Raw genomic sequence first — 72,089 nt, 5'->3', positions numbered from 1 at the left:
GCCCATGTTTGAGGTGTGCTAATATCGATTGGCAAATCTGTGAAGTTGTTTTGGAACATTTAGTTTGTATTAGATTTCTCTCAAAATATGTTAATTGATATTTTCATAGAAAGTCTATATTGTCAAGGTCATCAACTATAATTCTTTCAACTTCAAGGGCTTTTTAACAGCAATATGATCTTATTAGACAAGATGCCATGGAAGGCATATTGCGAGATGCTTTCAACATTCATAACCAACATTTCTATAATGTCTCCCAAAAATGATGGATTTAATGAGTCAAATGCTAAAATGAATGAATTTGGTGAATATAAAATAGGTGTAGGTGACTAGCAACCTAGTGGAGAAACATCAAAGTTTTACAGATTGCTTGAGGATATGAATGAAGAACTTTATGAGAAATTTAAGCATTAAGGTTGTCTTTCTGTGTGTATCTTTTTCACTTGAAATAGTTATGTGGATGGACAAGAAACTCTTTAACTTTATTATTGGAGTTTATGAAAGAAATGATTCCTTTTGCAAAAATTTTTGAATCTTGTAAAAATTCAAAGAAGATGATCAAATAGTTAAGTCTTGGATATGAAAAAATTCATAGTTGTCTTAATGATTACATATTGTATTAGAGGGATAGAAAAAATCAACAATTTTATCATGTGTGTGGTAATTCTCGTTGGGTGGACACAAATCTCAATAAAAGGTTAAATAAGGATGATGATGAAGTCCATATCAAATAAATGTTTATAAATGTTTTACAGTATCTTTCATTAATATTGAGACTTTAATTGCTTTTTATGTTTTTTAAAATTATGGATTCTATGAAGTGGTAGCATAATAAACAAACAGATGATGGATCATTGAGACATCTTGTTGATTTTTTAGCATGAAAATCATTTTACACTAGGTTTCCTAAGTTTGTTTCTGATCCTCAGAATGCTATGCTTGGACTAGCATCTGATAGATTCTACTTGTACAAAGTGATAAGCACTTTTTATAGTACATGACTAATTGTATTGGTTCCATACAATTTGTCACCAAGTATTGCCATGAAGTAATTGTCATTTATCTTGTCTATAATAATTCTTAGGGAGAAAGGTCTGGGTAATGATATAAATATCTACTTGCAATGTCTTATTGAAAAGTTAAAATAGTTATGAAAAGGAGTTGAGACCTATGATACATTAAAAAAAATTAATATGCGTTCTGTTTTATTATGGACCATCAACGATTTTTTACTTATACAAATTTATCTAGTTAAAGCACAAAAAGTCATTATACTTATTCATATTATGCTACGTAAACATGTTCGAAGTAGTTACATAATGGTAGAAAGTTCAGTTAGATGACACATTGTCGATAGTTAGATGGTAATCATTGATTTAGATTTTAAAAACATCTATTTGATGAAACTGAAGAGTTGGGCCAAGTGCCTTTACCAATTATTAGGTATGATATCTTGTTAAAATTAAAAGATATCAATTTCACTTATGAAAAAATGACTCAATCGAGGAAAAAAGTGAGGGAGATCTTTAAAGGTATCTCACCTCCTATTTCTCAAGTGGGTAATATTGATACTCAAGTGGGTGATGCTTGTGTTCAAAATGATAAGGAGAAAGATAAAGGAAATGATCCCAATGAGTTTGACTTGTGGAAAAAAAGAAATATTTTTTTGGTTGCCTTATTGAGAATATACTTTATTATGTCATAACCTTGATGTGATGCACATAGAAAAAAATGTTTGTAAAAATTTTATCGAGACAATTTCAATGTGAATAAAAGATCAAAGAATGACTTTATTATCAATTATTAGTAACTTTTTTATACTTAAAGTTTAGAAGGATTGATTACTAATAGAAGTAAAGTCAAAACTTTCATTTTAAGGGCTATGATAAACTTATAATAAACTTATTCAATAAAAAATTAGTGATTTTTTTTTAAATTTAAATAAAACAATAACGTTATCATATAAAAAGAAAATTATCTCATATATTATTAATGGACTTTTAAATTTCATGTTTTATAGTTGTTAATACAAAACAACTTATGCCAGGAGTTGATGTTTGAGATGTGAAGATTAACTACAAATAGAAAAACTCACAAAGAAGATAACTCACAAGAATTTGAATAATGATAGAATATGATTATTGGATTAAAAGAGATAAAAATTCACCACCAAGACTAGAAACTAAGGGATATAGAAACACCACCCTAAGAATTCTAATCAAGGATACATAACAATAAAAGTTCACCACTCTAGAAAATTCACCTAAAAGATATAGAACTTGAAGAATAATCTAAAAAATTGCTTAAGGATAAAGAAAACTCTATTCTACCTTCTACTAAAAAATAATAGAAAATATATAGGCTAGAAACATCCTTCCAAGTATATGAACCTTCAGATTGCATTGCTAGAATTATGCCTAAAATCAAGAGATTTACACATGAATTCATTTACTCTTGCAGATTATATAATAATGAATCTGACCATAATCTCATCCATATTCATGCTCTTTTTTTTCAATTAGTGTGAACACAATCTTTCTATTCCAACCCATCTTATTTTTGCATTTATTTATTAGATTTGGATTAAGGATAGACCCATTTTAGTTTTGGATAAGTCCTCTTTAGTCTCAGCCTAAGTTGTAAGATGTCTTGACACTCTGGTGTCAATCTTCTTTGGTTGGAAAAGACTTGTCCTTAAGTCTAAATTAGTCTTGTTGCCATGATAGGGTGACAAATCAACAACATTGAAAATGAAAGATACTTCATAAGTGTCAAGAATCTCTATCTTATAGGTATTTTTCCCAATATGTTGGAGAATTCTAAATAGACCATCTGTCTTAGGTTGTAATTTGTCAAATTTTCCTAAAGAAAATCTCTATTTTCGCAAGTTAATCTACACCAAATCATATTTTTTAAACTTCATATGTCTTCGATGCATGATTATTGCCCTTTTATATTTCTCATTTTTTTGTAAAATTTTATTCTAAATCTGTTCATGAAATATTTTGATACGTTGGCTCTTTCTTCCATCTCCATCAAAATGCTAATTAGTATAAAGTTGAATTAAAACCAAAGGATAGATTGTATTCTTACTAAGAACAATTTCAAAAGGGTTACAACTAGTGATTTAACTTAGTGAATGGTTATAGGCAAACTCCACTTGTAGTAAAACAAGTTCCCATTGTTTTAGTTTTTTTTTCGCATAACTCTTCAAAAAAAATTTTGCCTTGTTAGGTAGAACAACTCTTGGGATAAGGTCTATATAGTGTTGAATGTCCTTCATTGGTAGTAGACCAACTGATAACTTTTCTTGAATAACATCTTGAAATTCTGCCAATAATAATTATATCATTGTAGAGGGCTCCTCACTATCTTCATTCTCCTCAATCAGCATTAGTGTATACATAGTACCACCCATTTTAATCTCTTTTCTATAATTGACCTTGGTAAACAAGCTACTTCTTTCTCCTTTGGTTAGTTTTGACATTACTATGGCTTGGTAGGGCCTATGATGATTTTGCATCCATCCTTCACAAATGAGTAAGTGTTGCAATAACCATCATAAATAACCCTCCTATCATAATGTTAATGTCTTCTGAACAGTAAATGGCAAGCATCCATCAGAGCTACATCACACCATACTTAGTCTTTGTAAATTTTTCCTGTGGAAAAAGAAACCAAACACCTTTTGCCAACCTTGATTTCATTTTTTTTTTTTTTGCAACCAAGATAGTTTATATGGTTGAGGGTGATCCACTGCCTTGAGGCTTAATTTTTGTATCATAAAGGTAGAAAAAATGTTTTCAAAACTTTTACTATCAATTATAACATCACATACCTTCCTATAGGTAGTACACTAAATGTAGAATACATTTTTATGTAACCAATCTTTTTTTTTAGTAGGTTTGATACTCAAACTGCATTGTATGACTAAGGATGCTCCACAATCACCATAGGTTACCTCTTCCTCCTCTTTAAGGTTTTGATCCTTTTCAGCTAGCTCCACTTCATTTTTCTCTAAGTCTTTCTCTACTAGAGCCACAATCTTTCTATTTGGGCATTCTGAGGTAATATGTCCAAGCCCTTGATATTTAAAACACCTTTTGGTTTATGCACTAGATTGAGGCTTGCTTATTGAGGTTCGATCTTTCTTTTGGGGCTACTTTGGAGTGGCTTAAAAGTAACAACAATCTTAAATGAGCCACCTTTAGAGATATATTTTCTTATGACCCAAATCTCAAGTTGTTACCACTAACCTCCTTTTGTTGTCTCCCCACCTTAAGGGTAAGCTTGAATACATCATTGAAAGTCCAATAGGGCTGTAGCTGTACCACATTAGCTATCTCAATCTTTAATTCTTCAAGATACCAGGCAATAGTCTATTTCTCATGTTTTACCAATTTGTATTTTAACATGAGATGGTCAAACTCAACTGTATACTCATCTACTAAGAGATCTCTTTGCTTTAAGTTATGGAGCCTAAGGAAGACATCTTATCGAAAGTTGTCTAAGAGATACTTGCTCTTTAACTCTATTTTCATCTTCTCTCAAGTTGTAATTTTTCTCTTACCTTTTCTTTTCCTTCGCTTTTTCAGATTTTCTCACCAAACGAATGTATACTTTCTGAGTTTGATGGTCACTAGCTTCACCTTATAATATTCAGGGGCATCATGATATTCAAATATGCATTTCACTGTGTAACCAATCTACAAAATCTTCAAGTTGTATCTTTCTATCAAACTCAAGAATTTTTATCTTCGGATTGAATATGCTAGGTTGAAGTTAATTTCGACGTAGATAGTCTCTAACTTATCATGAATGAGATAGTGTGTTATCATCAGAATCATTATTGTTTTCATGGTATGGATTGATTTCTCTTTCATCTTTTTCATTGTCTCTTTATCTCTTCTCTCTTTTCTTGTATATACAATTGATGTTATAGTTGAAGGATCTGTTAGTGCATCTCCTCTATGAGGGCATTCCTAGGGTCAACATTAGTAGTTGCTGCAACGTCGGTGTTAACTTTAACCTCTTCTGCTAGTGCTTAACAATGATGACCTACCGTAGCTCTAATATCAATTTAATGCCAAGAATTGATGTTTAAGATGTGAAGATTAACTACAAACAGAAAAACTCAGAAAAAAGACAACTCACAAGAATTTAAATAATGACAGAATATGATTATTGGATTAAAAGGGATAAAAGTTCACCACCAAGACTAAAAACTAAGGGATATAAAAACACTACCCTAAGAATTCTAATCAATGATATAAAATAATAGAAGTTCACCACTCTAGAAAATCCACTTAAGAGATACAAAACTTAAAGAAAAATCTAAAAGATTGCTTATAGATAAAGAAAACTTTATTCTGCCTTATACTAAAGAATAATAGAAAATATATAAGCTAGGCACATCCTTCCAAGCATGGGAACCTTCAGATTACATTGCTAGAATCGTGCCTAAAATCAAGATATTTGTATGTGAACTCATTTACTCCTGCACATTACATAATAATGAATTTGACTATAATCTCATTCATATTTCTGCTCTTTTTTTCAACTAGTGTGAACACAATCTTTCTATTCCAGCCCACCTTATTTTTGTATCTATTTATTAGATTTGGACCAAGGATAAGCCCATCTTATTTTTGGATAAGTCCTTCTTAGTCCCAGCTCAAATTGTAAGATGTCTTGACACTCCAATCTTAACAAAATACTAGCAAATCAATGATAAGTGATAACTTAATAGTTAGTCATTGATAACTTAATAATAAATTAGTAATAACTTAATAGTAAATTAGTTTTAGTTTAAAAGTAATTAATTGATAAACTTAGTAGTAAATTATAAATAACTTAGTAGTAAATAAATGATAATTTAATAGTTAATCATTGGAAACTTAAAAGTAAATCAATATAACTTAGTAGTAATTAATTATCAATAACTTAATAGCTAAATAACTTAATAGTAAATTATGAATAATTTAATATAAATTAGTGATAACTTGATAATGAATCATGGTTAATTTAATAATAAATCTGTGATAATTTTGTAATAAATAATCAAAAATTAAGTAGTAAATCAATCATAACATAATAGTAAATGTATACTAACATAATAGTAAATCATTAATAATTTAATTGTAATTTTTTGATAGCTCAGCAGTAGTAAATCACTATAACTTTGTTGTAAATCAACGATAATTTAGTAGTAATTAATTAATCATTGATAATTTTATATTAAGTCATTGATACATTAACAATAAATCCATTTTAACTTTATAATAAATCATCAGTAACTTAGTAATAAACCATTAACAATTTAGTAGTAAATTATTCATAACTTAGTAGTAAATCATTCACAAATTAGTAGTAAAGTAATGTTAATTTAATAGTAAATCATTAATAATTTAGCAGTATATCATTTATAGCTTAGTAATAAATCATTGATAATACAATAGTAAATAAATGATAACTTAATTATCAATTATTGATAAATTTTTTTATACTTAAAATTATCAAAAATTGAACCTTAGTTACTGGTTACCAACAGAAATAAAGCTAGAAATTTCATTTTGAGAGACTAGGATAAACCTATCACAAATGTATTTGTCATAACGTATAGATTTGTGGACCTACCGCTAAACATGGATAAAAGGGAGTTGTCACCAATATTTTTTTGTTAGACATGATTGGCCACCTGATTGAATTTAATCTGCAAAATAAATGTTAGGTTCAGGAGTCGATTACGCATGGAGAAGGTTGTAGCACCCCTACAACATCCATCCAAATGATGGTACTAGTTTCATTTCACATTATCCAAACTTTGATCATTTTCATGATTTACCAAATAATTTAATATTGAAAATTAACCCTAAAATTGTCTTAATAGTTTGGTAGCAATTTAGGATAATTCTTTCACCTCAAGAATATTCACGGAGACTAGTGTCCCACTTTAAAGAGGCTCCGTCATCAGATTATTAATTTCATTCTAGAAAAATTAGTGAAGCCTTCTAATAGTTTGGTAGGGCTCACTTCAAAGCAATCCTCCAATAGTTTAGAGGATAAAAAAAAATTTTTTTGTAGAATTATTTTTCTTTTTTTATTTTATTTTTTTAACTTCATTTTTTTTTTACTTTTTTTTTTTGTAATAGAAGTGGCTGAAATAACTTTTTTTCTCGTTTTTTCATTTTTTTAAACCAAAAAATTAAAAAAAATAGATTAAAAATCAAATAAAATAAAATAAAAATCAAAAAATAAAAATAAAATAGAAAAAAAAAACCTACGATCGGGTCGGGTTGGAGCACAAGTCAACGCATGAGTCGTCAAGTTTACATGCAGATCCCGGATGGTTCAAAATGACATCGTGCTAGGCTAGTATATATGGCACCTCTCAACATTTTTTTCTCAGAAATCCCAAAGCCTCTCTCTCTCGCAAAAAAACTCATGCCTTCTCTCTAAAAAATTCGCTAGCAAATTCAACTGAAAACTGAGAATCTCACTGATTTCTAAGGATGTCACCAAAAAATTCAACAAAAAATTAAAAAACCGATCGATTTCTAAAAAACATGTTGGATTTAGGAACCTTGTCGGAATCTTGTGGATAACTTCAACCTTCGCCAAAAAATTTCGCTGAAAATTTCATGTTTTTCCAAAAAACCTAAAAAACCCAAAAAAATTTGAAAAAAAAATCCAAACAAATTCTCAGATAGCTTTAAACCTTTCCCGAACCTTCTGCAACCTTAAATTCACCTTCTGAAACTCAAAATCACCCCAGAACTATGAATTAAACCTTAAATCCCAACTTTCAAATCCTAGAATCCTTTACTACCAAAATTTCTCCAAACTTTTTTTTTTTTAAATTTATGTGTGTTTCTGTGCCAGAATCAATCCAATTTATAGGCAGTCTTAGGATCAACTTAAGGAAATGGACAAACTATAATCCTAGGCTTGAATCTTGGGATTGCATTCTGTTTAGACGAGATTTCAAATCTAAAATTTTAACAATCATTTCACTCTTTTGTGCACGTGTGGATTGAAATAGAAAAGGAAAGCAATAAAGGAAAATAGGAAAAGAGAAAAAGAGAACAAATAATAATAATAATAATAATAATATGATATAATATAATCAACTTTAAAAATCATCTAATTTGACCTGGGTAAGGATGGGCCTAATTTGTGCCTAGACTCCAATGGGCCTAATCGGGCTCAGGTGTCAATGGGCCTAATCGAGTTCGGATGTCAATGAACCTAATCGGGTCTGGAATCGGGCAGGGACATCGATTGGGCCTAATCGAGCCCAGACACAAATGGACCTAATTGGGTTCGAAATTGGATCTGGACATCGATCGGGCCTAATCAGGCCCGGACACAAATTAGTGTTTATAGCTGCCCCTCTTTGCACATCTTTGTCAAATAAATATGTTGCAAAGACCTAGACACCCACTCTGTTCGAGTCGAATCAAGAATGATCTGTAAATCTAAGAAATGACATAAATTGAATCAAGATCGAGTGATCAGGGCAAAATTATAAGTCAAAATAAAATGACCAAGATCGAGTCAAGGTCAAAAATAAATGATCAAGATAAAACCATCTATCATGTGATCGAGACAAAATCATGAGTCAAAGTAAAGCGACCAAGACCGAGTTAAGATTGAAAATAAGTGTTGAGATGAAACCATGAATCAAAATAAAGTGACCAGGATCAAGTCGAGGTCATAAATAAGTGATCAAGATGAAACCACGAATCATGTGACCAAGATAAAATTACAAGTCAAAATAAAACGATCAGGACTGAATCGAGGTCAAAAATAAATGATCAAGATAAAACCAAGAATCATGTGACCATGATGAAATCACGAGTCAAAATTAAGCAACCAAGACCAAATCGATGTTAAAAATAAGTGATCAGGATGAAACCATGAACCATGTGATCGGGACAAAACCATGAGTCAAAATAAAATGACTAGGACTGAGTCGAGGTTGAAAGTAGGTGATCAAGATGAAACTACGAATCATAAGAAATGATCTGAACTAAGCCAAGGCCAAGTGACTAAGATGATATCACAAGTCAAACTAAAGCGAATAAGATCGAGTCGAGGTTAAAAATAAATAATTGAGATAAAACCACGAATCATAAGAAATGATCAGGATTGAGCTAAGATCAAGTGAATAATGTAAGTGCATGTCCTACCTATAATGCAAATGAAACATCAATTATGGCACTAAGGCCTTCGCATTCTTAGTTCTACACCTCCTGAGTAAAGAAACCATCTTTTTTTACCTTGAATATTTATCTTAACTAAATTTTAGTGAAGAAGCTATCCTGAATGCACGTCTTTATCAAAGAAACCATTAATCTAAATGCACATTTTTGGCAAAAAAACTATCTTTCATCAGCCTGAATATTTGTCTTTATCCCCGAAAAGGCTATCGAAGCTATTTTGCTCTTATTTTGGAGGAGCTCATCTTTGGTCTTTGTAACTTTTAATCTTTCAAAATAATACACACTTCTTATGATTTTGTTCAATTATTAATCACTATCCCAATTTTTAAGTGTGAGATGCAAGTTATGCATTTATTTCATTTATGGCAAGGTATAAAGAGAAAGGGCAATGTATAAGATTAAGAGAATAATAAGATAACTTTCATTTATTTGGATAATCAATTACAAATAATGGTGTAGAGATAAAAAGAATGCACAGAAATGACTATTTGGGGTAGTAATGCCCCAAGATAAATGATTAGATAACTATGACAACAATTCTTGGATCTTTTTTAAAAACTCAATCAAGATATGATGCCCCCACACCTCAAAGTTCTTTGAAATTCACTATCCCTGGTATGCCTTCCAAGTGATACCATACTCTATTCAATTCAAACTACCTTTCAAAGTTTCAACCTGAACCTCTTCCCTTAGATCCAAGTTTCCTTTTTGGGGTTTTAACTTGAATCCCTTTTCTCTCTTTTTTTTATGTTAAGCAAAGTGTTTCTTTACTGCATCAAAATTAACAAGATCGAGAAATTCATCTCCATTTATTTCTGATAGGATCAAAGCTCCTCTTGAAAAAGCTCTTTTTACAACAAATGGCCCCTCCTAATTCAGGGTCCATTTTCTTCTATCATCATGCTGACTTGGAAGAATTCTTTTTAATATCAACTCTCTTTCTTAAAACTAACGAGGCCTAACCTTTTTTTTATCATGAGCTCTCATTATTCTTTTTTTGTACAATTGGCCATGACACAGTGCCATCAATATTTTTTTCTCAATCAAGTTCAATTGCTCATAATGCTCATGAATCCATTCAGCTTCTTCTAATCCCACTTCCCTTAAGACCCTTAGCGATGGGATTTTTATTTCTGCTGGTAGCACAGCTTCCACTCCATATACTAAGGAAAAAAAAGTTATGCCAGTAAAGGTACGTACAAAAGTTCAATACACATGTAGAGCAAAAAGTAATTTTTCACGCCAGTCCTTGTATATTTCAGTTATATTCTCTAAAATCTTTTTGATGTTCTTATTTGTTGCTTCCACTGCCTCATTCAGTTTTGGATGGTATTGAGCTAAATTTTGGTGTTTGATCTTGAACTGAACACATACTTCTTACATCATCTTGCTATGTACATTCTTGGCATTATTTAAAATGATTTTTTTGGGAGCTCATATCTACAGATTATCTCTTTTTTAATGAATTTGTAGACCATTGATCTTGTCACAATTATGAAAGAAATAGCTTCGACCCACTTAGTGAAGTAATCAATCATCACAAAAATGAATCTATTTTGGTGTGATAGGACTAATAACATCCATACCCCCATAGAAAATGGCCAAAGAGGTGCTATGACATGTAAAGCACTAGGTAGAGCATGAATCTTGTCAGCATAAATCTGGTATTTGTGACATTTTTTAGCATAATCAATTCAATCATTTTTCAATGTCAACCAGTAATATCTAACCTACATAACCTGTCTTGCCATCATGTGCCCATTTGTATGTGCTTCAAATGAGCCATTATGAACTTTTTCAATAATCTTTTTTACCTCAAAAGCATTTACACAGCGTAATAACACTTGATCTTTACCTCATTTGTATAGAATTTCCCCGTCTAAAAAGAATCGCATAGCCAACTTTCTCGAGATTCTCTTATCATTTTTTATTGCTTGATTTGCGTACTGTTGATTCTTTAAATATCACATAATATCATGGTACCATGGATAGCCATCATCTTCCCCTTCCAAGTTAGCACAATAGACTAGCATATCCTTGATATCTAATTTGATAGGCTAAATTTTTGTAGTACCACCAATTTGTACCATTGTAACCAAGGTAGCTAAGGCATCTGCAATCTAATTTTCTTTTCAAGGCAAGTGTTCAAATTGAATTACTTTAAATTGTTTGCATAGCTCTAAGATGTATTTATGATAAAGGATAAGTTTGGAATCCCTTGTTTCCCATTTACCTTTCCTATCCAAAGCAGCATGCAGCCCCATAACACAAGCCTCATATTTGGCTACATTATTGGTGCAATTGAAATTCAATCTTGCTATAACACGGTAGTAGTACTCCATTGAATATATTAAGACTACTCTAATCCCATGTCCCATGGCATTGATAACCCCATTGAAATACATTTTCCAGATCTCTTTCTCATCTTCATTTTCTTCTAACTCTGAAATGGCCATTAGTTCCTCATTTAGAAAATCAACCTTTATAGGCTCATAACCATCAACAACCCTATCTGCCAAGAATTTAGCAATGACATTTTCTTTGATTGCTTTTTGGCTCACATATATTATGTCATATTCAGAAAGCATCACCTATCATCTTGTAATTCTTCTTGATAATGATAATCTCTCAAAGATGTATTTGATGGGATCCAATTTAGCTATGAGCCAAGTTGTATGGTAGAGTATGTATTGCTTGAGTCTTTTAGGTATCCAAGCTAAAGCACAACACATTTTCTCTAGTAATGAATACTTGGACTCATACTCCATGAATTTCTTGTTCAAGTAATAAATAGCTCTCTTTTTCTTAAAGAATTCATCTTATTGGCCTAGCACATAGCTCATTGATCCTTTTTGTACCATTATATATAAAATCAATAGTTTTTCCATAACAGAGGATGCTAATATTGAAATATTTGATAAGTACTGCTTGATTTTATTGAAAGCTTCTTGACATTATTCATTCTATTCCCTAGGATTATTCTTTCGAAGGAGTTTAAAAATGGAGTTGCATTTAAGAGTGAATTGAAAATGAACCAAGAAATATAGTTCAATCTATCTAAGAATCCTCAAATCTCTTTTTGTGTGCTTGGAGGGGATAGATTCTGGATGGCCCGAATTTTGTCAAAGTCAACTTTTATTCCTCTTTCACTGACTATAAATCCTAACAACTTTCTTGACCTAACTTCAAATGTACATTTGGTTGAATTTAGTTTGAGTTGGAACTTTCTCAACCTTTCAAATAAATTTTTAAGATTGACTACATGATCCTTTCATTTTCAAGACTTGGTAATCATGTCATCCACATACACTTCAATCTCTTTATGCATTATATAATGGAAAAAGAGCACCATAGCTCTTTAATAAGTTGCCTAACATTTTTCAATCCAAAAGGCATAACTTTATAGCAAAAAGTTCCTCACACAGTGATAAATATGGTCTTCTCCATATCATCTTGAGCCATCTTTACCTAATTATAGCTGAAGAATCCATCCATAAAAGAAAACATTGAATGTCAGGCCATATTGTCTACCAGTGTATCTATATAAGGTAGAGGAAAGTTATCTTTTGGGTTAGCTTTATTCAAATCTCGATAATCTATACACATTTATACCTTTTCTATCCTTTTTGGGAATATGTACTATATTAGCTACCCATTCAGGATATTTGGCCACTTTCAGAAAACCTGCATCAAATTATTTTTTAACTTCTTCATTAATTTTTAGCAGCATCTCCAGTTTCATTCTTCTCAGCTTTTACTGCATCAGTTTGCATTCTGCTTCAATGTTAGCCTATGCTTCACTATTTCAATGCTAAGTCCAGGCAAATCTTGGTAAGACCAGGCAAATACATCCCTAAACTCTTGGAGTAAATTCTTTAACTGCTGTCGGTCAACTGCCAAGCGTAAGTGCCAATCTTGACTTCTTTCTTATTTTTGGTATCACTTAAATTGATCAATTCAACAGTTTTTTAATGAGGCTTAATGGATTTATTATCCTACTTAATTAGCTTCATTAAATCTGGAGACAAAATGTATTCTTTAGAATCTTCTTCAGTATCAAGTTTATCAATTTTAATTGAATTTTCAAAGTTAAACTCTAGATCATTGTCATGATTACCTTCACATTCATTTAGGGACCTAAAAATTAATAGCATAGGAAATATTGGCAACAAATTTTGATGGGGTGATAAATGGAATGGAAGAAATGCATAAAATGCATGCTCTTACTTTTATTAATATAATGAAAAATAAAAAGCCCAAACATAAGAGTTCATCCCAATACTTTTGGGCATAAGCACTTAAGAGACATGATTACATTGAAAAAAAAATAGAAACAATAGGCATTTAAATGACCTTCCAATTCTATAATTCATATCCCGATGGGCAAGGGTAAACCAAAGCTTTCTCATTTTGACTTTCATTATCCATCATGTGAATGGATAACTTGGCAAAAACTTCCTCCCACTCTAGTTCTTCTTTTATGTTCTCTTCAACTCTTTGATGTATGTATCCTCCATAAATGAAAGTTTCATCTAATCAAGGAAAGATCATTGACCCATTATATACCCTTTTATCATTGTTTTGTAATTTTTCTATCTCATAACCTAACCTCAACCTATAGTTGTGATCTTTTATCTTAGAAAGCTCCATTATCCTTTGAAAGCTTTTACCCAAACCAAACCCAATACTTCAGCCCTTATTAATCATCTTATTGATCACAATCCAACTAAGTTTAAGTTCTTCACCCATTGTATTAATAGGTTTAAATTATCTGTAACAACACTTTAATTATTCTTCTGTCGTTTCCACATATATGGCATTTATGAGTTGGGTCACCAATAGATCTTTTTTTCCAATCACAATCACCAGTTATCCTTCTATATTGAATTTGATCTTTGTAATGAGAAAAAGATAATGCCTGTCTTGTAGATCCATGGTCTTCCTAATAAGCAGCTATATGATGAAGAGATATTCATGACCTAAAATTTTATATTAAAGACACATAGCCTAATTTGTGTAGGTAACTTAACATCCCTCAAGGCTTTTTGTTTAATCTCATCAAATACTCAGACCACCATCTACTTGTTTTAAAAATATGACATATCAAAGGGCAGTTTGGCTAGAGTGGATACAAGTATGACATTAATAACTGATCTATTATCAATAGAGACCTTAGCTACTATGTGGCTTTTACGTTTGACAGTGATGTGCAACACCTCGGTGCTCCTTCTACCTTTAGGTAAAATATCATCATCATTGAAAGATATTTGATTTAGCACCATTAGATTCCCTATCAAATGATTCGCATACTCCACAGATACATTATAGACCATATAAGCCTTATTCAATACCTTCAACAAGGTATTACGATATGGTTTAGAGTTCACGAGAAGTGATAGTAGAGAAATCTTGGCTGGCATCTTATTTAGTTACTCCACCATAAAATATTTGCTGTGTTTGACTAGCTTTAAAAACTCGCAAGCATCTTTTTCATGCATAGACTTAGGGTATTATTCTCTGAGATCTCTGGTTCAGTTTGCTTTTCTTTTTTTTTTTTTTTTCCAAAGTCTTCAGAGTATAATATCTTTCACTTTTAGTTATGCCCTTTACTCCTGTTATATTAATAGTTTCAACTTTTAACCTTTGTTACCCCTTAGTCATCACCTCACACTCATATCTCTAAGGTACCATTTTGTTATCCTTATAAGAAAATGGGCGTGAAACTTTAATAGCTATTGGTTTGGGAACAAACTTATTCCTAGCTAATTGTGGCTTTTTCTTACAACTTATAGTGATAGGTTTTGGCACCTACCTATCTATCATAGCCATTCCAATATCTTTTGAAGCTCTTAACTCTTCATATAACTCTATTTGGTAAGATTCCATTAGCTTCTGAACTTCACTGTGGAATTATTTACAAACATAAATTAAATGTCTTTGTGCCCTACCATGATACTTACATCTTTGATTTGGGATGCATTTCCCTATATAAATACCTGGAACCACTAGTTATATGATCTCAGCTTTACATAAGGTTTCATATAACTGGTCAAATGGCATCTTAAGCTCTTCTACTCTCTTTTTCACATGTTTTGTATCTGCATCCAGAGTATTAACTATATGACTGGATAAAGGATTCCCATTGACATTGGGTGCCGAACCTTCACTAGTATCAAAGCTTATCAACCCTTCTTTGATCAAGCTTTGTACCTTATACTTGAAAGGTACGTAATTCTTAGTAGAATGTCTTATTACACCAAAATGGTCATCACAGTGAGCATTAGAATCATACCATTTAGGGTAGAGAGGTTCAAGCTGCTTAGCAAAAATATGGGCAATTAAATGGTTTTTATAAAGCTCTTGATATAGCTCTATATAGCTCATGGGGATAGGATCAAATGTGGGTCTTTCCCTTATCCATGGTTCTCTAGCATTACTGGTGATGCTGGCTGAATGTACAAGAGATCTTGGTGAAAATGGATAAGATGGTCGAGTGGCTGATTGGTAAAGAGATACAGAAGTAGTATTTATCGTATGATGGTATGTATGATAGGTAGATCGAGAGTAGTGTCTGAATTGTTACCCTTTAAAACTCACAACTTGAGTCTCACCCTTTTTTTTCTTAGGTTCTCTTTTGGAAGACTCACCTCTTTTAAGCTTATCATATTTTATTGCATTTTTAATTATCTCTCTCGAAATGACCATATCAGTAAAGTTCTTAGTCACATTTCCTATCATCTTCTTGTAATATGATAACTTTAGAGTGCTCACAAATAATACAATAGTTTTTTTTTATCAATAAAGGTTGTAATTGGGCAGTTACATCTCACCTCCTTTGAGCATATTGCTTAAAGGATTCAGATGCCTTTTTTTTCATTGCTTGCAAGAAAAAGTAGTCGAGAGCCATATCAATAATATGACAGTACTAATTAATAAAATATCTAGCCAGATCTTTTTATGTCTTTATGTGGGTCTCATCTAATTAGACATACCACTTTGCCCTGACCCAGTTAAGCTATCTTAAAATACATGCATGAGCAGCTTCTCATTATTAGCATGTGCCACCATTTTGTGATAGTATATGGTAATATGTGTGATAGATTACTTAGTACCATCATACTTATCAAACTTTAGTACTTTAAACTTTGGTGGCATCACCATATCTGGTACTACGTAAAGTCTCACTGCATCTATGGATCCATAGAAATCAATTCCTTTTACAGCTCTCAATCTTTCCTCAAGCCTGCTCATGGCCTAATCAATTTTAGAACTCTCTAAGAGCATAGATGTTTATGGCTTTTTTTTTTTCTTTTGCTTCATCTGTAGTAAGGAATTGAATGGGCTTAGCTACTTTTTCGACAAATATAAGATTATCATAACTTTAGACATTCTCATGACTTGGTGCATAGATCATTCCTAGGTAATTGTACTTTAGAAAAACTGCCTATTGAGATTGGAATATTGAAGTAGTGTGAGTTCATTGTGGACTAAAACCTGAAGGATATGTTGATTCAGTAGCTTCTGGTGAGGCATCTCCCTCTATTTCTTTTCCTCCGTTTGCTTTTTTCAGGGCTTCTAGAATCTTACTTAACTTTTCTTGAGCTTTTTCTATCCTTTCAAGGTGACTTGCATTGTCCTATTCTATCCTCTTGGTTCTAACCCAGGTATTGTATTGATATGTAGCTATTCTTGCACTTTAGTACCACAATTGAAGATTCAATGATGATGATATGATAATGAGTGAATGAATGTGATGTAAATACATGGAAAGAATAGAAAAAAAAAAAAAGAAAAGAAAATATTTGCCCCTTTAAATAAAAATTCAACAAAAGAAAACTTTCATTTATTCTGTAGAAGTCTGTTTTACATTGAATCTAGTACTGTCCCTTTATAGAAACACCTAACTTGCTCATATTGGTCCTTAGCCTTTTCAATGAAGTTCAACAGCCTCTATCCATACTCCCTTGCTAGTGTAACCAAAGCTCTCAGTGCCTCAGCCTTTTTTGTCATCCCTTTCACTTTGACTATGACCTTGCTTATCTAAGCTGTGTAAGGTGCTCTATGTCTCTTTGTCTTCCTAACTCTTCTCTTTTGTCACATCACACCTAATAAGATAACTCTCTATGCCTTTTCGTAAGGGTTCTAACATGATTTTTCTGTTCATTCAACTTTAATGTTAGAGTTAAAATGTAATCTGCAAGCGCTTGATTCTCCTGCTCAACCTCTATAAAGTTTTTTTCTATTTAGGTAGGCTCTTTCTTCACTTATTCATTCTCATGAGCTAGCTTTGTGTTATTTATTTCTTTGGCCTACACCTGTATACACAATCTCTTATGCTCTTATCGTAGTTCTTTCAGCTCCTTGAGGGTATCATCCCGTTCTTTAACAACTTTTTGGGCCTTACTGTATTCCTTGAAAATCTTATGGACTTGGATTTCTAATTTCTTTGCTTTATTTTGCCATTGGTCCTTTTCTTCCTACAGCTTCAAAATATCTTGTTTCAGTTTCTCCTTTTTCATTTCATGCTCTAACTCTGAAAGCTTTTTGTCTGACTTTTAACCCACTGGTAATTGAAAATCCTAAGGCATAAATGTAATTTTCTAACCACTCTTATTCCTCCAAATTAGATCTTTAAGTGACTCGATCAATGAATGGCCCTGGACTTACTCTTTTGGGCTTTCTTCAAGCCTTAATCATGCCATCAATCTTTTAGAAAGTTTCGAGCTCCCCATATGAGCAGTCAAACTGGCTGAGCTTGTAGGTCATAGGAGTAAACTATTCAGCTCCATGCTATCTCCTTACCATCAATGGTGCATAACTTGTTGACCTATATAGACCTAAAAGTGAAACCCCTATCTCATCTTCACATTGATACAATATAGGTTTCCCGTCCATCTACAAAGCTAACCATTTTACCTGACCAGCTGTGAGCCATTATAACAGACATTTCCACTCCTTTTGAGTCATTACTTTTGGCCAAGTGCTCTGGCAAAATTCCCTAATCGAACTCCAAATATAGAAATAAGATTTAGTAAAAGCATTTTTCTTGCATTCAAAATGGCTCTTAATCCATACAAATAATAAAGGTATGCAGCCTATGAAACGTGCTTTGTTCATCTGCCTATAAAAATTTAGATGTCTGATAGTTTCTACCAATTAGTTGATGAAGGATTACACCCCCTTTCAATCTACTCAAATAAATCCACCACTTCTATCTCAATGTATCCTAAGACCTTTGAGAAAATGACCAACCCATATATGGCTAGAGCAAATGCATTCATTCCTTAATCATTATTTGGATGCTTAATAATGAAATCCAAGAAAACCTCTCATGAAATACCCTTATGACCTCTTTTCTCTTGAATGTATGAATCTATGACCTCTTTTTCCATGCCTAGCATCTGACCTAGCTTCTTACGACTTTTTCATTTGTGTTTCTTTATGTATATTCTATTTGGATACAATAGATGTATACCCACTAGAGTTGAGTACTCTTTTATTGTTGGTACTAGATCAACCTCATTAAAGATGAAATATCGATAGAAAGGATCCTAAACTGTACCATCACCCTGATAAATGAGTAGTCAACCTCCACTAATATGAGATATGCAATGTGCCCAAACTTCTCACAAAAAGTCTCTTACCTTGAAAAGGTCATACTATTCCATATATCTTATAACTTTCAGATAATTATGTTTGAAGAATAGATGGACTTCTTCTGATAGTGTAGGGACATAACCTAATGGCAAACAATCTTTCTCTTCTAGCTACTTTATTTCTAATTCCATCCTCACATCTAGGGGAGAGTCACATTTGAAAGTTTAGTAAGGTACAAACCTGACATTTTATGGAATCCATAAGGGCTTTTGTTGAAATAGCTTTGGGGTAAGAATACTATGCAATTTGTAAATATTTTTATGAATATGCACAAAAAGAAAAGAAATAAAATAAGATAAAAAGATTATTCAGTCACTTCAATAAAACATAAAATAAACGTCATATAGCAAGTAAGATAATGACATGACCTTAAATTTTAGATTATCTACAAAGGGTGGGAAGACAATGCTCTATCTATGGTTGGGTTCTTAAAGTTGATTATATGTGATTTGGGTTAATTCTAAAAGGTTCCCAAATTGTTCTCTACATCATGATCCATTACAGACAAGTAAGGCACTCCAATCCTCACCTATCATAGGCTACAAGTGAAAAGGGTTCAATTTGAATGGGAGTGTTTCCCAAGCCCATGTAAAGACATGAAATCTCACAAGGGCATAGGTACTTCACTCCCTCCTAAAGGTAGAGCTCGAATGAAGGGCTTATATTATACACATACATATGAATAACAGATATATATACAATAAATAAAGAATCAAACACATAAGAATAAATAAATAAACAAGTATACATAAGGAAAATAAATAATAAAGCAAATATAACCGATGAAAGGGAATAATTCCAAATTTATTAAGTAAGGCTTGGATAATAAGAAATCATTTACTGGCTTGACTCTCTATATCCCCAGTAGAATCACCAAACTATCATAATGTATAGATATATAAACATACCATTAGACATGGATGAAAGGGAGTCGCCACTAATCTTTTTTTGTTAAGTGTGATTAGCTACCTGATTGAATCGAATCTACAAAATAGATGTTAGGTTCGAGAGTCGATTACGTATAAAGAAGGTTGTAGCACCTTCACAATATCCATCCAAATGATGGTACCAGTTTGGTTTCAAATTATCCAAGCCTTGATCATTTTTATGATTTACCAAATAATTTAATATTAAAAATTAACCCTAAAATTGTCCTAATAATTTGGTAGCAATTTAGGATAATTCTATCACCTCATGAGTATTCATAGAGACTAATGTCCCATTCTGAAGAGGCTCTATCGTCGGATTTATTAATTTCATTCCAAAAAAATTAGTGAAGCCTCCTAATAGTTTGGTAGGGCTCACTTCAAAGCAATCCTCTAATAGTTTAAAGGATAAAAATTATTTTTATTATTATTTTTACTAAAAGAATTTTTCATTTTTTTTGTAGAATTATTTTTTTCTCTTTTTATTTTTTTTTAAACTTCATTTTTTTACTTTTTTTTTTTGTAATAGAAGTAGTAGAAATAACTTTTTTTCTCATTTTTTCATTTTTTAACTAAAAAATTAAAAAATAGATTAAAAATAAAATAAAATAAAATAGAAATAAAAAAATAAAATAAAATGGAAAAAAAAAAGCCTACGATTGGGTCGGGTTGAAGCATGGGTCAACGCGCGAGTCGTTGGGTCTACGCACGAATCCTGGCTAGTTTAAAACGACATCATGCTGGGCTAGTATATATGGCACCTCTTAGCGTTTTTTTCTCAAAAATCCCCGAGCCTCTCTCTTTAGCCAAAAAACATTTGCCTTCTCTCTAAAAAAATATGTCAGCAAATTCAACCGAAAACTAAGAATCTCACCGATTTCTAGGGAAGTCATCGAAAAATTAAATTGAAAATTTAAAAACCCATCGATTTTTGAAAAATATGCCAGATTCTGAGAACCTTGTCGGAATCTCGCTGAAAACTTCAACCTTCGTTGAAAATTTCATATTCTTCCAAAAAAACCAAAAAAAACCTAGAAAATTTCCAAAAAAATTCCTAGATAGCTCTAAACCTTCCCCAAACCTTCTGCAACCTTAAATTCACCTTCTGAAACCTAGAATCACCCCAAAACTATGAATTAAACCCTAAATCCCAACTTTCAAATCCCAAAAGCCCTTATTGCCAAAATTTCTCCAAACTTTTTTTTTTAAAATTTTGTGTGTTTCTGTGTTAGAATCAATCTAATTTATAGGCAGTCCTAGGATCAACTTAAGAAAATAGACAAAATCAAGCTCAAGCTTGAATCCTAGGATTGCATTCTGTCTAGACAAGATTTCAGGTCCAAAATTTTAACAATCATTGATTGAATTTGACCAAGGGATTATGATCATGATTCACTTTTTTGTGCATGTGTTGATTGAAATAGAAAAAGAAAGCAGTAAAGGAAAAAAAGAAAACAAAAAAAGAGAACAAAAAATTAATAATAATTGAAATAATAATAATAATAATAATAATAATAATAATAATAATAATAATAATAATAATAATATAATCAACTTTAAAGATCATCTAATTAGACCTGGGCAAGAATGAGCCTAATTAGGCCTAGACGTCAATAGGCCTAATCGAGCTCGGATTTCAATGGACCTAATCGAGTCTAAAATCGAACTCGGACACCGATTGGGCCTAATCAGGCCCGAACAAAAATGGCTCTAATCGGGTTCAAAATAGGGCCCAAATATCGATTGGGCCTAATCGAGCCCAGACACAAATAGGTGTCTATAGTATTGAATAAAAAAATTTAGTGAAAAAAATTTTAAATTGAATGAAACAATAATGTTATATAAAAAGAAAATTATCTTCTATTAGAATTAAACTTGTGCTTTCCTATGCAAATCTATTATTTGATGACACAAATTTTATCAATAATTACTAAAAGTATATCATAAGTTACCATAAGTTAATTACTAAAATTGCATAAAGAAGTTACCAAAATTGTATCAATGGTTTCCAAAATTATATCATAAGTTACCAAACTAATATCGAAGGTTACCAAAATTGTATTGAATGTTATCAAAATTTAATCAAAAGTTATCAAAATCAAAATTATATTACAAATTATCAAATTTTACTTCTATTATAGCAAAATTGAAATTAAACTATTAGTATTTATCATTATTATTATAATATAAAAAATTTATTTATTAAAATAAATTTTTAAAAATAAAAATTACACGTGCATCACTGGTATACACAAAAGTGGGGGCTTCTTTGCTTTTTGACATGATCTTTCATAATCACCCTGTAAGCAACTAAACATCTCGTCAACAATCGATAAGAATATTCAAATTTACAATTAAGTTTCTTTACCATATCTTCGTTAGTAATATATATATATATATATATATATATATATTTTACTTATCCAAGTTTACATAAAGGAGCTTATTTTATTCTAGGACTAAAGTATAGAAGTTTCAACAAAAATATATATTGAACTTTATGGATTATCTATCAAGGACTGTTTACAATGAAAATCGAACATAAGATTTACAAAATGAAATATTTGATCATTATCAACCGAATTAATCTTCATTTGCGTTAATAAAATCCAAAAGGTTGCAAAATCAGCTAATTAGAAAATACAATGTGTTTTCTATCGCCTATATGTATTTATGATGAACCAATATATTGATTAATTATTTACTAGAGTTTGGCTATGATAGCTTAGGTCAGGTTTTGGTGATTGAGTTAGACCACTTTATAAAAGTCCAAATCCTGAAAGATGCTTCTGAACTTTTCTAAGCCACTTAAGGCTTGAGAACACATGTATGGAATCCTTGGCACTTGGTGAGCAGCATAGATCATAGTATTAAATGAAAGCTTCTGCCTAATAATTTGGTGAGCAGCAACCATATGTTCCTATAAAGGCCTTGAGAAGATTTATATCTTTTTAATTGCTACCCCTTTTCTTCAACAACTCAATTGTGACATCTTACACCTATAAATGTTATAAAGTTGATACTCTTGAGATCAATGTCTTTTCTCCTATTTGATGTGTCACTTGACTTGGGAAATTCTGCGAGGTAAAACAAAAAAAAAAAATTGAGAAAACAAAGTCTTCTCTTACAGTAGTTTTAGAAAACTCTTACAGTAGTTTTAGAAAAGTCATATGCTAAAACAACATGTAACATAGCAGTAAGAGAAATCAGATAATATCTCATTGTTTATGTTGTTGAATTTTTATAAAAGAGATTGTAATATGAGAATATGAAAAGAAGTTGTAAATATTAAATTTTGATTTTTAAATTTATATATTAAATGTCATCTCTTAATAATAGTTGCATGAATTAATTTAATTAAATTCTAAATTTGTTTATTGTTGGTTTTAACACATTAAAATATCATTTGAAAAAGAGTATAACCTCATAAAATAAAAAGCGTCAAATTTAAAGAAAGGAAAAAAAATCCTTTATTCAATTTGTACATCTTGCAAATTAATCCATGAACATATTCAATGAAATTATCAAAAAATATGATCTAAGCACGATGCATGCTACAATATAGTATATACTATATATTTTAGTATAAAAAAATGAAGAGCGAAAAAAGACTGTTGCTAAGATACGAAACTTAACTAGCAAAAAATTTTATGGAATTATAATGGCAAAAGGCTGAAGACCGAAAGTCTAAAGTGTGTATGATATAAATTAGATAATAGAATAGAAGAAGAATCTCCAATATAGAAGGAAGAGGAGAATAGGGTATCTTATTTTGTTGAGATTAAAAGGTCGATACTCTATATAGTAACATTATGTTTCTTAGTGCCTCTCGAATGGGAATGCATCTCATCTAATCTGCCCAAAGCTTCAGCCTATTGCGTTGGTGCCTTGTAGCCTAGCCAAGACAAACAATAGATGGAGCAATTAAGGATTTTAATAGGATAAATTATATAAAACTATATTGTGGTTTGAGGCGGACTGAAAGTGATTCTTGAGATTTAAAAGTTGATATTTAACTTACTTATGATTTATTTTATTATTCTTATGTCCAAAATTGTAATGTTTTCCCTTTTTTTTTCAAAATCTTTTCTAATTTCCATTTGCTCTCTCCAACATTCTCCACTCTTCTCTTTAACTTATTTCAACCCAGCTAACACCAAGAACAAAATCCAATTTCTGATAAAGCCCACTATAATCTCCACCAATTGTCGTCAATTTCATCGCTCGTCATTCATTGTGTTGCCATTTGATCTTCTTCCTCCTCTTTCTATCTCTTTTTTAAAAACTCAAAAATTCCTAATAAATTCAAATTGAAACTCATAAAAAAATCCCTTGCTGATGAGTTGTTATGGCTGTTATGTGGATTTGTGGTTGTTTTGTGAGTTTATTGGATGTGGGTAATTTAGGGTGAATTCGGGCTCTATGGGTTTTTCTGATGGCTACTGGGTTTGTTTTTTGGTTTTTTCAAGACTATTTGTTCTATTGATGGTTGATTTTAGAAATTGGTGTGGCTATCGAATGGAAATTGGTTGTTTATTTAATGCTTGATTGATTGCCCTTAATTGCTTTTGTGTTTTTTGATTGCTTCCTTATGAATCGCTTCTTGCTTGCCTATTGCTTTTGTCAATTGTGCTGAGATTACTTGTTCTGTTTATTACTGGATTGCTTTGTTTATTGCCGAAGTGCTTTCTTGTTGAACTACTGGTGATTTGTCGAAAAACTGCTTCGGTGCTAAATGACCCACATCCATAATACACAAAAAAGAGAAATTACTTTTACATCCATATCCAAAACTTTAACTAAAAAACTTATTATTCAATAAAGCTGTTAATATGTGTGTGTATATATATATATATATATATATGTGTATGTGTAATTTACCCATTTTAATATAATATACTGGCATGGGTGATAGGGCCACGTGAAAGATAGTTCCTAAAGGCCAAACTAGCCAATAATATAAGCTTTCTTGCAACAAGGGAATCTTATTTCCAATGTTATAACTCAAGTAATATAAAGAAAAATAGAAGAAAAAAACAAATTTTAAGCTATTTATGTTCATGCTTATAATGATTATTAGCCAAATTAAAAACATGCACAATGTTTGCATTCATACACAATGAGTTAATTAAATAATAATATTTCATTAATGAATGAAGATAAAATTTTAAAATTAAACATGATTTTTTTAAGCTAAATAATTAAAATATAAAAATATTTTTTATGGTTTCAAAATTTTAAATTTGTTTATTGACAAGGTGATGACATCTAAGTAATTGATAGTGTATAAAAAGTATGCATAATTGATACATCAAATATAAATTTATAATTAATTTATCTGAGTTTCATTTAAGGGAGCATTTGTCTTTTAATGTGAAAACACAATTTTAAAGGGAAAAGACAAAATGAGGTGTGAGAAAAATATAATATATTAAATTTAAGGTTTAGTTCAACTGATTTATTTAATCATTCTTAAAAGATCGTATCTAGTTTAGAATTCAAATTTTAATATCTGTAATCTTTACTTTTATCTTTATACTATAATTTTTTTTATAAAAAATATATAAATACTATAATTAGGATATGAGAGAATCCACCTCACCTAAGTTTACTTCTTATAAATTATTTATAAGAAAGACTTTCTTTCTCTCTCACCCACAAACACTCTTAAAGTCAACTTTATTTTATGGGTTAAATATAAAAACAACACCCAAGCTATACATTTTTTGTCAATTAAGTATTTAAAGAAATAAAATTATCAGTTTGCTATTTAAACTTTCATTCCACTATCACATTGGTATCTCGAACTAATACCGTTAGTCCCAAATGCTAACGTCATATGAACATCTAATAAGATTCTAACATGTGTCAAAAAAGTATAGTCAACATTAGATCATCAATTCCACGTTGGTATAAAAAGAAAACTAAAAAAATTTTAAAATTTTCTTTAAAATTAAAAAAATTCAAAAAAAGTTTTTAAAATTAAAAAGAAGAATTTTTAAAAATTAAAAATTTTTAAAAATATTTTTAAATATTTTAAAAATTAAAAAAATTTTAATAAATTAAAAAAATCTACAAAATTTTTAAATTTTGTTAAAATTTATAAAAAAAAATTAAATATGAAATATTTTAAAAATTATAAAAATTATGATAATTTTGGAAAATTAAATAATTTTTGAAAACTTGAAAAAATCTAAAAATTAATAAGTTGAAATTTCTAATAAAATTAAAATTTATTTAAATTCAAAAAATCACAAAAACTGAAAAAGCTGAAAATTAAAAAAAAATCTAATTTTTTAAAATTTAAAATATATAAAAATTATTGAAAAAAATTTTAAAATTTAAAAAAAATATTAAATTTTTTAAAAATTAAATAATTTCAAAATTCTAAAACATTCTAAAAAATTAAAAAATTCATAGCATAGAAAAAAAAACTTAAAATTTAATGAAGATCCAAAAAATTTTAAAAATTTTTTGAAAAATTCAAAAAAAAATTAAAATTTTAGGATAAAAAATGAATAACTTTTAGAATTTTTTTAAATTTTTTAAATTTTATATTTTTTGAAAAAAAATTTAGATTTTTTATTTTTAACATTTTTAAGTTTTTTTAAATTGTTTTTGAATTTTAAGAAATTTTTATTACAATCTTTGTTTGTTTTTGAATTTTTTGAAATTATTTTTAAATTTTTGGGTTTTTTTTTTAAATTTTGAGATTTTTTAAAATTTTTTAAGTTTCCTAAATTTTTTAGAATTTTTTCAATTTGTCTTTTAATGCTAACATAGTATTGATGATGCGGTGTTAACTAGACTTTTTTACACGTATCAGTATCTTATTGAATATTCATGTTACGTTAACAAGTTGCTATTGGCATTAGTGTCAGTTACCAAAGTGAATAATAGAATGAAAATTAGAATACTAAACTGACAACTTTATTTCTTTTGGTGCCAAAGTGATTGAAAGTGTATAATTCATGGACTACTTTTATATTTAATTTTTTTATTTAATTATTTATGATTCTTTTAGCTAAAGCCTACTTTTTTTTTATAACTTTATGGGAGATAAAGCATTAGAATTTGGAAGGCTAAAAATCACTAAAGGATGATTGGTTCACGAAATCTAACATTTTGAGAAAGAAAATGATTCTCTCCTAAATCACTTTATTTGGTAGACTCATATATTTGAGATCGCTATATTTGAATAGAAAAATATAAGATTAGTTAATAATATCTTTTATTATATTACCTTTAGTTATATTATTAGTTGATCTCATGTAAATAACACATTATAAACAATTATATTTAAATGATTATTTATTTATTTATTTATTTACTTATTTAACATGTTAATGATTTATTTAATATTCATAAAATTAATAAATAATTATAAATTACTAAAAATACTTTTATATATCAAATAATAATTTTTACCACAATATATCAAACAATGCTTCGTAAATAAATATTTTATATATCAAATATATATATATATATATATTTGATATCTTTGATACTTGCACTTTTAAATAATCTCTATCTTAGTGCACCTACAAGAAATTAGTTACTAGCCTACTCAACATTATTCTTTTTCTTATTTGTGGGTATGCAGGATTGATTACACCATCTACCTAAAGATAAAAGATTACATTTATTTGCAAAAAACATAGTTTACAGTCAATTGCGGCTAGGTCAACATTTATTTTTACTTTGTTGAGGTTTTTTTTTATGTAAAAGACTACATTTTTTAAGGAAAAAAAGTAGTATTTATGGTTTTATGGGTTTTTTTAATTTAATAAATAACAAAAATCACATTTACTTTGTAATTTTTGAATACTAGAAAGGATAACATAGTCCAAAAATGCAATTAATGAGAGCAAAATGGGAAAAAAATAACTTTTCTTTCTGAATCTAAAAAAAAAACCTCAAAAAAAAGAGAGTTTATAATTCTCTCTACTTTTGCCTTTCTTGTCACTCTTAAGATTGTAAGATTCCTAACATAAGAAAAAGTTTCACAAACAAACTAATAAATCAGATTACGTAAAGTAAAATTTCAAAAGCAAAAATTAGAATCCATGAACCAAATGCCCCTAAATGTTTACAAAAAAACCTATGCCTATCTTCTTTGAAGTTGGTCATCAAGTAATCTAATCATAACCATAAAACCCTAAATGCTCTAATTAGAAGCTTCAATATCTCCATCTTTATCACTATATCATGTGATTTTAACTAACAAAAATATAATGTTCCCAAACAAGCCCCAATTCACCATTGTCTAAAAATATTTTAGTCAACGAAAATTAATGATATAATATTAACTGGTAGGGCCATTAATTAAAATTGGATGCTTCCAACATGATTTTAAGGTAAAAAAATCTATAATTAAGTAAGATGTAGTAAACATAAATTGTTTAACCTAATAAAGCTTCATCAAAACAACAAAATGGAAAGATCGTAAGCAAGATTATGTTGAGCACAAACATCCTATTACTACAACTTTTTCTCTTGGCCAAATGGTGTTCCATTTTTAAACAAAAACTTTCATCTTCATTGTTCATATAAAAATAAGTTATTGGTGTGAATTCAAAATTTAATTCTTTTAGTTCATGCAGTCATCTTTAAAAATAGCATTTAATAGATTTAGGGTTCAAATTCAAATATCTATAATCACCTTTCCTATTTTCAAACTATGACCTAATTATCATGCATATTAACATATATCATTCAAAAGATATGGAGTTCAAAATCAAATATTTGTAATCACATTCCCTACTTCATATTGCAATCTAATTGTCATGCATGTTTCTATAAAGTCAATTTATTACAAAAAATTAGGAGAAAAAAAAATTTATCATTAGGTAACGAAAAAACAACAAGAATTAAGCTTGGTTAGAATAGTGTAACTATAAGACAACATGAATATTATAAAAATACAGGGGAAAAACTTAAATGAAGTTGTTTAAATGAAATTCGTAAAAGTTTTTACTAGAAACAAGTACATAAAAACTCAAATTGAAAATAAAATTCAATATATTAAAAGGTCTTCTCACATAGATGAAATGTATAAATTTTAAAAAAATTATCATAATGATTTTTGATATCACTAGATGAATTTTAAGTAATTAAATCAAAACTGAATGAGTCACCAACAATATTTTTGTTTGGTGTGATTGGCTACCTGAAAAAAAATATTTTCTTAATAAAATTTTAAAATTAATTAAAACTTTTTTAAAAGATGGATTTTCGTTTAATCTGCGAAAAAATTTAGGTTTGAAAGTTCGATTAAGTATAGAGAATTATTAGTACCCTACAGCGTCCATTTTAAAAATGATATCAAATGATCACTTGTTATCTTTTTATTTTAATAACAGTGATCTTAATTTTAATATTTAAAATAATTCTCTTAACTTTTTATTTTTTTAAAAATTCCTTTAAGACATTTTATTTTAAAATAAAATGAAAATATTTAGTTTCAAAACATTTTCAAAATTCTCCAATATATAAGTGAAATTTTGAAGAATATTTTTTCACTTGAGATTTTTATAATAATTCTTAAAATCCAGCATAATATTCTTTTATAAAAAATAATTATTGAAAAACCCTCCAACATCTAGGTAAAGTCCTAAGAATTATTTTTACTCAAGAATACTAATCTTTTTTTTCTAAAAATGAATTTTTAAAATCTTATTTCATCACTTCAATTTTATTATCATCAAATACCATACATATGATGCAATATAAATTAAATGATGCAAATGAAAATCAAATAATATCTATGAACAATTTATTCCATTCGTTTTAAATATGTTTAGTTTTTCTATTTTCTATCATTATTTCTCTAATAAAATATATAGAAATAAAATAAAAATCTTTAATGTTGAAAATTTCCCTCAATTCCCAATATCTAGATGGAATTTAAGAAAATTAACAATTTAATTTTTAAAAAATCTTATAATAATTCTTTCAAACGAAAATAATATTTCTTAGTAAAATAACTACTTAAATCCCTTTTAATATCTAGGTAGGATATCATATTTTACTAAAAAATGTTATTGTTCATTTTTAACTCTCCTAAAGATTTTTTAGAATTCTTTTTTTAAACAATCAATTTTTATTTCCAAATTTACTCACCATTCATTTTTTTAAAGAAAAAATATTTATATTTTCATTAGTTTCTTTATATATATATATATATATTATCAATTATCTCAATTATCTAGACGTTGATTTATTTTTAAAAAAATATTTAATACTAAAAATGTTAAAAGTACAAATAAATGTCAAAATGGACAAATAATACATTGGGCTAGTAAAATAAAAGGAAAAAAACTATACCCACTAAGCTTTTAGGCTCAACGTAACCCAAATCCACATGGCCCAAATCTGATGTGTTATTGGATAAAGCTCAAACTAGGGCAAGTCCAATAATAATCGGGTCAGATCTGACTTTGGACCTGAATGGCAACGTGAAGTCGGGTTGAATAAGTCATTAGTTCGAGTCGATGTGTCGATTCAAGTCGATTCTTCCTTTTTTTACTTATAAAACCCAAGTTTTTTTCACTTTATTTCCCATTTTTCCTCTTTAAAAAAACCATCTTATCTTCAAAAAGAAACAAAATAGCCCCTTTCCTTAACTAGTTTCTAGTGACCAATAGTTAGCCAATTCGCTGATCGTAACCGTCCAGCATCTTTTTTAGAAATTTCATCAAAGACTCCTTTCAACCTTCTCTTCTCATATCCAAATTTAGATTTCTCAAAATCCACCCCCAAAATCCTAGATCTAAGACAAAAGTTGTGGCATAAAACTTTAAAAAGATCGACCTTTGTTGTCCCAAACGCCATCATTTCTTAATATGTTATTCCCCTCTCTAAGATCTATCTTTCTCCTAAAACTTTAACCTTGAAAACCCATTGTAACCCTTCCGAACTAAAAACTCTTTTCCTTTTTTTTTTGTTGTGTTTTTGGTTGTGACAAGTTTCGAATAGGTTTTGTTTTGGGGTTGCAAAAATTTTTTTGAAAGGTAGTTTTGTTGGTGCGAACTACCGAAGGGAAAGGGCCTAATTGGTGGTGACTAGGGGTATAAATGATACACTATTACTCACAAGCTATTCAAGTTTCATTCAAAAAAAACTCAAATTTAGCTCGATTATTATGAGCCAAGCTTGAGCTTGAGCTAGCAACTCAATTTATCGAGCAAGTCGAGTTCAAGCATCTCAGTGTCTGGCTCGAATGGCTTGCGAGCCTATTTGAACTTTTTATTTTAATATATATTTGTATTATTTTAATTATAAAATTACATTTTTACTTTTAAACTATATATACCTAACAAAAAACCCCTAAACTTAAATTAAAATTAACCTTCCTCTCTTTCACTTTGTCTCTACACCCACGTTGCTTCTTTTCAAACCTTCACTCTTTTATTTCCTTCTTATCTTTTTTCTTTCCTTTGCTAGTCTCAATCGACCTTCATCAGTCTTTTTCACTTTTTTAGAACCCTTACTCCCAACCTTCATCACTACAAGTATTTCTTAGTCTTCTTCATCAACACATACTCATATCCTTCCTTACTGCAAACCCTAACAATCTGACACGAGATGTGTAAGGTGGTTTGAGTTTGCTGCTATTAGGATTTCATCGCAAAGCCTCATTACCCCTACAATGTCTTTGTTTCTCATTGTCTTTTATTTTATTTATTTTTGTTTATATCCTAAGCTTGCAATTTGTGCGCTCTTTCTTTTTTTAAGATGAAGCATGGACAACAATAAGATTTTCTTCTCTGTTTTGCTATTTGCTAAGCATTTTCATGTCTTATGAGTTTACATTTCATGAGTTAGATGGTTTTTGTTTATAAAGACTTGAGTTATATTAGCCACAACAGGTTATATTAAACCAATCATCTATTATTTTACAAACAAATAAACCATATTTTAGCAAATTCAAGGGAGGTAATTGGTCCAATTGTTTTTTTAGCCGTTCTGCAAAGTTTTTTTTATCTTATTCATTTTGGATTATTAATTTCTCTTCATTCTTTTTATTTGATTGAACTTTGTTATTTAACATATTAATCAAAATTTAAAAATTTTATTATAATTCAAGCTTAACTAAGCGAGCTCGAGCTTAGTTTGAGATTTACTTTGATTGAGCTCGCTCTTGAAAAATATATGAATGTAAAACATATTTTGTAGTTTTTAACTTGTCTTTTGTTGTTTGATTATTTTTAACTTATAAAAAATAAAACTAATAAACAAAACAACCCTTAAAAGTTAGATTTCTCTATTTTTACAGCATTTTGTTTTCTTTTATATTTTATTTTCTTGACCCAAATTTATAAGTATTTGAATTTTTTTCAAGAAAACAATTGCGCTCACTCTCTAAAGTTTAAGAATTCTAAAGCTATTTCATCTCATTATTTTTATCTTAATATATTTTTGCATAAAAATACTTATTTAAATATCATATGATTAAATTAAGTATTTAAAAATATCATGATAAATTAATGATATTATTTGTTATATTTTTAAACTTATTTATTTGGTTTTTGAAGATATTGTATATTTATTTTGTATATTATTAATAATATTATTATGTATAAATTTATTTATATTTATAAATATATTTATATTAAATCAAAAAATTCAAAATAATATACTAAAATATTTGATACCGACATCTAATTTATAATATATATATATATATATATTATATGTAATGCGGTATTAATAACCTTGCAAAATGTTTATGCAAAAATGATGATTAAAAACAAACAAAAGGAAAACGATACCACAGAAAATTCTTGGTTATTAAGAGGGGTTTTCTCCTTAAAATTCTAAAACGTTTGACAACCCAAAACTACATCATTGATACATCACGCATTCAACAACGTATTAATTTGGTCATCTCATCTCTTTTGTTTTTTTAAAATTTTTTTGACGATGGATTAATATTTTAAATATTATTAAATTAATTAATAAAAATTTTATCAAGTCATTTGGCAAGTTAAAATTTCACATGATTTGATCAATCAAAATGTGATATATATGATTTGATTAATCAAATTTTAATAATTTATAATTCAACTAATTAGAATTATATATATATAAGTCACCATTTCATTTTAAAGTAATAAATAAAAATAATTTAAAAACTCCATGATCATCCATTCATATTTCATAAGAAAACTTTTGAAGGACATGTTTTGTAAGTGATCGAAAATTTTCTCTTTCTATGTAGGGTTTTCACTTTCCCCTTTTCTTTGTGATGTTTTACATATTCTTTTTCCTTTCTGATTTTGTTTTTAATTGTAAGCCTTGATTTCTTTCATTTATTCCTTTTCAGGCCATATATAATTCAATACTTCAATTGTCAGTTGAGTTTAGGTACAAATTACAAAGAAAATCAACTATAGCTATAGTATTACATGAATGTGTACACTTAAATTTAAAAAGGATATTTTCCGATCAAATTAGTTTTTCCTTCAACTTCCAAAAGGGAAAATGTTAAATAATATTTAATATGATAGTGATGTACATACAAAGTCCATGTACTCCTAATAGTTAATGTGATCATATGGTAAAAATTTTTGTAATTGTGCCTATTATTATCTATAGAGATAGTGATTTGCATGCACATATATAAATATGTAATTAAGTACTTTAACTTGTAAAAGTACTCAGAGAATTTTCAATATTCATAGTTGATGATCTTTTGCTGTTAACTTCGATTAAACAAAATTAAAAGCAAAAGCAAAATTTAACGACCTTCTAAAACCGTCATCAGCATTTTAATATCAGTGTGATTAGTGAAAAGAAATATAGATATATTCAAATCAATCTAATCATCATAAGATTTTAATAAGTGGATAGGAAAGAAGAAAAAGTAAAACAAAACACGTTGGAGTCATGTACTTAAGTAAAGTTAAACCTTAAAACATGAATTATATTGTGCGTTACCAAACGTGATTAAGCAAAATAAAAAGTTCTCATGTTAAAGTAACTCTGCCACGAAGTTAGGAACATTTAATGCTTATTCAGAAAAATTTTACGAAAAAAAGCACTTAAGAAAAGAGGAGAAATATTAAATCATCGTAAATTAAAGAAGTAGAAAGTGCATTCTTTACTCAGATAATACTGTCTTCATATTGCTTTTTCGGCTTTTGAAGCTATAACTTTCTTGGTAGAGAGCAGAAGCATGCAACCTTTCATATTGCTGCAAAATCAAGAATTTGTTCATCTGTTGTTGACTTTGTAGGTAGGGTTATAAAGTAATGGTTGATATACTCATCACATACAAAGAAAAGGCATTATCAAAAGCCATTAACAAAGGTTGCTTTAAAAAAGAAATCCTAATCTACTCTTAAAACCCCTTAACCTATTTACTTACCTATGAATCTTGACCACCTTCTCATGCCATCCAAGCTAAGCTCATTTGGCTTACCAAGGGTTGCTTAATCACACACTCCACAGTTCACATTATAAATTGCACTATATTAAAAGGATTTTCTTTGTGAAGCCTATAAGCATAAAGGAAGCAAATGTCTACCAATTAGGTTGTTTGCAGGCAGCAACCATTGAAATGCTGGACTTTGCATTTGATTCAGATAATTCTATTTGCTATATTTAAAATAAATTAAAATTTTTAAGAAAAGAATTCTGCCCATTAACTAATTAATTTTATTTCTTATTGGTTTTCCTCCAGTGGTTCCAATTTTATACTGTTTGCATTAGGATTTTTCTATGGAAAAAAAGTATTTAGTTAATGAAAAGATACTATTTTTTGGCCACATAATGAAATGATGCTTCAGTTAATATAAAAAATAAATCCAGTTTTTCCTACATGAAAATTTTTTATTGGTTTCTGTTCTCCTCATATGATTGCAAATCTCCCCCTATTAATTAGTTCAAATATGAGGTTTTTAAATCCTCTCTTTAAACAAAACACAAAGAGACACTTTGGGTTCCATCAAAAACCATTGTGCACATTTGATGCATCTATTTGATAAAGACATGTTGATATGAGAAGAGAAAGGGGAAAAAAAAGAAAAAAAAAAAGAAAAAGAAGAAAGGAAAATCAAACAAAAATCAAAGAAAAATTCAAATAGGCCATGGGTTCAATTAATTTTGAGGAGAAAAATCTTAACTTTATAAGAATCATTTCTTCCACTCCCTTTGTTAGGGCAACTAAATATATTACTATATAAGACATAGAATCTGTGTGGGTCATATTTTCCACTCTTTCAAAGCTTTTTTTCTGCAAATTATTTTTTTATTTCCCAAAGAGACTGAGAGATTATCTGTTTATGTTTTTTAATCACTTCACAAAGCTTGATTAGACGGTCGTAAGGACTAGCCTTTTCTCCATGATTTAAAATGCATTTGTCCAAAACTCAATTTGCAATTCTCAAATAATATATATAAATATAAAATTATATTTTATTAAATTTCATTACAATGAAATTCTTACATAATAAAGATTCTTGATCCAAAGAACAACTAATTCAGGGATAATATAACTAATAAGCAACAATATTGAGAATTAAACCTAGTGAACCTTAATAATGTATGTATCAAACAATGAAGAAATTGGAAAACGTTAAACATCTAATCATGAATCTCCTCTTAGGACATAGCTTTAAATTTTTCTATTTTTCCTATTATTCTTTCTAAACTTGGAAGATTTCCCTTCTCCTTTTGATGAAAAATTAAAACCGTTTAATTATATATATTACAATTGCAATGTGATTGTAGTTCATGAACCTTGTTTTTGTAAGCTTTTTTTTTTTTTGTTCTTTTTGTGAATTGTTCGATTACATTTATTTTTATTAAAAAGAAATGAAAGGGCATTTTTTTTTGTACAAAGAGAACGTCGAATCCTAGAGTTAAAAAAAAATTTGTTACAAGTGTTGAGATGTGAACTTCAAAACCTACTAAATGTTATCTCTTAAAGATAACTGTATAAACTAACTAAATTAATTTAAATTCTGAATTTAAATGGAATCTTTATTCACAACCAAGCTTTTATACACTCCACAATCTTTATAGATAGTGCTTGATATGCGAGGGAAATTGAATTTCAGCTGAAGAGAGTGCGGTGGAGCATAAATGCCCACGAATATTCAGAAGTGCATGGAGCAACAACAAAAGGGATTAGTCCATAAGACAAAATTTACTTATATCATGATTCAAGAGTTTGCTTTAATCATTTTTCTTCCCAATAATCTGAATTTCACTGCTTTGCCAAACTGCTCTCTAATGATTATTACTGCCAACAAAGAAAATTCACATCTGAAAATCGCCCCACCAATGTTAGTTTGCCAAGAAATCCTGCAAGATTGACTTGATCACCAAATTGTATTGCTAAAAGAATTGTTTTAAATAGTGGATGACATAAATCCCCACCAATGCAAATGCTGATGAAACAAACAGGGTCTTAGTCAAAGACTAAAAACAAAAAAGACAGATTAGTGGGAAAAAAAGGAGGATTTTAGATACACCTGAATTGGGTTACATATGAGAAAGACGAAAAAGAAAGAGAGTGCACTTATCCCACCATAGGAATGCGGGTTCATAAAGGTGGGAAAAAAAAGGAGGGGAGGGGTGCAAAGGCGATTGCCAATTGCCAACCCTTTTCTTCCCAAAATTTAAATGGATGGCCAACCATGACCTTCGAAACACATGTTATTATTTTAGTTTGGGTTGAATTTTGAGGCTTGCTATTATCATTATCGAGTGCAAGAGACTTAAAGCTTTTGTTAACTTAGAATTTAGGTTAGATGCTGGGCAAAAGCAAGAACCTACAAGGCTAAAACTTGCCACACCTTGACACTTTCAACTGACCCAAAAAGACTACAACTATTGGATTTTTAAAGCTGCTTTTTTCCTTTTAATTTATAAAACAAATTCACCATTAAATAGTAATGATAAACTTTTTTGCATTCAACTCAAATTCTAGACCTAATCATTTAAAACACAATATAATGATACTGTATGAAAATAATACAAAAAAATATAAAAATGATAAAATTTAAAATTTTAGAAAAAATTATATATGGAGTAAGTAAAAATAAAAAATATATTTCATATTTGGAGTATTGACACAAATTTTGATATAATAATTTTTATATTTTAAAAATATTTAACATAAAATAAAAATATATATAAATACACAAATTGCCAGATAGATTAAATAGCTATATCTGCAACCTATTTTTAAATTTCCTTATATTTTCTAAGCTAGTGATGGAAAGTAGAGACATCTTTGGATCATTTTCATATTAGATACAGGCCCAGTTTTAGGCCTATGAACCACAGATTCAAGCATCATAGCAAGTTAGTTTAGTTGGGCCAGGCATAAATTCAAAAGAATTTAATGTTCCAAACCACTTTCTCAAAACCTGTAGATAAAGTTAGGTTTCTTCTAGGCCTAGAAGGAAAAAAGAAATGCTCGAAAGAGTCGTGACTATAAAATATCAAAAGAAAAGGAGAAAATGGCTTCTAACCTCTAGTTTCTAACTCCAAAGACAAGTGTATGGTGTAGTGCAAGGGCAGTGCGCGGTTTTTCATTTGATGGGGACAACTCCTATAATTCTGAAAAATATATGAATTATAAATTATGATCACATTTGAAGCAGAATTTTTAAGTAAGCAATTCTCTAGCACAACTTAACTTTGCCCTATTAAAATATATATAATAAATATATATTTTAAATGTTTAAACGCATTTTCACATCAATTATTTTGTTTGCACGTAGCTTTCCTTGAACTGTATTTCAATTCATGAATTTCAAATCCGGTGGCTCCATTTCGTCTTATATCCCCCAAACAGTTCATCATAAATACGTAGCACTGACGGGCGACTACTGTCCACAATCCTATCTATCAGTGGCTCCAAAACTTTCCCTGAAAACAATGATGTAACCAGAGGGAATAGCTTCCAAAGTGTAAAATTTATTGTTCATTGTCTTGCTGTTTTATTCGAGTCAGTTCCAACCGTAGATATAAAGGCCAAAACCCATGCTAAAAATTTTGGAACGACCTGACAAGAACACATACTTAACCCTCATAAATTAGGTAGTTGTTTGTTTAGTATATATCATAAAAGTCCACAATTAAACCGATTTCTGCCGAAATAGGGATCCTGTTCAAGTTAAAGACCACAATCAGTACCGAATGGGCCAAACAATTATGGTTGCTGAGAGCAATTTCTCAACGCTCCCCACCTTGGCCCATGCATTTAAGTGAACCAGTGGCAGTTGAGGACATTATTTGGGATGAGATGGTTGTTGGTGTGTCGTTCAATTCATAATATTTTTCCCAATTACTATAAATGTAGAGCATACTTGCTCTACTTTCCGTGCAACTCTAACTTTCAGAGTCTCTTTCTCTGTTTCGCTTTTGTTTCTATAGCATACCGGTTCTCTATGGAGTTTCATCTCTCCCCGGTTCTTACTCTTCTAGCTGTAAGTTTTTCTCTTTGTAGTGGTTTGATGTTATTACAAATTATTGAGTGCAAGAACTTGTTTCAACTGAAATTTTATAGTTGCAGCTTGTGGTGGTGGCAAGCCATGCTGCTCTATCACCTGAGCAATATTGGAATTATGCGCTGCCAAAAACTCCGATGCCAAAGGCAGTTAAAGTAATTCTACATCCTGGTGAGTGCATAATACCCGTCATTTGTACGAGTTTTAAGCTCCCGATACTATGATTTACGAGGAAAAAAAAAAAAACAGAAGAAATCTTAACAAGTCAAATAAACTTGATTATTTAAAATATGATACAGTGATACGATATGAAAATGATACAAATAAAAAATACGAAGATAACATAGTTTAAAATTTTAAAAAAATCATAAATAAATTTAATAAAATTAAAATTTTATATTTTTATATCGATATAAACTATGACAAATAATTTTTATATAAAACACCATATCAATATAATATTTTATACAATATAATGATTCGAATTACAATTCAAGAAAGTGAAAACTGTAAAAAATGATATATCGATTTTCCTATAAGATTTGAGTCATTGTCTGAAAGAGCGCACAAATACAATCATGTAATAAGAGAAGCAGGCTAGTAATACGTGTAACATAGAAGTTAAATCTGAACTGCAAAAATAGAACGCAAAAATATGTTCTATTTTTGCAATTTATTAAAAGAGAACGAATATGATATGTTCTATTTTGCTATTTATTCAGGAAAAAGTAGAATAGAATATGTTTGGCATGCATTGACTTATCACGAAAAAAGTATGTTTGATGCATTTATGAGCATGTATCTGAGCTCTCTAGCATATGTTGGTATATTTGCAGAATTGGAGGACAAAAGTACCTCTGTCAATGTTGGGGGTGGTGGTGTAAACGTCAACACAGGAAAAGGGAAGCCTGGGGGCACTTCTGTGAATGTTGGAAAAGGTGGAGTAAATGTTAACACAGGGAAAGGAAAGCCAAACGGTGGCACCAATGTAAATGTTGGTGGCAAAGGTGGAGTATCTGTAAGCACAGGAAACAAAGGAAAGCCCGTGTATGTTAATGTATCTCCGTTTATTTATCGCTATGCAGCCACTGAGACTCAAGTCCATGATGATCCGAATGTAGCTATTTTCTTTCTGGAAAAGGATATGCATCCCAGAGCAACAATGACCCTGCATTTCACTGAAAATACAGAGACAGCAACTTTCCTACCTCGCCAAATTGCCCAAAAAATACCATTTTCCTCTGACAATTTACCAGAAATTTTGAACAAGTTTTCAGTGAAACCAGGATCAGTGGAAGCTGAGATGATGAAGAACACAATCAAGGAGTGTGAACAGCCACAGATTCAAGGAGAGGACAAATATTGTGCAACCTCACTAGAGTCAATGATTGACTTTAGTACTTCCAAGCTCGGGAAAAATACTCTGGCAATCTCTACAGATGTGGAAAAACAAACTCCAATGCAAAAGTACACAATAGCAGCTGGTGTGCAGAAGATGGCAGGTGACAAATCTGTAGTGTGCCATAAACAGAATTATGCATATGCTGTCTTCTATTGCCACAAATCAGAAACGACAAGGGCTTATATGGTACCTTTGGAGGGTGCTGACGGGACAAAAGCCAAAGCAGTAGCAATCTGCCACACAGATACTTCAGCGTGGAACCCAAAGCATTTGGCTTTTCAAGTCCTTAAAGTTGAGCCAGGAACCATTCCTATATGCCATTTCCTTCCTCAGGATCACATTGTTTGGGTTCCTAAGTAAAACCTGAAGAGCAGATTGAGACCCTTTATCATCAATCAACTAAGAATAGCAGCTAAGGGCATATTAAGGTTGGTCTATAATAATTATACCTCCAACCCACGAGTTTAAATATGCACATCTTTGTTATGAATGATGAATCATGTATTTAGTAATCAGTAAAATGGTGTTACTTTTTGTATCCCAATGGTTTGCTGGTAAATCTACTAGAGTTCTGTCTCATGATGAAAATCACTTAGGGATGTCAATGGGGCAGGTGAGGGGCGAGTAGAGGTTTCCCTTCCCCGTGATTTTTTTCATTATACCTATCCTCGAATCCGACAGATATTTCAAATTCATACTCATCCCTGTCCCTACGATGATTTAACAGGTACAGGAAATCTTAGTACCTGTGGCACTTTAAAAAATTAAAAAAAAAAAAAACTTTAAAACCAGAAAACACATTAATGTTAAGTTATTCATTGTTGCTAGACAAGCCAAGAACAGAAAACATTAAAAACAAGGTTTAATGGGGCATTTGTACGCACAACAATTAGTGACTATGTCTCAAAATTCATGCAGCCTATGTTTCTATCTGCCTGCTAACAGCTAACAATTAGTGATTGATTTTGAAGCACACCCTAACCCCAACCCCCTCCAAGAAAAATGAAGTGAAGACCAAATCCAGATTGGACTAATGGATGTAGCCAGGTCGAAAGATACAACTGGTCTGCTGGTCTGCCGGTCTGTGCAGACTGGTGAGTTAGTTTGGCTAACTTAGAACACGGAATATAGAAATTTTAAGCAGCAATTGTTTTTCTGACCAGCGAGAGGATGAATTTAATTCTCCTCGCAAAGAAAAAGTGTTTAGCCGAGAAAGAGGGAAAGAGATAGCACAGACAAAGGGGCCAAAGAGCCGAAAGATAAAAAAAAAAAAAAAAGGAACGTATTTATATTTTTATAAATATAAAAGCCCAAACCTAATAAACATAACATATTTATATTTTTAATTTTTATATATTTATCATATATAAATATACCTGACACTTGAGGTTGTGTTATAGAAACCATCTCCGTCCCCACGTCCATCAGGTATTTTTAAATTCATATCCGTCACCAAAATTTGATACCCATGCCCATAACCATTCAGATAAAAAACCAAAATTCCCATTGCATACAAATAAAATTGATATATTATCAAAAAGATATTAATAACAAATAATCAAATAAAAATACAATTCAGTGGCAATGGTATTTGTCATTACTATTTGAATGACGGTAAATTCATTGGGGAAAAAACGAGTGGCCAGTTAGGTTCTTGGAAAAAATCAACGGCTCCAAAGACACATTTGCCCAAGTGATTAGCCATGCAACCCTCAGGTATGCTGAATGAGGTAATAAAGGCGGAGATGGATTGTATGGCAGGTTTGGCTCTCATGAATCTAGAAAATCACTGATTGGAAGGCTATTTTAAACAAACCACCAAATTATCAAAACACACACACATACATACATAATAGAATCATGGATGCAACAAGGAAACCCATACTCCCAAGTGGCAAAGACCTAGAACTGCCAGTTTGGATAAGGTATTATTCAGACACTTTAACCAAAGGCTTCTTAACCATTAGTATGACAACAACTTAAAGTTTTCTGGGTCTCAAAACTAGCAAGAAGGGCCAGAAATGTCAAATGGAATGCGGTCATACCAGATGGCAAAGCAGCAACATCACATAAATTTGGTTGATTGAAGTAATGGCCTAAGTGAAATAGCACCTTCAATTCATTCCATACCTCAAGGTTGTTTCAGGTGAACAGCACACTAGAACATGAAAATTAGGACAGTGAGTAAGATAAAAGTGCAGTGAAAATGAAATATGTCCCCTGATGATGCATGTTAATAAACATTCCATTCAAAGCTACAGAGGTAATGTGAATCATTCTGGTCAACTAATTGTAAGTACCAACCAAGTAATCAAAAGTTAAAATTGAAAAATTGTTTAGAATGGAAATCCAATATAGAATCACTCATATTGTAACGGGCTGGAAAGGGCCCTGGTGCATTTGAGTCTGTTACAACTAAGTTTCCCTTAAAATCCTCTCTTCAACTTTTTCCAATTAGTAAGTTTATCATATCATCAAATCCAGCTGGCACACGTCTCTGACAATTTTTTCTTTTCTGACTATTTTATATTCATCGCCATTAACTATCAGAACTTCAGCATATTTTGAAACCAATTCAACCTTCAAGATCTACAAGAGGACCATATGACAAGATGAGTTAATTTAGCAGTTGAATTGAATAAAAAAAAATCAAATCAAAACATTAGTCAGAAATGTAAGGACGGCTATGTTTAGGTGCATAAAGAAAAAATATAAAGTGATGCCGAGTGTTCTAATTCCTTTTACTCAAAAGTAGTGAGTAGTCACCCAATCAACACTTTTGAACTCTCTGCATTTACCACATGGAACTAATTTCTTCAGCAAGGGCCCATCAGGCAGTGGATTAAAATATACTATTCCTCAGAAGGTAACAAATAACCTAGATGGTAGCATGGTTGTACTAGTAACCTAGGATCTAGTCTTGTATGTGTAATGGTTTGAAGGGTTAAGCGGAAGCCGGAAAGGAAGCTTAACCCTGAGTGTGTGTGCACACATTTAGTCCAACCCCAAATAAATCAGCAGGAAAATTTTGATAGATTTCTTTTTTTGGCAATTGATGCTGTTAGGATTTGAACCCTGGTCATTGGAACTAAGAGTCCAACACTCCAATGATAGACCAGGTGGCTGTTCGCGAAAAATTGGATAGATTTCTTTAGATGCTTAAAGTACAAATATGCACAATCTTCCAAAGAGGCAAACCAAGAAAAAGCACTGAACCAAAGAAGCACATGTATCTTTTCCAGTCCTTCTAAGCTCATAAAAAGCCCTAGAGTATTCTAAAGTGAATCAAGCAAGCAGATTCCAAGAAATTTAAAAGAAATCACGCAGCCAACTGATGACAGCAAATGGTGGAAAGGAAGGCTTAAACCAGTTAGAATGATTCACAGGAGCTTTGATGCCATGTTATCAAAGATGGCAGATAATAAGATAAACACAGTGTGCAACGTTTTTTACATATTCATTGATCATGCAAAGTACTTGGATAAATAACATTACCAAAATCTGACTCCTATCTCACTAGGGCTGAAATAGCCAGCCATTAAAGAACCAAGCTCAGCAACCCCCACCCTGCAGCAGTATCACAACAACAAACAGCAATCACATTACAAATGACATGTTAGTGTTCTCTGTAGATCACCTGTTATATACTTTAACATGAGGCTTAAGACAACTTACCAATGCTACTTTATCATAATTACAATTGAAGTTACATCAGTGGGCTCAACAGTGTTCATACTTTTTGAAATCATTTATTGCACCACGAATATCTCTTTACATAACACTTCTTCCAGAGATGACATGAGAAAAGTTGAGGGCTTCTTGCAGCACAATTCCATCCAAGCAGCCCACTCAACCAATCCCCTTCTGTGAGATATATTTTCCTTAACCTGTAATCAAAGACATTCAAAATCAGAAGATCTCCCACAAGTTAAAAGTCTTGTGGAACATATGACTTGTCAACTCTTCATTACATACACGGTCTCTTCACTTCCATCAATTTTTGCTGTAACCGTAATCCAAAGTCAAGAACAAGGACATCTACTGATCTAACATTTGGACACAGCTTCCTCCATTCGTTGATCAGCCAGAAAAGGCTTCAAAGAGCCCCATGTCCTTCCAACATTTAGTTTGACACGCAAAGGAACTAGAAACAAAGAATATGAAAGAAGACCATGAAAATGTGTCCTCAAAATATCACAAAGTTATGAAATATGTGAAACTTACCTAAAAGAGAAACAGCATTTTCCATGCTCATTTGCAGCAACCATGCAGCTTCCTTTATCACAGAAGGATCAACTTCCAGTACTAATTCATCATGCACCTAGAAAATGGTAACCTAGATTTTCAGTCAACTACATTTCAGAACATAAATTTTAAGATAAAATTAGGCAAACAGGACTGCAAATTTCCAGATTTAATTAATTCATCAGTTATTTTCCTCAAAAGGTCAAATGCTAGAAAGTGCTTCATTGAAGAAACATAACAAGGGGAAAAAGATAAATGAAAGGCAGCAATTTCAAAAAGAAACCTGCAAAAGGATTCTGCAGCGGTCCTTAAGCATGTGAAACTTAGTTGAAATTGAAGAGCCAGAGTCTATCTTATCAACCCCTTCAACAATCATATAATACATTTTTATCATTGCTATTTTGATTATGTCAGCAGCAGATCCCTGCAGATAATAGACTATCAGCAAATGAAGGCTATGATTTTATGTCACCTATACACAAAGCCTACCTCAAACTTGCAACAAAAAAATGTTTTATTTACCTGACAAATAGAATTCACTGCTTGCCTTTGAGCTTTTGATTTTTCTTTACTATTTCCAAATTTTATTTTGGACAAGAAGCGCTTTCTTCCCTTAAGGGTTTCTACATATCTGGATTACAAGCACATATAGAAAAAAAAAAATCAAAAATAGGTGGTCCATTGATAAGTGCAAATTTTGACCATGGTTCAAACTTTAAAATGCAAGAAAAACCTTCTTTTGTTACAGATATCTATTTGCATAAGGCATTACAGTATCAGATATAAAATCCTTCAGATAACATACAATTAATGGCTAATACCAGTGACAAAAAGACTGGAAAAAAAGACATTAACCACATATAACTCATTCCAAGCACAAATATGAGGTTTACAAAGCATAAGCCCTTAACATGGAGCAATAACAAACAAATAACAGAGTAGAAATGATGAATTTTGGAAAAAGAAACATATGCATTAGAGAGAAGGAAGATTAGACAATCAATAAAAAACACTTGTCTTATACTTCTTTTTTTTTTTCCTTTTCCCCTTGTTTCAGTCTTCATAAATAAACCCTTGCAGCATTTTCATATATAATTGACGAGTCAAGAGAAGGAATAGAATATGAAATGATGTTGGTGACTTTGGAAGGCTACCTCAGACAAAACTGATACATTATCTATTAAGATCTTCCTTACCCTTTCTGATGACAAGATAAAATGGCTTCACGAAGCCAGGATGCAACACCAGGAAAAGAGCGTTTAAAGCTTTTAATTTTTTCTTTAGCTTCATCCGAGGTGCATTTTAGTTGTTTGGCAAGAGTGTCAGCACCCATTCCATAAAGAATGCCATAGATTAACCTTTTTGTTTGGTCTCGCTCATTGGAGCTAAGAGAATCTTCAGCCCTCCCAGTCCATATTGCTGACATCATGGTAAAAACATCACCCTGTGGCTTACTAAGGAGTTCAATTAATGCAGAGTCCTTCGAGAAGTGGGCCATTAACCGCAGTTCTATTTGAGAATAATCTGCTGTTAACAGTAACCAGTTATCCTGCAATAAAAACTAGGAAATACTCACCAAGGTGTAAACAGACAACTTCCAAAAAATGACCTTTTGTGAATGATTATGTCAAAAAAAGAAAAATAAAAATTCCAATAATCCTATCCATAAAGACATTGGAATAGGTCCGTATCTCCTCTGCCCCAACCACCAATCTACTTCATTGCCTAGATGCAAAACCAGTTAGCTTCCCCACTTACAGCCTTACAAAAGCTGCCTGTGTTACAAAATTCAAAACTACTCTTACACCACCTACTAGTCTACAAAAGTCTCGCCTCGCTTGGTTAAACCAACAATCAGCAGATCAACCAACTTAACCTCTTTATGAGCCACTATCCAACATAAACAGGAAAATCCATAAATTCTAAATCCCACAGCATAGTTTTACAGTCAAAATCTAAGACACTACAATCTATTTTTTGGAACACCATACAACAGATAATCACAAAGTAAGACACTCTGACCTATTTTTAAACACATAACAAACTCATTAAAAAGGAAACACAAAAATTATAGAAGAAAAACTAACTCCAGTTCTACAAGGTACCTTTTCCTGGTAAATAGAGCAAACAAGAAATGGAGGCACTTCAACCTCTTTATGATTGGAGGAGTTGGGATTTTGAAATTACAAGGTAGGGTGATGTAAGAAAAGAAAAAAGATAGATTGCTTGGTTTTCTTGTAGATATTTTGGCAGCATCAGGAGTAAGAACCTTATTTTCTGATAAGCAGTTCTTTGATGAATATTTTAAAGTATATAGTAGCATTGCACAGCACTTCAAGGAACGCTAGCTACATAGACCTTACCTGAGTAGGGACAAAGAAGTCACGCACATTAATCTTATAGTGATCAACATGGGCATCACTTCCATTTTTATCTTCGCTCAGGCTGAATTCAACCGTATGCTCAACACACTACATATCACAAACAAACAAACTGCTAAACAAAATAGTTTGTAACACAAATGAGAAAATCTTACATATAAAAGAAAAACAACAGGAAAGATGAAGTGTAAGAATTTAACCAGAACCTGAAGATTAGGTTCCTCCATTGAAAGACGACCTGTTGCTGTTGACGTTTGGAGCCAACGACCATGTAGTGTGTAATTGTGTGCACTCTGAGACAGCCTAGCTAATGAACAAATGGATCCCAGTGTACAGTTTAAGAGCTTTGCCAACGTTCGATGCTCTCTAATGACTGGAATAATTGGATGTTCATCCCTGAAACAAAACCAAATCCATATTACAATAAAATCAGCATCCTAGGAATAATTGGAAGTTTGATGCCATCTAATGCATAAACAATTTTCAATATCCTTAGGACACTTTTAGAAACCCTGCTTTACACAATGTTAGATGGGCACTCAAGATTCTCCATCTATACGGTGCACAAAGAAAAGAAGCCAAATCCTTTTAAATACCTCAGTAGATCCAAACAGTGTTTGTCAGTTCTTGGGTGCTGTTTTCCTTTATTGTGCCCCTCCGGCACAGGCAACTTCAAGTGCCCATACAGTACATTCGCAATATCAGCTGCTGTGTACAATGAAAATGTCATGCCAGCCAGTTTATAAGCTTCCTTCTCCAGACATCTCAGTTTTTTAGCCAACACGTTTTGTGCCCAGAGGCATCCCTCCATGTTGATGCGTATTCCCCAAAGCTCCATCTCAGCAAGTACATTAACCTGATATGTTAAAACTAACATTATATTACTATCCATTGCTTCAAGCATATAACCAGTTAAAGGGAAAATTTATTATTATTATTATTATATTGTTCCATAGTTTCAAAGATGAGAAACTATCATTTCTGCATACTAAATGGTCAAGAATAAGTTCAAGAGAAACCAACATGAATTACACTAGAACCACCAGAAGAGGCAAGAAAACGAGTCAACACTAACAACTGCTTATATGCAGTACACCAGAAGGACCACCCGAGAAGCAGGACATCCCTGATGCACCACCCCTAAGGAACCAACCATCTCTGCCTCTAAGGGGAGCATTTCACCTGCAATCATTGTAGTACAATTAACCAATCACAATTCAAAATTATATGGGATCCATCAAAATTTTATGTGGAGCCCGCACTTATAAGTGGTGAACCCCCACATAATTCTTTATTGTGATTGGATAATTGTAGGATTGTAGCAAAAAAGTTTGTAAGTGATATGCTCCCGACTCTAAGGGGCCAAAGATGGGGATTGATTTCAATATGAGACCAAGGTCAAGGACAGGGATGGGAAGCATTAAACTTCCCACCCTTTTTTTATGGCCAACCCCCCCCCCCCCCCCCCCGCGCTTTTCTTATGTCACACTTTCCTACCACCAAAGATTTGGCATGCCTAGATCTAATATTTTTCCCTCAAAGATTGAAAAAAAGTATAGGAGACTTTACCAATGGTGTTTCAATATATGTAAACACTTCAATAAGTTTTTCAGAGATAAGTAACTTCCAAAGTGCAGAACACAGGGCACGTGTTTGTGCAACTCTAAGGCAGCAACCATTATGTGCAGCTCTTCGCATCTGATTCTTCCACCTGCCACTCTGCTTAGCAGCTGCTGCAGCCTCACTGGATAACCGTTTCTTTACTTCCTAATTAATCATAATAAGAACTTCTTAAGCTAGCTTGAACAATAAGGAATGTCTAATGATTCCAAGGTCTAATTATAAGTTAGGATAGCCAAAAATAAAATGGAAATAAGAAAACATTTAAGAACTATGTAAATCTATTAACTCAAAATTGTTACTGTCACAGGCTCATAGAAATACCTTCTCTAGGTTGGGAGTTGAGCTTCTCTCTTCATCAGGCCAAAGAATCCACGATGCAATGCACATATCAATTCCATCATTAATCAGAACTTGTGGTAATAACAAGCAAGACTTGTCAATAATTTCTAGACCCATATCTTTCCCTTCAAGAAACATGCCGCCAAATCTCTGAACAGAAATTGCAGGACTTTTAAGCACTTGAATTTGAACTTTCAAGTTCCAAGTAACTTTGCGGACACCACTTTTCCCCATTATATCACCAATTCTCTTCCATCTCAGTTTAGCCATCTCCAAAAAATGCTCAGGAGGTAGGCTATTATGTTTATCACTAGATGCACACGTTGACAAGAAATTGTTTTTTCCATTGTCCAACCACAATAAATCCTTAGGCAAATTTACATAGTACACAGGAGAATTTTCCCAACAGATTGCTATGCCATGTATCTCAAAGGGAGCTACAGAGTTTGGTTCTGATCGTCTGTTGAAGTGGATATCGAAACAGAATTCGAGTGCAGTCTCCCACAGCTCCAGGAAAGAATCAAATCCACCTGGAGTATTAACCGCATTTAGGGGACCTTTCCCACAAGCACTCTCCACATTTCCAACACAGAGATCTTCATTGTGCCTATCCTGCACTCCTTGATCCAGATATCCACTAATAGTTGCCATCTTTATACTTCTGCAACATTCAACAGCAGCATTGACCTCATCACCAGTTACAGGATTTTCCATACATAAGTTACTTTGCAAGGTAGTATCTGACTTTACTTCTGCTGAAGCCAATAAGTTATCAGCTGAGGCTTTTGTCAGCATTATTCCTTCGTTAGCTGAAGAAACTTTCTCCAAATTCTTACTTGTTTCTGTCAGTGGCTTGGACAATGCATGCCTTATGTGTTCAACCCCAACAACAATACTAGGAAAGTCATCCCCAACACTGGTAGTTGCAGCTTCCTGTCCTCCCAGGCTTCCATTCAGTATCAATGGTCGAGAAAACTGTGGGACACTATAACCAAGTGATTTAAAAGCTGAGAAGGCAGCAGCCCTGGCCTCTTCAGCTTTATCAAGAACAATTTTACGTGCACCATTCTTGATCTTCTTTGCCACACCCAATTGCATGCGTCGTTGTGCCAAACTTTCTAAAGCATCATACTTGTCAACATAGCAAAAAAGGAAAGACAAAAAATAGAAAGAGAGAAGTAAAGAGAAGAAAGAAATGGCGACATAGTAGCTGTTCAGCATAACAAAGAAAACTACTTCAACAAAGAAAACATTACTCCAGAATCCAAAACCAAAAAAAAAAAAAAAATCATAACAATAGAAATAATAGAATAATCCCAAATTAAGAAAATGTCAAACATAGGTTAGAAAGTTAAGAATGTGCAACAAATAAGTATCACTGCATAATCATAACCCTTAATTAAAGAAGCCATATAACCAAAACGTCCAAAACTTCACCTTGTGCAACCCATGATGAGGATTCAAAAAGAGCTTTGACAATCTCAGGAATAGATGCCTCGGCAACTGCTAGAGGTGTGCGCAAACCAGCTTTATAAAGTGCTCTAGCCCGTGATCCCTAAAAATCACATGATAAAAGTTGCAAATATGAGACAATGATAATATCTACCATACATAAATAGTAATGAATTACCATAATGATATTCTTGTATACTCAAATTACAGGCACATTCAACATTTCATAAGTTTTTTTTGTGTAATCGAAGAATCATTCCAAATAGGCAAACAACAATGTCAGTCCAAGGCATCTGATACACAAATATGTTTAAAATGGAGAACTGATGTAACAAAGTCTATAAGAACCCAAGAAAAAATCAACAAAATACAATTTACCTTCACATATGGAATAGTAGTAAGCTCTACAATCTCTGCTCTGACTCCAAAAGAAACACGATTTTGGAACTTTGCTACCAAGCCTTCTAGGTCATGCCATCCTAGCCTCTCACAAAACACAGAAACCATTGATGCAAACCTTCCAGCATTCTCTTGTAAGGCTTGTACCATGCCTTTTGCCACTCGAAAAGCTTCACAAACCTCACCTACTGGAGCTTCCTTCATTGCAGAATTTACAAAACATGAATTTAAAACAGTAGGAAATAAAAGAAAACTCTTACATTGCACAAGAAGTTGTAACCTGTTAAAAGGAAAAAGGTAAGAATGATCGGCTTCATCAGAGAGTTATGAGCAGGGAACAATCAATGGAACTTCTATATATGTTAATTACAGGGTCAAAGATGAAAGGAGATAATTTCATGGAGTTTCTAACGTAGATTTGTCATGCCAGAAACAAATGCATAACATTTGTGCCTCTATTTTACAAAGTCTCATAATGATCATACGCTACTAGCACATACATGTCATAGCAGTAATATACAAATATATACTATGAACTAACAACAATAGTGTGGCAAACATCTATTGACGTGAACAGAAAAAATGGCAAAGAAACCTGCACTAATCTTGACAACATGAGGGCAACATAAAACCGTTTGCACACTCGATGTGATTGCTCGTCTGAAAGAAAAGTGTTGTTGATCCCAAGTTGATTTTCAAACTTTCCACGTAACCTCTTCATACTATCTCTTAATCCGTTTGATTTGCGGATAGGTGCACCATGTGCCATGCGCATCAAAAATGGTTCTGCTACCCCAACTCGATAACCAACAGACTGCATTTCATTAAGCATGGAAGAAAACTTGACTTTTCATATCATCAGTACTTACAATTAAATACAACAACAATTACTGTTGAATTTAAATGGTTAAAATCATCTCTATCTGTTAAAATATTAAAGTAATTATCAATTAGGAAATATCCCAATTATAAAAAGAAACTGGACTATAATTATCACATTTTCTTTCCATTAATTTAAATCACAATTGCACTACAAGAAATCAAGTATCTCTTTAGTGTGACTCAAGGAATCAGAAGTTTAAACTTGAAAACACATAAATGATATCAATTACTGTAGAAATCTGATTCTCCTACATTAGTGCAACTTGGTTTTCCAATTTATTTTGGGAATATTTCTCATTTATTCTTCTGATTTAGTCAACGATTTTGATTGCCAAGTTTTTAGGGATTTGTTTCTATTTTATAATAGAATAATTCTCCTTCCTTTTATTATTTTTTGTTTTTTGTTTCATGTAAGTTGTTTCCTAACAAGGAACTTCATCGTTCCTATTTATTTTGATGTACTCCTTCATTCTAAAGGATATAAGAAGAACAAAAGTGACAATTGCTCTTTAAGTTTTCTACATCGTATCAAAGCAAGCGTCCTGAACCATTAGACTATAGCGGTTATGGCCAGCAAGAGTGAAAACTCTGGTTCTATAGAGATATGGCGTGGGGAAAGCCACAAAAAGGTGATCCTCCAACAAACCCTTCAGAACAAGTCTACAACCTTTAGAACTAGTTTCCTAGCACAAAAAAGGTAATTTCTTAAACGCCTTAAGTGTTCAAAGGCGAAATACATAATCTTGGATTGTTGATTCAAGAGCATCAAACCACATGACCGGAGATGCATCCTTATTCAACACATATAGACCTTACTATGATAATTCTGCTATAAAAATTGCTAATGGCTCTCTCTCAAAGGTGGCAGGAATAGGTTCTATTGTAGTTGCAAAAGGCATAACACTCGACTCTATCCTCCATTTCCCTAAGTGAAGCTGTAACCTATTTTCGATCAGAAAGCTTACAAAGAATAAATGTTATGTCACTAAATTTTTTCCCAACTTGTGTGAATTTCAAGAATTGGGCTCAGGGAGAATTATTGATAGTGCTAGAATGTGTGCAGGGCTCTACCTTTTTCAAGATGATGCACTTGAGAGACCACAAAACTCTTGTACAACCTTAACCTCTAATACTAGTAAGGATGACCTTATCATGTTATGGCATTATAGACAAGGACATCCAAATATTTTGTACCTAAAAAGGCTATTTCCCTCATTGTTCAATCAAATCTCTTAAGATTTTCAGTGTCAAATTTATCAACTTTCCAAGCACACTCGAAATACCTATCCTAGCCTTTTCCTATAAATCATCTCAAACTTTCTCAATGATTCACAGTGACATTTGGGGACCATCAAGAGTTAACAATATCATAGGTTCTAAGTGGTTTGTTACATTTATCGATGATCATACTCAACTCACTTGGGTATTCCTTATGAAAGAAAAATCTGAGGTTGGCCAAATCTTTCAAAACTTCAATAGCATGGTACAAACCCAATTCCAAGCCAAAATCCAAGTCCTAAAAGCTAACAATGGGAAGGGATACTTCAACTCTATTCTCTGTCCTTACCTCACCAATCATGGCATTATCCATCAAAGCTCTTGCATTGACACTCCACAGCAAAATGGGGTTGCCAAACACAAAAACAGACATTTGATAGAAGTGACCAAATCCATTTTATTGACTTCCAATGTGCCTAAACATTTTTAGGGAAAAGCTGTCCTCACTGCAACTTATTTGGTTAACCAAATGCCTTCTCGAGTTCTTGGTTTTAAAACACCTTGTCAAACTCTCCTCACTTCCTACCCACAAACTCGGTTGATCTCTTCTAGTCACATCAAACTCTTTGGCTGCCTTGCCTTTGTTCATATTAGCCAACAAATCCACAGCAAGCTGGATCCTAAAGCCTTAAAATGCATCTTCCTTGGTTATTCCCCAAACCAAAAGGGCTATAGGTGTTACTCACCAATCACAAAAAAATTCTATAACTCTATGGATGTCACCTTCTTTGAGACTCTTCCATACTACAGCAAGAATGATATTCAGGGGGGGAATACCGCTCAGGAATATCAATTCTTAGCTGTTGACTTACCAATTTCCCAACCAGCCCCTCCAATTTCTCAACCAGATTCCCAACCAACCCCTTCAAAACTAGATTCTCAATCAGCCCATTCAAAATCAGATTCTCAACCAGTCCCTTCAAAACCAGATTCTCTACATACCCAACTTATCCACCATGCAGATTCCAAAACCCAACCTGTTCAGACAACTCTGGACTCTTCAAACCCTAAGGTTATGCAAGAAAAAACAAAAGAACTAACAATCTACTCAAGGAAGCAAAAAACACAAGAAGAAGTGGACAACTGTACACAGCCAACCATTACAAATCAACCTGATCCAAGTCTCCAAGAACCTGAAACTAACATAGTTAATGTCCCTATTGAATTTGAAACTAAAACTTGTGAGCTAGCTGGTGACCTTGACATTCCTATTGCATTAAGAAAAGGGGTGAGATCATGCACCCGGTACCCTATCTGCAAGTACATCTCATATGAAAGGTTAAATCCAAACTTTCGAGCCTTTACTACTAACCTTAACAATGTGCAAATTCCAAAAAATATTCAAGAAGCTCTCAATGAACCAAATTGAAAGGCAACAGTTCTTGAAGAAATCAAGGCACTAGAGAAGAATGGGACATGGGAAATTTCATATTTGCCCAAAGGGAAAAACCCAGTTGGATGTAAGTGGATCTTCAAAATAATTCACAATGCAGATTGAAGTACAAACAGGTTCAAAGCTAGACTTGTTGCAAAGGGGTTCACTCAATCCTATGGGATAGACTATGAGGAGACATTTGCTCCGATAGCCAAACTCAATTCAATCAAAGTTCTATTGTCACTAGCAGCAAACTTGGATTGGCCTCTCCACCAACTTGACATCAAGAATGCATTCTTAAATGGTAACTAGGAGGAAGATGTCTACATGGAAATTCCCCCTGGTTTCGAAAGGCAAGATAACATGGGCAAAGTGTGCAAACTCCGGAAATCTTTGTATGGACTTAAACAATCCCCTCGGGCTTGGTTGAACAGTTGACCACAGCAGTGAAGTGGTATGGATTCCTTCAATGTCAATCTGACCATACTACGTTTGTTAAGTTCACTAATGAAGGAAAAAAAGTCATTCTTATTGTTTATGTGGATGATATCATAATCATCGGAGACCACAAGGAAGGAATAGATGATTTGAAGAAACTCCTTGCAAAGGAGTTTAAAGGACTTGGGGTTCCTTAAATATTTCCTTGGGATGGAAGTGGCTCAATCTAAGAATGGAATATCAATGTGTCAGCATTAGTATGTACTTGATCTACTAAAAAAAACTGGCATGATTGGAAGCAAACCTACCGATATACCCATGGGCTCAACTAATAAAATTAGAAGTGAAGATGGAAGCTCTCTCACAGACAAAGGGCGATACCAAAGATTAGTTGGGAAGCTTATATACCACTCCCACACACGACCTGATATCAGGTTTGCAATAGGGATGGTGAGTTGATACATGAATAATCTAACCAAGGAGCACCTCAAGGCTGTTCATCACATCCTACAGTACTTAAAGATGAGTCCCAGTGAAATTCTATACTTTAAGAAGTTAATGGACAAGGCAGTCGAGGTGTACACAGATGCTAACTAGGCTGGATCAATAATAGATATAAGGTCCACTACTAAATATTGCACTTATGTTTAGGGCAATTTGATCACTTGGAGAAGTAAAAAGCAAGCTGTTGTAGCTAGGAGCAATGGTGAAGCTGAGTTTAGAGCAATGTCCCATGGTATTTGTGAAGGAATTTGGCTAATGAGGTTACTTGGAGAATAAAAAGTTCAGACTGTGACATCTATGACATTGTTTTGTGACAATAAGGCTACTATAAGTATTGCCAAAAATCCTGTTTATGATGATAGGACCAAGCACATAGAGCTGGACCAACATTTCATAAAGGAAAAGATAGAAAATGGGTCGGTCAAACTGACCTATATCCCTACAAGTTCTCAAATTGCAGATATTCTGACTAAAACTCTTCCTAGAAACATCTTTGACGGATTGATATCCAAGCTGGGTATGATTAACATTCATAACCCAACTTGAAGGGACTGTAGAAATATGATTCTCCTACATTAGTGCAATTTGATTCTCCTACATTAGTGCAGCTTGGTTTTCTAATTTATTTTGAGAATATTTCTCATTTATTCTTCTGATTTAGTTGGCGATTCTCATTGCCAAGTTTTTAAGGATTTGTTTCTATTTTGTAATAGAATAATTCTCCTTCCTTTTATTATTTTTGTTTTATGTTTCATGTAAGTTGTTTCCTAATAAGGAACTTCATCGTTCCTATTTATTTTGATGTACTCCTTCATTCTAAAGGATATAAGAAGAACAAAAGTGACAACTGTTCATTAAGTTTTCTACAATTACAGATGAGCCCACCCAGTCCATGTAATACTGATCATCACTAAAAAGGAGAGCAACAGAGAACCAGGTTCAAGTTTGAGTGTAAAAATAGGGCTTGCCCATAGTAACACTAAAATTTACTGTTCCAATGCACCCAAAAGAATCAAAATTTTAGACAAGAAGCAAACGTCACCTGTTCAAGAGCAGACAATTCCATGAACCGTTCATAATACAATTCCCAATCTGGCTCAACTTCAACGTTGATTGGTGTTACTAGATAAACTAAATGTAAATCAGATGCAAGCACAAAGCCTTCTCTGGCCCTTGAAAGATCATCCAGAACAATCTGTGAGATAAGTCAAATAATTATACTTGATTTCAACACCACAAATTTTATTCCTACTACCAGGGATCTGATCGACATGTAAAATTCTGATAAAAAAGAAAGAATGCTGAAAACTGCAGGACCATCAAAATCTAATTTGAAATTAAACAATATAAAGAATACAAACTTTACCAGTGACTCCTCTGGGCAAAGAGAACTGCCAAAAGCTGCACGTCCAAGGGGAGTAGTACCATATAACTTGGTCTCATCATTCCATTCAAGAAATTTTTTGTGACACAGCCACCTAAGGGAATCCTGAGCAGATTTCACCACATCTTGAAATGGTTTTGTAGAATTGAGAAGAGTACACCTAACATAGCGGTTAATATCAGAGGCAGTTTGAACCATTCCACCAGCCACAACTTCTAGAATTGCATGAGTCATTCCATTCTTATCTTCAGATAAACAAGATTGCAGTGGTGGGCAACTTTCATTAAGAAGTCCTTTAATTCTTTTGATCTCTTCTGGCTTGCAAATAAGAACCTGTTTATATGAAAACAGTAGAAAGGAAAAAAAAATAATTAATGAAAAGCAAAAGAGAATAAAAACTGTTTCAAATATAACAAATATAAACAAAAGCAAATGGCTATAACAATTGGAGTCAAAGCAATCACTGTATAGGCCCAGAATAAAATAAATGAGACGACAAAAACAGATATTCATAAAATTATTGAACCTACACTTTCTCCTTTTGTATCTATACCAGTTCGACCAGCCCGACCAGCCATCTGTTTGTATCTAGTCCCATCAATAAAATCACGGCCAATCCGGGGTTGTCGAAAAATGACTCTGCGAGCAGGTAGGTTGACACCAGCAGCTAAGGTAGATGTGGCAGTTAAGACACGAACAAACCCTCTACGATAGCAGGTTTCAATAATCTCTCTTTCCTCAACCTTTACAAAGATAAAAAGACACTTTGACCATTAAAAATAATAGAGCTTACAAGATTGGACAATCAATAAGAAGCTAACAAGTATACATTATTGTAATTTGTACAGGATAATAAAGGATACAGAAAACAAGCAAAGTTGATACTAGAACAATAAAATACAAAAGATAAGAGTGGAAGAAGTACAGTGAGGCCAGCATGGTGATATGCAACACCAGAAGGAAGATTTTCTTCCAATATTGGATCCAACCCAGCAGGAGACCTTCGCAAGGCATTGATTGCAGAAGTAATATCAACAAACTCACTGTTATCACCATTGACATTGACAGAAAATTTCTTGAGAAATTTTGACACATGTGTTGCAGTTGATTCACATCCTTTCCGAGTAGAACAAAATATCAACACTGAATGACCCTCTTGAACAACCTAAAGTACATTCCAAAAATTCAAAATTTCTCAACACTCAACAAAATAGTACTAAGCTAGAGCTTTCCTGAAAAATAAAGTTTGAAAATTTTAATAGAACAAAATATACAAGATTCCCAACCTCATTGCACAGTTCGACAATATGATCAGGATCTTTACCACCAAGGTCAACCGCCTTCGGAATTGTTCTAACAATGTCCATATTCTTGTCATAAATGGTATTGCCAACTTTAATAAACTCCTCCAATGGAACCGGTCTAAAATCTGTCTGGTACAATGCTGCCTAAATGTGGAGTTGTAACAAACAAATGACAAATCATTAACCACAAAAGAAAGCACAAATAATATAGCGTAGCATCAAAATTTCTCTAATGACCCTTCAAGGGAAAATATTTCTTGAGCTTGAATTCTTTTAAAGCACTATGTTTCTTAATCTCTATTATTCACTAACAAAAACTTGACAAGATAAAATTCTAAATTATTTAAAACAAAATCCATTCTATTGGATCATCCTCGAGAAACTATTAAAAAGCCAAAAATATTAATCTAATAAGTGCATTTGACTGATTAAGCAGTCTGCAGATATTCCTAATAGCTTTATAGAATACATAGTATTCTTCCCATATTATCAAAAAATAATGAATTTATTGTGAAGCACAAACAATCCTTAAGTCTAAAATCAGTAGATTTTAATGTGTGTGTGTGAGTGTGTGCATGCGTATGTGTGTCAGTGAAAGAAAATTGCTTTACTGCATCAATCTAATTCCACATCATGACTAATAAGCTTAGAGCATAAAATAAACCTCTAGGAAAAAAATTCTAATGAAAGGATAACTTTTATATTTAAATACATCAACATGTTAAAACCAAGTAATGTCATATATACATCCACAAACCATCAGTTTCACAGCAGTATAGACAATTGCCATGTAGACATCAATATCAAGCAAAAAAAACATTCATGAGATCAAAGACATTTAACGAGAAGCAAAAAGGAGAGAGAGACAGAAAAATAAGGAAAAAATTGATACTTTGTATATCCCACTTACTTGCAGCCAGTCAGCAACAGCTTCCACATTTGGCATTGTTGCACTCATCCCTACAATTTGTAAACCATGACCTGGATCAGCCTTACTGCTACTGGAACCTGAACTTTCTCCACTAATTGATTCTGACATGCCTAAACCAGCTGCATAACGAAGCTTTGTCAACAGAAGTTCCAGAAGATAACCCCTACTCTGATCTCCAACCTGTCACAAATCATAGACATGGGAACTATCAACATTAGTTGATCTTAAATGTAAAAGACTGAAGGGAGATTAAGGGCAATTAGGAAATGATAAGTGGAAGAACAAAGGTGTACTATAACAAGTAATGACAGCAAAAATATGTCAGAAAATACCATGTGCAGTTCATCTATCACAATAATTCCAATTTCTGGCAGACGACCCTCTTCCAGCAATCTGTTAATTAAAGAGTTTGCCTTCTCTATTGTACAAACAGCTACAGAAGTATCTTTAGGAAGCGTTCCACCACCCTGATTTCCATAATAACTACGAACTTGTCTGCCAAGTGGTTCAAGAAGGACCTCCAGATGTTCTGCCTGCAGTATGTTTAGGTAATAAGTACAATGAATTGCCCAAGAAGACTTAAATTTGTACCAGCTAACATTTGGTGGAAAAGAACAAACAACCTTTTCTGCACAGATTGAAACATAAGGAAGCACAAGTAATGCCACTTTTCCAGTTAATATCACCCGCCGCAACATCAAAATTTCTGCAACAAAGCTTTTACCAGCACTGTGGCAGAAAGAACAAGATTAAGCATATATAATGCAAGACAAGTATCAAGAGCCAAGCAAAATCTATACAACTTTCCCTATCAGTGCAACAGGTAATGTTGCTAAATATCAGGCAAAGAGAGGACTGAGAACAATAAAGATTCACAGCCACAGAAAATGACCATGACAAAACTTATGCTTAGTTTTAACAGCTTATAAAGTACCTTGTAGATGCACAATATACAAGATTTCTTCTCTGCAATACACCATCTACCTGAAGGCAGTCAACCTGGAAAGGAGAGGCTTTACTATCATGCTTTAAGTGAAGCAAATAAAATATTTAAACACAAGATACAAAATGCAAAAAAGATATCAATGTTTGAAGGTACTATCAATTTAATCCACTTGAATAAACAAGACAAGCGTGTGTAACATAACACTAATGGATTGACTTTAACACAAAACCAAAAGACAACAATAGAAGTACATAAGGAACAGAGACTAGTAGCAGAAGTAAACAATAACAGATATAAACACATGTGCACATATCTAGGTAGCATCACTAAGGCTGTAAGTACACAAGGGATATTAACGCCTTAACATTGCTTCTGATGAAATATAAAGTTGCAAACTATCAGTGATAAAAAGTAAGCCTCTTTATGTAGAAGATGAAAATTTCTTAGTTATAAGATAGAAGAAAGATAATTTTGCACTGAAAAAACAGCAGAATAACAAACATGAAAAAGCCATCATTTCTCAATGTAGAGGAGTCAAGTATGGCCTATGAAACCATTTACACTTGAAATCTGTACAAATGAGAGAGAGGGTGATTAGCACTTGGCCACTGCCACCTTAAAAGAAATCTATTACAAGGAAAACTCAAGCACCTGTTAATCACACGAAAATCCAAATACAATCTCAATAAGAGTACAAAAGGACTAGTTATATTATCTAAGTGAGCATGTCTATAAGAATGATTGTCAAAAAATTTGCAACTATAATTACAATTCAAAATCCAAAAAGAGACCTAGCAAGGTTTACTTTAGAACCAAAAATCAAAACCCTAATAAGAAGTGCTAAAAGTATCCTGTAAAAAAAGATACCATGATAATGCTGAACCAACCTGTCCCATTTGATCCCTAGATTCTTTCTAGGAAAATACCAGGATGGGGGAGGGCGAGAAAAGCAATTAGGAATCATGCAAATGTTTATATGTACCTGCCATGGATATAGTTCTGCAATTCCTCTCTTTTTATATATTTCACATATTTCTAAAGGAAGCCACCTGCTGAGACTTAACTGGTCTTTAAGTACCACAGAACTTAATGGAGTAGTTGTTTCACTGCATTCATCATCACTACTTGACTTCTTCACTTCATTAGCTGGTGACGTGGAAATTATGCTATCATTAACTTGACTTGACAAACTCACTTCCATTTTGGATACCACATGAACTGAAGCCCTTTCCAACTTTTCTCCTTGCACCTCTTCATTTGTCTTTAGTTCATCACAATCTATCAGTGTATTAACAGTTGATGGACCTTTATGATTGACAACACAGCATCCAGTTACTTCATTGTCCCTCTGTATAATGTAAGGGATGCTTCCATCCAAATTTTTCTCCTCAAATGAGAAGTCAAGATGCTTGACAGGCAGCAGGGACACTTCTTTGTCTATATCTTTCTTCTGATTCATTGCTGAATCCCAAGAAGCACGAATTCCCTTAAGTTTGACTCTGCTCTCACATTCATCTGGAATTTCCTTTGTCTTGTTGCCAACATTTTTATTTCCTAAACTTTCTGTATTCTTTACTTCATATTGGCTCTTCGGATTATTAGTTTCTTCAGCAACTTGAGCAGATAGTATATCACTTTCAAAAAACAAACCATCAGCCATTTCAATCGCTTCATTCCAGAATGCTTCCCCTGGAGAAAACATGGAGCTTCCTCGCATTGACTGTGGTGTCCTATGAGCACATGCCTTAACAATCGATGAACCAGGTGTACTGCATTCAATTCTATTTAGGACAGATTTGGTTGCTGCAGTGCACTTTCTTAAGCTTGCTTGAAGCTCAATGAGATTGCTAGCAGTGTTTACCTTAACAAACAAAAATTAGTCAAACAAAAGTCAGGAGAATTTCAATCATCAAAACTAACACAGAGTGGTTACTTACTTCTTGTGAAGGGTTCCAAGGGAACTCTCCAGCTTCATATTCAAGATTTTTCTTGTTAGAACAAACAGTTACAACTTCTGTTTGTAACTGATGGGATAGAAGATGCCTTTTCTTGAATCTTTTATCCTCCTCACTCATCATAGATGGACCACTATGTCTCCTTTGGTCATTCACCTTCATCTCTGACAGTGAATTGACGTGTGGTTGAACTTCACTGCATATGAAGACGATTAGAAATAACAATAAAATGTTTCTTTCTTTAGCAAAGTTGAAGAAAAGGCACAATTTAAATACTGGAAAATGCTAAAAAACACCATGGCAGTTCTTGGTTATAAACAAGATACAACAGCATTACCTACAATACAAAGACAAAAAATCAGTAGCAAACTGTTTTAGTTCTGAATTTTCACTAACATGAAGAGCACTCTCAGCAGGATCTCCAAAGGCAACATTTCCTTCCTCAGACGAACCAAGAGACTTTCCCTTACGAGTCACTTCAAATTCCTCAGAACTTTGAGACTTCGGTTCTTTCAATAACAAAGACTGCTCTTTTTCGTCTTTGGAAGATATATCAATTTCCGATGCCAAGTTCCTTTTAACAGGATCCTTCCCTCGAGTCATGCATGAAGGGTCCATGATTTCATTATCTTGTGAAGCCTTTAGGTAATTGTCCAAAGTGCCTTTGGCACTAGGAGAACCTTCCACCGTTGTTTTTGCATTCTTTTCAAATCTCCCAGTCTTCAAACCAGGTGATTGGGGTTTCCTCTTCTTCGAAGCAAAAAACTGCATAATCAATAAGACAAAAGCAAAGATCATTTCAAGCCTTTCTATTCTTTGTAAACTTTTCCGTTGGGGTTTTCTTGGGAATATCAATTTCCAATTCTTCCTCGTTTCGAATAAAAAAAGTAACCGAAAAAAGAAATTTAGCCAAAAAAAAAAAGAACAAGAAAAGAGAGAATCCTATTTTAAAATCAAAATAGAATTTGATATTTTAGAGTAAAATGAAATTATATTGAGGGAGAAAATTAGAGTTTTGAAAAAAAAAAAAAAAGATAGGATTTAGGATAAACCTGATCGATGCGTGCTCGAGATGTACCAAACGCCATTATCGGAGATAGAAAAGGTGGACGACGATCTGCAGAAACTGATCTTTCTTTCTGCTCTTAGGAGTCTGAAAAGCGAAGTTGTAGAGATGTTTGAATGATGGAAGTGAGCGGCAAGAAAAACTGGTACTCACCGAGAGCGAGCTGTTCCAATGCTTGATACTCTTGATGGTGCGATTCAAATATAATAGAAGGTATTTGCAATTGTGTCCTTCGTCTTTACAGTATTTAGCTTTTTCATCTTTCCACCTCCACCACTGAAAAGAAAACCCTGGGCTCGAAAATTAGGTTTAGCCTAACGGCAAAATGGCTGGGTTTATGATGATTTATGCTGGCACATGGCTTGTAAGTAGAATGGCATTTGGTTTAAGTTAGGCACAACTAACGGGGTTAAAGGTAATTTTATTATTCTACTGTAGGTGAAGGTTAAATTTTGTCATTTGCTATATTGATGCCCGCGTTTTTTATTTTTTTATAAGTATTTATATTGAAATAATTTTAAAATATAATTTTAAATTAAGAATATGAAGCATATGACCTATATTTCTTTTCATTACATTATCCATTATAATAAAAAAATTATGTAATGGTACATCATATATAATTATGAGCTCCACATAAATTTTTTATGAACTTCATATAATTTTGAATTTTATTATTTAATTTTATTATTATAATTGTATATGAAATATATCTTTAAAAATAAGAATCCACTTATGTTAGTATAAGTCTTAAATTTTTTTAATTATTGGATCAAAACTATATTCATGACTAATTCAAATTAAAAAAATGTTTTTAATATTAATCATTTTGATCCAAAAATTTTAAAAATGTAAAATTTACAATAATATAAGTAAATCACTCTTTTTAAATTAAAGTATATTAAGTAATGATTATTCATTTACATAATTTTACTTTTTTGTATTTTTAATATATATAGCTATTAATATAATCATATTTTATTAATTAAGAAATTAATTATTTACAAATTATGTAATACAAACGCATTGGCTTGAAAATACGCATTGGCTTGAAAATAAATGTCAATTATTATTACTAAATTTTCATTTAAATTTTTTCATCATTTGGAATTTTATCCTTGGAATAATTACTAGTTGCTTTCAAAATTTATAAAAAAAAATTTACATGATAAAATAAAGTTTGAAAATTATTTATTTTTTACTAACCTATAAGTGCGGTATTCTTATTTTTTTATATTATTAAAATATATATTAATTTAGAAATCTAAACGAATAAATAACTAAATAAGCAAAAAATAAAACAAATTAAATAATAATAATAATAATAATGAAAAAAAAGCAAAATTAATACAACCGGGTCGAGTTGTATATTGGATCAACATATGGATTTGCTTAGCGAGTCAAAGGATCTAGTTCTAAAATTCTCAAAATGATATCATTTTTTTTAAAATTATTTTTTTCAATTTTCCCTTATTCCCTTTATCTCTCTTCCTTCTCTCTAGAATAGGATAATTTCAGGCCAAAAACTTCAAACCTTTTCATAATACAATGATATTTTCCAAATTTTGGTAGTCATCCATCATTGTTGCCATCATTCATTGTCGATGATCGTCATCGCCAGTGTCGAAAAATAAAAAAAATGTTTTGGAACCCTTACTATCTCCTTTTTCCTTTTTCACCCTTAGACCTTTTAAAAAAATTCTTAACTAATCCTAGATCAAACCTTTAAGCTGTAACTTAAAACTTAAAAAAAAAAAAATTTCCACCGTAAAAAATAACCTCATTTTAAGTATAAGTTTCCTTTCTTTTGGCCTTCCTTTTTCTTAATTTTTAAGCTTTGATATATTAAATCACTAAATAATTTATAGCACCCAAAGCCCTAACACACTGCCAAAAGTTTTGCTATGTTTTTTCTTTTTATTAAAAGTAAATTGGTCATTTCATGTTATAAGACATGTATTAGTCATTAATCTCAAAACCAAAGTTAAAATGGCTATTTTAAAAATTATAATAAATGACAGATGTCAACTTTTAATCTCTTTTAAGATTCTTTTAATAGATAAATAGAGTTTTTTTTCATATTTTTTAATTTTTTTAGTGTTGTTAAGCTATAAAAAATTAAATCAAAAATAAAAAAATGACACTTGGCAATATGAAATCTCTTGGGGGATTATTTTCATATATATTAGGGTGGGAGCCCGACTTTACTCAAATTTTTTAAGTTCTTTTTGGTTTATAGTACAAAATCTTTGAAGAGATAATAAACAAATTTGGTTGTTGGATTGAGTTAAAATGTGAAATCTCTTGTATTGTACAAAGTAGAAATGATATGAGATTGTAATAAAATAAAGTTGAATTCAATTATAGGTAAAATAGAGAAAGCCATGTAAAAGTAGCTAAGAAACAAAAATATAAACCAAACAAAGAGTTCATGCGCATGATGTTTATAGTGTAATGAAACAGAGTGCATAAACACATCCAAATGGATTTACGATGCAATGAAACAAAGTAAGTTGAAATCATGCAACCAAATTTAGCATTAACAAAAAAGGAACATTTTGGCAGGACTATAATACAACAATAATGTTTGATATGAATTAAATTAAGAAGATGCATATGTTTTTTGCTATCCTAATATAGAGAAAAAAAAGTCGAATATAAATTCATCACTCACATATGTCAACCAAAGAAAAAAGAATCGATAGCCAATAGACAAATTAAAGCTCACCATTAAATCCTGTGCAACCATCCTTACGCACACTAAATCCATTAACAATGCTTTTAGAACACAAATTAAAAATATTCACATCCATGTCTAAACCAAAAATAACTCTAGAATAACTCATCAAACTCTAACTATTGCATCCTTATTTTCGCCATTTGAGTAATTAAAGCATTAACAATAACAGACGTAAGAACATTTTTAAATTGGACATATGAAGCATTTTGCTTTCATTTGTTACCTTAATAGATAAGGTATACTTGAAACAATATAGCAATGGCTGGCTGCATTGCATTTTGTGTTCTGTTTAAACAACCAGTAGCAAAAGAGAAAAGTAAGTTTTTTGTTAAGGTTCCATTAGCTATCAGGTTCTATTGTTAGAATGTGCTATTGAAGCATATTAAGAAGAATTCTTAAACCTTTCAAAGTGAAAATTCCACGAGATGAAACCATGGAGTTCAACCTAAAACCAAAAAAAAAAACCATCAAGTCATCATGCAAACTATCTTTTAACAAATATTTCCTAAAATCTGCTTTCTGTTTATCAAATCAATAACTTATAGGTAAGAAACACGTCTTATTTAAACCAATAATAATACTAAATCCAATAAAAATTACTTTGTTCTCCGCACTCTTAATTCCAGTGACACATTTCTCCAATTAAAAAAGAAACCTAGATATGCCTAATGAGTTTTATATGATTATGATAGAGCATTTAACATTTCCATATAATATATGTTGCACTTCATAACAAACCTAGAAAGCTTCAAGATAGAAAATTATTTTAATATCTTTCCTCTTAGTTGCCATTTTTCTATCATGTAGAACTATCCAAGTTACATTATATGTCAACAATAGATATTTTGACATAGAGTTTGAAACATGATTAAAGCAACTTAATTGAAACCTTGTTCTTATGGCTCAAACTACTTAAACTTTTAATGCAATTTTAGTGAAGCTACTCATTTGAAAGATGTTAAGATGCACCAACCAAACTGACATCTTTGAAAATTACAAATTCAACACATGTATAAAAAACAATAATATTGGAACAAAGCATAATATTGATTTCAAATACTTGATATGTTCTTACAACTAGGCATTAAACTGTTTGTAGTTCTAAATAATCATCCTAAAGAGGCTCTATTAGAAGTTAAAAGGAAATTGCATTATACAAACAGAGACATTTATTGGTACTAAAACTAACATGCAATCCCTCCAAAATATAACCAAAACAAGTATTACAAAAATAACATTCAATGAAGCAAAATTTTATTCAAACTATTATCCCAAAGACCTAAACAAAATAAAAGACCAAACTTTTCACTCACTTTGAACCTAATCAGGAAAAAATCTTCAACAACTCCTAAAAAAAAAAATTCAAACTATCATTATAGAAACCAATCTTCAACAATACAACCTTTAAACCATTTCAAACCAAAATAAAATAACATGCAAATATCAAAATACTAACAATAAATCAAACATAAACATAACTGAAAAAACACAAAAAACTTAGAAATGTACAAACTCAGATCAAACTAACATACAACTTAAAAAAGAAAGACAATTTAAACAAATACTATATTGTTTATAGAAATTACAATTAAATCGTTATAGTGATGTTACAAATAATATATTAATAAAATAATATTTTTGTTATATAAATATTATATTAATAAATATTATTTTATTTATTACATAAATAATATTCTATTAATAAATAAATAATATTCTACTAATAAATAATATATTATATTAATAATACAATAATATTTATTTATTAATATAATATTATTTAGTAATATAAAGATATTAAATATTAATAATATATTATTAATAAAAATAGCTATTAATATATTATTTATATCATATTAATATAATATATTCTTTATAATATTTATTAATATATTATTTATTATATTCTATATTTTATTAATAATATATTATATTAATAAGTTATTATATTATTAATATATTATATTACTAATATATTATTAAAATAATATAAGATATTAATAATATATTAATAAATAATATATTATTTATTAATATAACACTTATAAATAATATATTAAAAATAATATATTAATAAATAAATTATATTATATTAAAAATATATATTATTAAATATTATTATATTAATATTATTATATTATTAATAACAAATGGAGTCTAAAAACTTTAACCACTTTCTCTTACATGTTTTCGTTTTCACATTTCTAAAACAATAATATTTTATCCAAACATGTTTTCAAATTCAATAAATTGAAAATAAAACAAAATAAGATTTTCAAAAACATAAAACTAAAAAACACAACAATACTAAATGACCCTTTAGTTTTTAGTTTAGATCTCTAAACTTCTATTCTCTTCATTATCTTTCCTTTTTAGCTTCTCTCCATACCTCGTTTTTTTTTAAACAACTTACCCCTTTTGCTTTTCATAAAACCTTATACCCTTTTTTTTATGAGTTAAATACATATTTGGCTCCCTAAATTTTATAATTTTGATCATATTGGTACCTAAAAACGTTTTTTGCGATACTAGTACCTAAACTTTCAAATTTTTATCACATTAATACCTGTGACTAATGTTGTTGTCAACTTTGCTAACGTAACATAAACATCCAATAAGCTATTAATATATGTTAAAAAGACTAGTCATTGCCACATCATCATTACCATCCCATACCACATCATGTCATGTCAAGCCTATGTCATTTTTAAACAAAAATTTATAAAAAATTCTAAAAAAATTCAAGAAATTTAAAAAAATTCTAAAAACTTTTTACAAATTATAAATAATTCAAAAAATTTTTAAAAGTTCTAAAAAAAAATCCTAAAACATTAAAAAAAATTTCACAAAATTCTAAAAATTTTTTAACTTTTCAAAAATTATAAAATAAGTTTTCAAAAAATTTTAAAAATGCAAAAAACAATTTTAATTTTTCTAAAAAATCTTTAAAAAATAATGAAAATTTTTAAAAATTCTAAAATAATTTCAAAAAACTTTTAGAAACTTCAAAAAAATTAAAAAGATCCTAAAAAAGTTTAATTAAAAAACTTTTAACAATTTTTTAAAAATTTAAAATATAAAAAATTAAAGAATCAAAAAAATTAAAAAAATTTTAAAAAATTTTAAAAACTTTTAAAAATTTTAAAAATAAAAAATTCAAAAAAATCTAGAAGATTCTAGAAAATTTTAAAAAAATTCAAAAAGAATTAAGGAAAATTAAAAAATTTTAAAAAACTTCCAAATTTTAAAAAAAAAATATTTAAAAGAATAAAAAAGGATGGCTTTAAAAAAATTTAAAAATTTGTTACAAAAACTTAAAAAAGAAACTAAAATCAAACATCAAAATTTTTTTAAAAAAATATATATTAATTTTGAAAAATATTTTTCAAAATTTTAATATATTTTTCTATCTTACAATTTCAATTTTTTATATAATTTTTAATTTTTAAATTTTTTTTGACATTTTATGCATTTTATTAAATTTTTATTATTTTTAACTTTTTTAGATTTTTTTTAATTTTAAAGAATGTTTCAAAATTTTTAACTTATTTATTTCTTAAATATTTTTAAAATTTTTTATATTTTTTTCTTATTTTTAGTTTTTTAAGTTTTTGTATCTTTTTAAACTTTAAGAAAATCTAATTTTTATAAATTTTAATTTTTTTTATTTTTTTAAAAATTTTCATAATTTTAAAAATTTTCCAAATTATGATAATTTTTATAATTTATAAAAATATTTCTTATTTTTATTTTTACAAATTTTAAAATTTATTATAATTTTTCAAAAATTTTTAGAAAGTTTTACAATTGTTTAGAATTTTTTTTAATTTTTTGGAGAAATTTTAAAAATATTTTGCATATTAAAGAAATGTTTTAAAATTTTTTTTATTTTTTAAATTAATATTTTTATAAATTTAAAAATTTTCAATAATATTTTTAAAGTTATTCAGAAATTTTGAAAATTTTTTAGAATTATTTTTAATTTTTTTATAAATTTTAAAACTTTTTCCAAGTTTTATAAAATTTTTAAAAAATTTAGAATTTTTTATTTAATTTTTAATATTTTAAAGAATTTTTAAAATTTTTGAATGTTTGTAAATTTTTAAAATTTAGAAAAAATTTTTATAATTTCTTAAAATTTTTTTTGAAATTTACTTTTAAATATGATGTAAGCATGATATGGCATTAATAGGCATTAATAATATGGTGCTGATTGAATTTTTTAGATATGTATCATCATCTTATTAGATATTTATGCTATATTAATAAAGTTGACTAACGGCATTAATAAGAGATACCAACATAATAACTTGGAAAATTCAAATACTAATGTGATAAAAAAAAATTTTAGGTACCAATTAGACAAATTTTACAAAGTTCAAGGGCCAAATATATATTTAACCTTTCTTTTATTTATTTTTTTGGCCAATATGTGACACATATCATTTCCTACTCCATGCATTGCCATATCTTTCATACAATACCAATGTCACATGATCTGAAAACCTATTAATATCCGGCACCTAAAAAATCCAACACCTATTAAGGCTTTAGCTTAAATCAACCTTACAACGAAGAAAACCCAAAAAATAAAAATAAAAATCAAAACATTAATACACTTATCAAGCTCTCATCCAATATAAATCTATTAAAAGAAAACAATTGTTAACTATAGGATTTTTAAGGGATCCTTTTTATTTATAGTAGTATTGATAGTATAGATAAATATACATTTTGATTTGATTAAATTTTATCATTGTTGATGGCTTACAAATCATTAGGTGTGCAAGTGTTATTAAAAAAAATCAATTAATATCATATTTGGTCTAATATTTTAAGAAAATATTGAATATAATACTAAAAAAATAATATAAAAAATTTAATATATTACATGTGACACAAAATGCCTAGTCATAAGATGAAAACTTTTGAATATGTACACATAGAAACCGCGTGATGCATGATGTAGTGTGCACACACTTGAATTTTTTATATTTTAAAAATAAAATAATAAAATAATTTTATTCTTTCGAGAAATGAGAACTAGAAAATTTTTATAAAAATTCTTTTTTAAAAGAAAACATTTAAATTTCTCTTTTTATTTTTTATCAAAATTTCATTGTTTGAAAATTTTAAAATTTTGTGAAAAAGTAATTTTCAAAATTTTGAAAACTAACAAACATGTTAATAAACGGTTAAACCCAAAATGGTGAAATCATGATCGATTTTGGGTGAGGAGGAGGGCAATGGTGACAATGATGGTGAGGTTGAATGGGAGGTGAGGAAGTTGGGGAGATCAGTAAAAGGGAGAGAAGAGAAGCAAGGGTCATATAAGAGATTCAGTGGAATCGAGGTGGAGAATAGATTTTGAGGTAGAGGTGGTGTTGGCTATGATGGATTCGAAGGTTGGTGCCTATTTCGATGAGGTCGAAAATGGTGAGATCGATTAAAGGTAGCTCCATTAAAAGGTTGAATTAGGAGGAGTAAGAAAGAAAAGGAAAGAAGTAAGAAAACAAAAAAAAAATAAAATGAAATTTTGATTAAATAAAATATATTTTTAGAAGGTGAATATAATACTTTGGGTAAATAGCACAAGTAGTTTTTAAATTTTGAGTCAAATTTTATTTTGATCTTTAATTTTTTTAAAAATTTTAATTGAATCTCCAATTGCCTAAAATTATTCTATTTTGATCATTCTGTCATGTAATAGTCTATATTAATCGTAAATATTAGTTGGTATCACGTGAGTGGCACATAGATAGCGTAGTTAATATTTCACGTGATAGATAAATGAATCAAAATAGAATTTATCTTAAAGTTTAGGACTAAGGATGCTACTATTTCAATTTTTTTATATTTCAAATTTATTTTATAAAATATTCAATTACAAAATATATTTTTATATTTTTAATTATAATATATTTTATTGTTAAAATTTTTTTGTTTAATAAAAAATAGATTTTCAAAAATTAAAACTAAGTTAAAATTTTCAAAATCCTTATAAAAAATTTCATATTATTTTTAAAAAATAAGTAAAAATTTTCATATTATTATATCTTTTAAAATATTAAGTAAAAATTTTCATATCATTTAAAAAAATTAATTTATTAATCTATTCATAATATTTTTTCCATTGAAAATAATATACTATGAATCTGTTCTTTATTAAAATTTTATATATTTATAAAAAATTAAAAAAATAGATAACCAAACTGGCTCTTACTACCTTTGATTGGTTAAAGAGAAGAAATTGAGTTTTTAAAAATAGTAATTTTCTTTTATAGAAATATATAATTTTTAATAAAAATATATTTCAAATAGATTTTTTAGGTAGAAAATAGATTTATGAATAGATTAATAAATTTATTTTTTAAAATTATATGAATTTTTTTACTTAATATTTTAAAATGATACAAAATTTTTTTCTTTAATTTTTTTAAATGATATAGAATTTTTAAAATTATATTTTATTTTAAGTAAATTTTAAATTTTTAAAAAGTATTTTTTACTAAAATAGTATTATACTAATAAATAATATCATAATAAAAAATAAATATATATTTTAAATTATAATATTTTATAAAATATATATGAAATGTAGAAATTAATTTTTTCTTTAATTATTTATTTCCTTATTTCTTCTTTATAAAATATACTTTATAAAATATATTAGAAAAAGGAAAAGAAAAAGATATTGAATAGTTTAAGTAGAAAATAAATTTTTTGGATAGGAAATAATATTTCTAACATAATTTGTCAGTAAAACAATATTTTTTAATATAAAATAATTTTTTATTTTTAAAATGATATGAAATTTGTTCAAAAAGATTTTATCTATTTCTATAAAAAAAATTAAAAAAATATTTAATTAATAAACTATATTATAAAAAAATATAAAAAATTATTTTGACTTTAATATTTTATAAAAATATATTTCAAAGTAAAAAAATTGATATTGTAGTATTATTGGTCCCTAAATGTTGAAAAACTTCTATTTTTGTCCTTTTAGCTATCACATGAGATATGAATTGAAACCATTCATGTGACACTAGCTTGCATTCTCTGTCAATTTAGATGGTTTGATAAATAATAAGATCAAATTAGGACAACTTTGAGTAATTGAGGATCCAATTAAAATTTTTTATAAATTAGAAACCAAAATAAAATT

At 30.6% G+C, this 72,089-nt stretch overlaps 2 protein-coding genes across 19 annotated transcripts; one reads left to right on the top strand and one right to left on the bottom strand.

The window, feature by feature from the left end:
- Window positions 1-38,150: 38,150 nt before the first annotated feature.
- On the top strand, window positions 38,151-40,217 carry LOC111302919 (BURP domain protein RD22-like). Of its 2 annotated transcripts, none has more exons than XM_022898820.2 (3): window positions 38,151-38,256; window positions 38,343-38,448; window positions 39,114-40,217. In XM_022898820.2, exons 1-3 carry the CDS (start codon window positions 38,218-38,220, stop codon window positions 40,037-40,039), a joined length of 1,071 nt encoding a protein of 356 aa, XP_022754555.2. In that variant the 5' UTR covers window positions 38,151-38,217; the 3' UTR covers window positions 40,040-40,217. The 2 variants fall into 2 exon arrangements, with proteins under 2 accessions (XP_022754555.2, XP_022754554.2); XM_022898819.2 differs by having other exon boundaries at window positions 38,337-38,448.
- Window positions 39,328-62,539, bottom strand: LOC111302917 (MUS308 and mammalian DNA polymerase-like protein). 17 transcript variants are annotated; one of them, XM_089741973.1, is made up of 31 exons: window positions 62,168-62,539; window positions 61,512-61,880; window positions 61,098-61,311; window positions 60,143-61,021; window positions 59,149-59,213; window positions 58,838-58,943; window positions 58,547-58,747; window positions 58,194-58,394; window positions 57,266-57,427; window positions 56,905-57,144; window positions 56,510-56,722; window positions 55,962-56,312; window positions 55,638-55,790; window positions 50,714-50,932; window positions 50,098-50,316; window positions 49,705-49,822; window positions 48,250-49,385; window positions 47,875-48,072; window positions 46,902-47,161; window positions 46,512-46,701; window positions 46,288-46,395; window positions 45,121-45,485; window positions 44,447-44,555; window positions 44,208-44,348; window positions 43,904-44,000; window positions 43,655-43,823; window positions 43,355-43,566; window positions 43,175-43,246; window positions 41,725-41,837; window positions 39,870-40,042; window positions 39,328-39,788 (listed from the first exon to the last, which is right to left on the bottom strand). In XM_089741973.1, the coding sequence occupies exons 2-26, from the start codon at window positions 61,547-61,549 to the stop codon at window positions 43,726-43,728; spliced, it is 6,081 nt and encodes a 2,026-aa protein (XP_089598099.1). In that variant the 5' UTR covers window positions 61,550-61,880; window positions 62,168-62,539; the 3' UTR covers window positions 39,328-39,788; window positions 39,870-40,042; window positions 41,725-41,837; window positions 43,175-43,246; window positions 43,355-43,566; window positions 43,655-43,725. The 17 variants fall into 17 exon arrangements, with proteins under 17 accessions (XP_089598099.1, XP_022754543.1, XP_022754544.1 ...); XM_022898808.2 differs by having other exon boundaries at window positions 61,453-61,880; window positions 62,168-62,500; XM_022898809.2 differs by having other exon boundaries at window positions 45,121-45,473; window positions 61,453-61,880; window positions 62,168-62,500.
- Between the last annotated feature and the right edge of the window lie 9,550 nt (window positions 62,540-72,089).

The sequence above is a fragment of the Durio zibethinus genome, chromosome 13 (genome assembly GCF_047325235.1).
Source record: "Durio zibethinus cultivar Kanyao isolate XHJ-2024 chromosome 13, ASM4732523v1, whole genome shotgun sequence".
Lineage (NCBI taxonomy): Eukaryota > Viridiplantae > Streptophyta > Magnoliopsida > Malvales > Malvaceae > Durio > Durio zibethinus.
Note: the sequence above shows the minus strand (reverse complement) of the source record. Positions and strands in the feature narration are given on the sequence as shown.

Bases quoted from the DNA above. Each gene is read 5' to 3' on its own strand.
- LOC111302919 (XM_022898819.2), top strand. From the start codon at position 38,218: ATGGAGTTTCATCTCTCCCCGGTTCTTACTCTTCTAGCT. The intron at 38,257-38,336 runs GTAAGTTTTTCT...GAAATTTTATAG, and splicing joins CGGTTCTTACTCTTCTAGCT to TTGCAGCTTGTGGTGGTGGC. The intron at 38,449-39,113 runs GTGAGTGCATAA...GTATATTTGCAG, and splicing joins TAAAGTAATTCTACATCCTG to AATTGGAGGACAAAAGTACC.
- LOC111302917 (XM_022898804.2), bottom strand. From the start codon at position 62,203: ATGGCGTTTGGTACATCTCGAGCACGCATCGATCAG. The intron at 44,349-44,446 runs GTAAATAAAACA...TATTATCTGCAG, and splicing joins CAGTGAATTCTATTTGTCAG to GGATCTGCTGCTGACATAAT. The intron at 43,824-43,903 runs GTAAGTTTCACA...CTTTGTTTCTAG, and splicing joins AAATGCTGTTTCTCTTTTAG to TTCCTTTGCGTGTCAAACTA.